Here is a 72,089-nt window from a genome sequence, read left to right on the forward strand (position 1 = left end):
ATGGTGTTGTCTTTCCCCACATGCCATCAGCAAAGAAATAAAAATTAAGAGCAGAATAACTGTATGGTGTATCCTAAAAGCAAAATCATTGGGATTGAGACTTTTTAAAAAAATTTTTTTTTGGATTGAGACTTTTTTGAAGGAGCTTCAAGTTCTAGTTTTACAACTGTAGCTAATCAAAGAGGCTACTCTCATGGCCAACAGACTTGAACCTATTACAGAATGTTTACCCACACTCCAACATCGCTCCAAGGCTCTCTCAAGTATCCATCATCACAACTCTCCTCGAAGCAGGATCCTAGCCTCTTTCATTTGGGGACACCCCACCAGAGTCCCGGTTACAAATATATTAAGCATATTCAGTCCAGGTTGATTGTCCTTAATTGTAAAGGTTGGATTATCTCCATCTTCCCAAGCCCTCTCCTCACCTTGAACCCCCAACCCAATCTCTATTTTGCTTCTGTATTTCTTTCCTAGGGATCTCTTCTTGGTCTCTGTAGTTTCACACCAATATAAAGCAAGTGACATGCACCAGGTAAGATACAACCCTTAGTGCCTAGTTCTTTGTGCCTTTTGGGGCAGTTAAGTGATACAGTGAATAGAACACTTTCCTTAGGATCAGGAAAACTCTTCTTCATGAGTTCAAAAGTTATATGAACCGGGCAAGTCACTTCACCCTGTTTGCCTCAGTTCCTCATCCGAAAAATGAGCCAGAGAAGGAAATGTCAAACCACTCCAATATCTTTGCCAAGAAAACCCCAAATGGGATCATGAAGTCAGGTATGACTGAACAACAACTTTGTGCCTTACAAAGAAATTAAAGGGGGGTGTTCCCTCTGATTTCCTAATTTTCTCTCTCTGTTTTGGGTTTTTCATCATTTTAATTAGCAAGGAAACAAGTTGCTATATTTACTTTTTGTGCGTGTGTGTGAGGCAATTGGGGTTAAGTGACTTGCCCAGGGTCACACAGCTAGTAAGTGTTAAGTGTCTGAGGCTGGATTTGAACTCCTGACTCCAGGGCCTATGCTCTATCCACTGTACCACCTAGCTGCCCCTATATTTACTTTTCATTTCAATAGACATTTATTAAATGCCTGCTAAGAGCTAGCCACTGTGTTAAGTGCTGAGGATACTCCCTCCCCTCCAAAAAATGCTTTAAAATGGAAACTGTCCCTCCTCTCAAGCATCTTATAATTCTATTGGAGGAAACAACATGTATATAGAACAATAAATGAAAAAAATGTACAAACTAGAAAGTCAGCACAGTATAGTGGAAAGAACACTGACCCTTTACTGAGGGTAGATGGGTTCATATTCCACCCTATATAACCATAAGCTAGTTAATTAACCTCTCTGGGCCTCAGTTTTGTCATCTGTGAAATGAGGGGGTTGAACTAGATAGCCTGTGAGATTCTTTATAGTTCTAGCTCTGTGATCCTATTATAACACCCCTTTCTAGGAAGCAGAACTGTGCTTGAGTTCTCAAGTTGGGTTCTTAGATGGTGGCTGCTACCCTAAGTTCTAAGGTAGCTATTTCTAATACTGTAACTCATAAGCCCCCACAAGTGTGCCTCCCATTTACTATCAAGCTAACTATACACAATTAGTGCTTTGCAAAAGCATTTACTCAAATGGCAAGGCAAGAATGATAGTTATAAGATGTTCCTCTCATATGCCTGGAGTGTACCCTCCCACAAATATATACTATGTTCATGAGAATGGGCTTAAACTTTGAGTACATTGATAGTGAGACACACCTGTGTGAGCTGTATCTATAGAAAAGGCAACTCACTAACTTTTTATATTGTAGGTTTGGGAAGTCCATTCTCTTTTCTTTTCTTTTTTTTTTTGTTGGTGAGGCAATTGGGGTTAAGTGACTTGCCTAGGGTCATACAGCTAGTAATTGTTAAGTGTCTGAGTCCGGATTTGAACTCAGGTCCTCCTGAATCAAGAGCTGGTGCTCTATCCACTGTGCCACCTAGCTGCCCCCCATTCTCTTTTCATAGAGTCATCACATAGCTCTCCTTTGCATCCACTGGATAGGTTGTTTAGTTGAGATCAAAGGGTTTACCTTTCTCCATAGTCTGACTCTGTTCCCTACATCCAATAGCAGTGTTGCCTACTGTTCAAATAGTTCCCTTTAAAATATAATTAGGGAATGGAAGAACAGAAAAAAAATTATTTAATCACCCCTTTCACCTCTCTTCCACAGAGGTTTTCTTCGCAAGAAGCTCACAGTTTATATTATTTCCCACTTTCCAACTGCTAGGTAGGACATCTCCAGTTCTGTTTTTAGATACTATGATAAAAGGGTGGGAGAGAAGAAGAGAGATATCCCTTCTTAAACCCCTCTTCCCCTCTATCTTTTTCTCTTTCCCCTTTTCCTTTCCCTGCCCTCTACCTATCCTACAAGAATTTTATGATCTAATAAGGATAAATAATCCAGACCATGGATTTTGGAGCTCAGAAGGGACCATCTAATTTGAGCCCTTCAATATATAGGAAGAAAAATTACAGAAGAAAATCAGATCATTTAGCCATCCACAGAATGTAGAACTAAACAGAACCCAAGACAAGAGAATGTGAGAATTGGAAAGGGTGGCACATAAAAGGTCAAAACTAGAAGGAACCTTGGAGATCATGCAATCAAACTCTCTACTTATAGAGGAGAAACCGAGACTCACAAAAGAGAAGGGTCTTGTGGAAGATGACACATGAGTTAAAATCAGAACCTAAATTTCTCCCCGATTTTAGAATTCTTCCCACCAACTCACACTGCCTTACTTTGTATCCTTTTCTGATCTATGTCTAAATGCTTCCCAGATGAACAGTATCTCCAAGCTCTTTTGATGTCTTTCAGTCTCCTTTAGCAATAAAAGCTTCACTTGTGTTATAAACTCTCTATTGGGGCATTGAAAGCCCTCATTTTAGCCTCAAGTACTGACCCATATACAGTCCACTACACATATATACAATACATGAAGATGAGTCTTCTTGCCCCTTGACTTGTAAATATATAATTTCTTTTTTTAAATTAAAATTTGTTTAAAATTCAGTTTAAAATTCTGTCCCATATATGTGTATATATGTATGGTTATGCAAAAACATAATTCCATATGTCCAAAAAAACAAGATTAAGGTGAAAAAAATACTTCAATTTGCACTCAGAATCTATCAGTTCTCTTTCTAAACATGGATTGAATTTTTCATCATGAGGGCTTTAGAATTGTCCCAGATCATTCTTTTGATCAGAGTGGTAAAGTTTTTCAGAGTTGATTGTTGTTGTTACACTATTGCTGTTGCTATGTGCAATGATCTCCTAGTTCTGCTCACTTCATTATGTATCAGCTCATATAAGTCTCCCCAGGCTTATCTAAAACCATTTCCTTCATAATTTCTTAATAGCACAATAATATATAATCAAAATAATATATCACAACTTGTTTTTCCATTTACCATTTGATAGGGATCCCCTCAATGTCTAATTCTTTGCCACCACAAAAAGAGCTGTTATAAATATTTTTGTACATATAGGTCTTTCCCTTTTTCTTTTATCTCTTTTAAAACAGTTTAACCAGAAAGGCATGTAGAGAAGTCTCCAATGATCTCAAAGTTAGAAAATAACAGCATCTAGTTCAAAAAGTTCAGATTGAATTGGAACCACTATCCTCAGAGTTCACTTCTAGATAGTTTGTTTTGTTTTGTTTTGGTGGGGCAATGAGGATTAAGTGACTTGCCCAGTGTCACACAGCTAATAAGCATCAAGTGTCTGAGGTCGGATTTGAACTCAGGTCCTTTTGAATCCAGAGCTGGTGCTTTATCCATTGTGCCACCTAGCTACCACATTTTTTTAAAGTCATTGTGTAGCATGGAGGAGCCTATTTATTCTTAGGTTTCCTTGTCTCCCAGAACCAGATAACATAAAAACTCCAGTTAGAAAATGGGAGAAAACAGAACAGATAGGTCTCTTGCTTATAAACTTGCCTAATATCAGGTGGGAGGGCACAGGGTTCAGATTTCTCTTAGTCCTAGTCTAGGTAGTCACTTGGAAACAAGAGAAGGACCCCCCCCCCCTTGAAGCAAGGGGTTCTCTGATGGAGTCCTTCCAATCTACTGCCAACTCACTGCAAGATGCTCCTCAAAAAATAGGTGCCGCCCAAGTCAAATACTCCTAGCTCAGGACAACAGTTCATAACTAAGAAGATATCAGGCACAAAAGCTTTGTTAAAGTCATTAAAGGACCTAGTCAGTTTTCAGGTTAGGTCAGGAATCACTGATATGCCATTTAATAAATATACCAAAGGACACAGTCTATCCTCAGTTTTATCAGTGATATGTTATATGTAGACAAGACATAGTGAGAGTCTCAATTCTAGCCTACAGCTCTAATATCATGGCTGTCATTTAATAAAAACACAAATCTTTCCTCAGGCTGGACCAGGAGCCATTGACTGTCTTAAATATCAACCTCATTTCTAATATGTATCCTCAAGTTGTTTTTTCACCAGCTTCATAGGGTAGAAATTAAAGAAAATGATTCTGGGTACTCTGTGGAACTTTGGAGACATTTGAATCCTAGGAGGCACAAATGGGTAAGGAATCTTACCTATTAGACACCTCAGTTATCCCAGGGTCTAAGATATCCCCTGTTCCTGCCCAGGGGATTCCAGCCATCCTGTCAAATATGCCAGATCTCATTGGATTCTCACAATAGTTCTGAGAGGATACCAGGGCAGAAATTACTCTTCTTTTTAGAAATTAGGAAATAAAGTCAGGGACCCTGAGCCTTCACATGAATCTTTAGTTAGGGCCATCTTTCTATCTCCACAATCCAACATTCCATCTTGGGGATTTTCCAGGATTGACCTGATCCACTTCAAAAGGTCTTATTGGCCATAGGTTGCCTTGCTCACCACCCTCCTCCTGCCCACTCTGGTATTCTATGGTTAGTCATCTTGCCACATGGAAATGAAGTCTGGAAGCTGTGAAAGCTAAGCCCAGGCACACACAGCAATGAGACGTAGGGATGATACTCACTTATAAGCTCATTCAGTCTTCTAGATATTAAGGGAAATAGGGCTTCCTTTAACATTTTACCAATAACCAAGTAAGTGATGATCTCAATCTAATCTGACTTCCAGAAATGAATGGTGATTCAAGCCAGAGATCTTGAGAGATGAAAGGCACCTTAGAACTTAGAATGCCACAGCTAGAAGGATCATAGGATTAGAGCTAGAAAGTCCCTGCTTTTTTAAATTTCAGCTGAAGCATAATATATTCTGTTCCAACCCTTTGCCTTTACTCTGTGTGTATCTCTTTGCTTCAAATGTGTTGCTTGTAAACAACATATTGTAGGATTCTGATTTTTAATCCACTCTGCTATTCACTTCTGTTTTATGGCTGAGCCACCCTCTCTTTTCACCCAGGTGAGACTGACCTTTCCTGAAGTCTTCTAAATTATCTCAAGTAGGAGGATTGTGTCTCTCTGTCTTGTATGTTCTGTAGTTCCAGAATCTGTTTAGAGGCTTGATTTAATGTTGTTTTTGAGGGAAACACAGGACAGCTCAGGTAGCTTCCTGGCTTCTCTTTGCCATCTTGGCTCCCCCCTCAATTGAATTTAAAATCGGGAGCCAATAATAAGAATTCATGAAAGAAGGGACAATGAATCTAATATCCCTCTTAATCCAGCCAATATTGGAAATATCATCTTTAAGTCATGCTAAACAACTCCTAAGCAAACCCACAGGGATAGATTCTTCTTGGGGCCATCCACTATTGAAAGCTTGCCTCCAAGAGGACTCTAATTTCTCCAGAGAACTCTAATCTCTCCTAAATCAAAGGAGACACAAGATGCCAGATATCCAGGTGTGCTAAATTTCTTGTCTCAGGAGCTGCACTCATGGATATTGATTAGACACTATGAAACTCTGGATCTGCACCTTCCCTTCCCCTTAGAAAAATTAGGGTGGTCATACCATTAGCCTCAGAGAATAGCTGGTATTAGGGAAGGTACCAGATTAGCAACAGAGTGTTAAAATTTCAACACTTGTGGCCCTGAATCCATAGCACTTGATGCTATACCAAACAGAACCTTTTTCTCTGTAAGAAAGATTAAAATCCAGGAGTCAGGGATTCCTTGAATCTGTTTTCATGTTTACATCAACAACTTTTGTAATAAGAGGTTCCTAGATTTTTTTGGGGGGGGCAGGGCAATGAGGGTTAGGTGACTTGCCCAGGGTCACACAGCTAGTATGTGTCAAGTATCTGAGGCTGGATTTGAACTCAGGTCCTCCTGAATCCAGGGCCAGTGCTTTAACCACTGTGCTACCTAGCTACCCCCCTTTCATTCTTTTCTTGGGCAAAAAGGGGTCATGAGTGGAAAGAGTTTAAGAAACCCTGATGTAGAGGACCTAGGTTTAAGTCCCAGCTCTCTGCTTATTACCTGTGTACCTATAGACAAGTCATGTCATCTTGGCATGCTTACATTTCTCATCTGTGAAATGAGGGAGTTATATTAGATTTCCTTTAAGATATTTCCAGGTCTAAATCTCTGATCCTGTGAGCAGCTAAGCATCCCCTGTTGGGCTTCTTTTTTGTCATCATCATCAAACATGATCAAAACAACTTTTGAATATATTCTGATTGATTGATTTATCTATCTATTTATTTATTTACTCACATATTCATTCATTTATCTATTTATCCATCTATCTATCTATCTACTTATTTGTTCATTAATTAATTAATTAATTTCTTCATTCATTTATCTATTTTTATTCATTCCTTCATTAATTAATTTACTTATTCATTCATTCATTTATCTATCTATCCATTCATTTATCTATTTATTTATTCATTCATCTGTTCATTTGTTTGTCTATCTATCTATCTATCTATCTATCTATCTATCTATCTATCTATCTATCTATCTATTTTTTTATTTGCAGGGGTGCAGCTGCATGCAGCACAGTGGAAAAAGTTCCAGGCCTGGAGCTGAGAAGACCCGAGTTCATATGTTTAATATTTTTGGGGGGGGCAGGGCAATGAGGGTTAAGTGATTTGCCCAAGGTCACACAGCCAGTAAGTATTAAGAATCTGAATCCAGATTTGAACTCAGGTCCTCCTGAGTCCAGGGTTGGGGCTCTATCCACTGTGCCACCTAGATTCTCCCAAGGATTTTCATATGTTTAATAGTTTTTTGAATAGACTTTTTTCTTTTCTTTCTTTCTTTCTTTTTTTTTTGTGGGGCAATGAGGGTTAAGTGACTTGCCTAGGGTGACATAGCTAGTAAGTGTCAAGTATTTGAGGCTGGATTTGAACTCAGGTCCTCCTGAATCCGGGGCTGGTATTTTATCCACTGTGCCACCTAGCTGCCCCCCAAGACCAGAGTTAAAATTTGACCTAAGACACTTACTAGCTAGGTGACCCTGAGCATGTCACTTAACCCTGTTTGCCTCAGTTTCTTCATCTGTAAAATGAGCCAGAAAAGGAAATGGCAAACCACTCCAGTATCTTTGCCAAGAAAACCCACAAATGGGGTCAAGAAGAGTCAGACATGACTGAAAAAATAAGCAAAAACGACAATAAACAACATGTAACAATGTCTCTCTGGTCCTCACTGCGTAGAGGCTAGTTCTATTACATTTCATCCCTTCCTCAGAGTACTTTGAGGTGGTTGAATGTGTCTAACCTCTCCTTTTGGCTCAAGCCCATCACTGATTGTGTTCCCCCAGTTTTAGGGGGTCTTGAATCCTAGTTCTATTTAGCCATATAGTGCTTTAATATTTATTCAAAGTAAAGTAAATGCAAACATTCTTTCTAACACAGGTTTGGGATAGGGAATAATCCCTACTACATTCCCTTTGGAGAAGGAAGGGGATTCAGTTTACAGTTTAGTTCAGTTACTATTTAGTATCAGTCTCACCAAATTGCAAGTCCAAACCTCCCTCCATTGTGTTCCAGAACCTTGGCTTCTCAGGGCTTCCCCGCTGGGCTAGCAAGTAACGTTTGGCTTGGAATCTTGGCTACAGCATCCCCATTGCCTGAGCTCCCAGGTCTACAGACTCCACCACCTGTGCCCAGAACAGAAAAAGACAGACCAAAACCCCACACCTGTTTTGCTGGGCCCAGGGCCAAAGGGGCACATGACCCTTCCCCCTACCCAGCTTAGTTCATGATGCCCATGCTGTAGGCGAGCAAGACTTTCACTACTAGATGACCCCAGAGAGTGAGACTGTCTCCACCTGACAATTTGAAACACACAGCCCATTCTGGTTACACAGCCAATGGAAAAAATTTGCTTCCACTAACATTGCAGGGGAATACATAGTCTTCTTCCAGAACTAGGTTCCTACCAACTCACGTATGGGTGTTTCCATCTTAGGTGAACCAAGAACAAGCCCAAACTGGGTTAGACTTGTATTCACATATGTTCTTTTCACCAGTAGCTTATGAGCTCCTTGAGAATAGGAACTCCTTTCCTTTTCTTTATATGCTCATTGCCTAGCACATAATTGTCCTTTGGCAAATGTTTGTTAATTGATTATGGTAAGGTAACTAGGGAACTGGGCTCTGAATCAGAAGATCTAGGCTTGACTCCTTATTCTTGCTGCTTAGTGAGAGTGTAACACTTTCCTGCCTTAACCAATAATTACCTCTCTTATCTATACCTCTGATAAAGCTGCTATTGCTGACTCCATTTGTGGATTTTCCTGGCAAAGATACTGCAATTTGCCATTTCCTTCTCCAGCTCATTCTACTGATGAGGAAACTAAGAAAAAGGGGTTAGGTGACATGATCAAGGTCACATAGCTAATAAGTATCTGAGGCCATTGTGAGGGTCATTTTGAGCTGGTATTGATAATGGAAAGGACTTTTTACACCTTGCCTCCTTATAGTATTTGTATTATTTCTGTTGCTATAAATGATTGTATTATTTTATTTATAAGTAAATTATATTATTATTTATATTAATTTATATCATCTCTATTGCTATCAACATTATATTCCCAGGTACTAGAGTTAACCAAGTTATCAAGACTTATTTCGAATCCTCCTCACATCTACAAGCTGTGTGGCCCTGTGCAAGTGATTGATCTCTAGGTATAGCAAGCAATCTTTTAGAATTTAGCTGTAAACAATATTGGTGGAAGTAAGACCTGGCATTCTCTAAGATGTCAAGATCAAATCACATTTGATCCTTAAGTCTATGTCCTGGGTCCTCTTTTCTCCTCTCTCTCTCTCTCTCTCTCTCTCTCTCTCTCTCTCTCTCTCTCTCTCTCTGTCTGTCAGTCTCTGATTCTGTTTGTTTCTGTGTCACTGTCTATTTCACTTTATCATCTCCCAAAGGTTAAATTATCACCTCTATTCTTATGACATATATATATATACCTTTAATGTACACATATACATAAATATGTATGTGTGATATAGATGTATGCATGACATCTGTGTATATATATCATCTATCACCTATCTATCATCTATCTATCATCCATCTATCTACCAATCATCTATCACCTATCACCTCTCTCTCTCTCTCTCTCATCTATCTATCATCAATCAATCAATCTATCTATCTATCATCTATCTATCTATCATCAATCTATCTATCTATCATCTATCTATCTATCTATCTATCTATCTATCTATCTATCTATCTATCTATCTATCTATCTATCTATCTATCATCTGTCTGTCTGTCTGTCTGTCTATCTATCTATCTACCTATCTATCTATCTGTCATCTATCTCCCTAGGCCCAAAGGCCCTTGATATGGAATTCTCTTCTTATTGGTGGAAGTGGATGCATGAGGAGCAGGATGGAGCTGATGAGAGGGGAGAGAGCTCGAGCTTTACCCAGTTTCCTTGGAGTCCTATAGGGACTCATCAAGCTTTGGGCATCCAGCTTCCGCCTTGTAGAAAAGAGAAGAGAAGAGAAGAGAAGAGAAGAGAAGAGAAGAGAAGAGAAGAGAAGAGAAGAGAAGAGAAGAGAAGAGAAGAGAAGAGAAGAGAAGAGAAGAGAAGAGAAGAGAAGAGAAGAGAAGAGATGGAGGGGCCACCATACTTCATTGCTGAAGTAAAGACTCTGTGAAGACATGAGAGGAGCTATCAGTTTCCATCATGTTTCTATTCCCAGCTTGCTGGAGACTTCAGGAAATTTCTCTTTGGGTAGGATCCATGACTTTACTCTTTTTTTTTTTTGGTGAGGCAATTGGGGTTAAGTGACTTGCCCAGGGTCACACAGCTAGTAAGTGTCAAGGGTCTGAGGCTGGATTTGAACCCAGGTCCTCCTGAATCCAGGGCCAGTGCTCTATCCACTACACCACCTAGCTGCCCCAGATCCAGGACTTTATCTCTTGGTTGAGCTGAGTTAGTTTAATCTCAATGGGAGAGCTCCTTCAGATCACTTTGGCAACTTGTGTAGGATAAATTGGTTTAGAGGGATTTGAGGCAGGGAGACCTATTAGGAAGCTATTGCAGTAATCCTGATGAGAAGTGATGAGAGCCTGGACTAGAGATATGGCTGTGAGAATGAAAAAGAGGAAATGGGTGTGAGAGATGTAGAAATGAGATTTGACAACTGACCGTATATGTGGAATGAGAGGCAGTACAGATGACCTGGAAGTTGTGAACCTAGGTGCCTGGAAGGCTGGTGGTATCTGGACAGAAACAGGGAAGTTCAGTAAAGGGATGGGTTTGGAAGGGGAAAGTTCAGTTTTGGCCATGTTGAATTTGAGACTGCCATTTATCCAGCATTTTGGGGTGTTCTATGTGACTAATAGGAGGCAGATGGTGGCTCAATGGACAAAACACTGGGTCTGGAGTCAGGAAGACTTGAGTTCAAATTCAGCCTCAGACACTTCCTACCTGTGTGATACTGGGCAAATCATTTAACCTCAGATTATCTGACAAAATGGATCCACTGGAGAAGGAAATGGCAAGCCACTCTAGTATCTTTGCCAAGAAAACACCAAATGGGATCACAAAGGATTGGACACAATTGAAAAACAACAACATTCCCCTCTCATTTATCTCATTGAAGGAGCCACTACATGCCCAAACAAAATAAAAACTGACTGAATATTAATTTAAGCAGAAATAAAAATGGGGGTGGGTGGGTGGAGAGAACACCTTTCATATATGGCCTCATAGATATACACGTAGAAACAGAAATATATTTTTACGGTATTTGTTTGCCTACTTTTTTTGGATCCATTCCAGCCCTGAAACTTTCCAAGGTCTTTATACACATTGATAGAAGAGATGAAGAAAAAGGAATGTTATTTAATGCTTTTGTTGGGGGGGGGGTGGGATAAGGGCCTCTGACATCTTCAAGGGTCTTTTTAGGCAAACAGATTTTGCTAGGGCTAGGACTTTCACCTCAGCCTTCTCAGCTCTAGAATTAGTGGCTATTAGGTGAGTATATTCCCTATGAAAATGTGGATCACAGCCCATCTACATCTGTGATCTTATGTGATTCATGCCCCAGTCCATCCTCTGCTCAGCAGTCAAAGTGATCTTCCTAAAGTTCCCTATTACATACACTCTAGTAGCTTCCTATCACTTCCAAGATCAAAGAGAAAATCCTATGTTTGGCATTCAAAGCCCTTCATAACCTGTCCCTCCTTACCTTTCCAGTCTTCTTACACTTTGCTCCCCAATGCATACTCTGAGATCTAGTGACACCAGACTTTTGTTATTCCTCAAACAATACACTCTATCTTGGGCCTTCACTTACTTTCATTGACTGTCCCCTCATACTTAAAATGTCTTCCCTCTTCATCTCTGCCTTCTGGCTTCCCCATTTTCCTTTAAGTTCAAGCTAAAATCCCACCTACTACAGGAAATCTTTCTCAATCCCTCTGGATTCTACTGCCTTCCTTCTGTTGATAATGATCTCTCACATAGCTCATTTGTACACAGTCATTTGGGTGTTGTATCTCCATTAGACTGTTATCATCTGGAGGATAAGGACTGTCTTTTACTTCTTTTTGTATCCCCTGTGCTTAGCATGATGCTTGTCACATAGTAGGTGCTGAATAAATTCTCATTCACTGATTCATCATGTCAACCCATGTCAGCCTATGACTTGATGGGAAGATAAAGGGCTACTGTTAATATTTCTAATTATTTCTTCAGATGAGCTTAACTGTGCTGAAAACATACCTGTTGATCTTAAAAGTGGTACTGCAGGTCCATTTTGATTGTGTTCCCCACACCTCGACCCAGTTTTAGTCATCTCTGCCAATGCCCTTTACATTGTATCAAAATGTTCCGTCCTGGGCAGCTAGGTGGCGCAGTGGATAGAGCACCGGCCCTGGAGTCAGTACCTGAGTTCAAATCCGGCCTCAGACACTTAACACTTACTAGCTGTGTGACCCTGGGAAAGTAACTTAACCCCAATTGCCTCACTAAAAAAAAAAAAAAATGTTCCTTCCTACCACTTTTTTTTTTGGAGATATACATGGTGTGAGTTGTCTGGACACATGCACATGCATACATATATACATACTTGTGCACACATGTATGCACATATATCCATATACATGTATGTTTATAGATAAGGGGAAAATCCAGGTCAAAGATATATAAGGCCACTGATGATCTGTATGGTTATCTCCCTCATCAGGAAATGCCCATAAATAATAATCTTGTTACTCAAATGCTCAGCTACATCTTTTTTTTCTGCAGTAGTAATAGTCATATTTCTCTGATCTCTAGCAGTGCTTCTTTCGGAGGAGTTTCCACCACCTAATATGGCAGGGATGTGCAACCCATCATAGATACTGCATATCAATTCCCGTGATGGCACAGTGCTCATTACTTCCCTTTGGATAATGCCCAGGTGCAATTGACTATGGCCAGTTCTACCCACCTGGGCTATCACCTAAGAGGGGCCCACACCTAACTTAGCACCCAGGATGATCATGGGACAATAAATACTTTTTACCAAATTTCCTTCCAATATGGAGTGGGAATTGGAAGAGTCAGGACTTTGATACATCATATTTCTTTGTCATGCATAAGCAAAGCTCAGAAAGTGGATTTCAAGAACTTTCTGTGGGCATTTAAGCCTACATATTGAATGTGCCTTATAATTTACAATAACACAAAGAGTTCTTTGTCAGGTTTCAGAAATGGAGGGTAGGAGTAAGTACATGGAGGAAAAAACATGAGGAAAACAAAAATTGTAATATGTAAATCAACCAACATTTATTAAGCACCCACTTATGCCAGGTACTGTTCTAGGTACTGGAGATGCAAAGATAAAAATGAAATATTTTATTGGAAGAGAAAAACATGAATATGCACACAGAGAAAAATAGATATGAAATAGACAACAAGGTATATTTTAGTCGGAATACACTAGCTGCTAATATGATCCAGAAAGGCTCCAGTAGAAGGGGGTATTTAAGGCAATCTTGAGGGAAACCAGGGAAGGTGAAGAGTACAACTGCAGGAGATTTGATACTTTGGGTTCTAGTCCCCAGCAGGGTGTGATTGAGAGCAGTAGCTCTACCTGTATTCTCAGACAAAATTCCACTATTAGATAAGATAGCTACAGAGCTCATGCGAAATGCTAGTTATTCCAGTCAAAAGTCAATAAGCAATTATTAAGTGCCTATTATGGATTTCATTTCACCAAATGAAATAATAGTATCAGAGAGAGACAGAGAGACAGAGGGACAGAGACAGAGGGAGATATTTGGGGGTGGGAAGGTGAATTTAGTGCAAGGGATCATTTTGCTGGAAGTTTGATTCAGTACCAATAAGGTTTTCTTCAGGTAAAGGACTTCCGACTAGAAAATATCTGTTTTTTAAATAAATCTAAAATAAAGATCAGGAGGGCCTTTGTGTGCTTCCATACACTAGTTGGTCAATAAATATTTATAAACACTATAGTAAGTATCAGCTTAAAGTTACAGATAAGGAAACTGAAGGTCAAGGAAGGGAAATGTTTCAGCCACAGTCACTCTTCCAGTGCAAGTGCCTTTTTTGGTGTAGGATCTGGTGTCTTATGTGAAAAAAATATAATTTCATAACTGTCTCCTATGGAAAACAGGGTGAGAAATTCAAAGAACAGATCAGAGAGCAGATAGGAAAACAGCATCAATTTAATGTCTCAAGAGCAAACATGCATACAGGCAAAGACACCTTCCAGAGAAGAAGCTCAAAACCCCTTTTTACCTCCTCTGCTCACTGGTTACAGTCCTTGGTTAATACAGGATGTTATCAGTTTCATTAGCATGATACAAATCAGTTTGCCAGTTCATCTTAAAAGCAAACAATATGACAAGAGTATATGATTCAAAAGGGTTTGTCACAGATAAGAATACCCAGATGTTTTTACAAGTATTGGGGAGGAAAACATGATGACTCCAGCAGACAAAGGTGTTCGTTAGAGAGCCATAAGATCTACCAATTATCCTGGGAAAGAAGTCACAGTGGATGGGAGCTTATCTCCTACTATAAACTCCCAGACATTTGGAGAGGCAAATGGTATGCAACACCCAAAATAACTCGGGGGGTTGCTTGACACTCACTTGTATATTGTCTGGGTTCAGTTGGATTTCAGTTGGAGGGCATTTTGATCTCATTAATGCAAGGTTTCATAAAAGTCTTTTGCATAATAAGGCAGCTCCATCAAATCCAGGTGGTTGATATATTCATTAACCATCTCATTTATATCTAGATTATTAACACTAAGAACCTCAATATGGTCTGTGTGTGAAAGCTATTTATTCATGCAGGCAAGCAAAAGACATGTGTTTCAGAGTTCTCAATCTTTTCCTTTCATTTGGATATTGGTTCTAATTTAAACTGACAAACAGTAGAAGCAAGACTTGACCCCTGGCCTTGGTAGTTTGATTGACATTGCATGTAATAAGTAAATTAATTTAGGTAGAATTGTCATTTTTGTTATATTAGCTCAGCCTACCCATGAGCAATTGACATTTTCCCCATTGCTTAGATCTGATTTTATTTGTGTGAAAATTATTTTGTAATTGTGTTCATATGATTCCTTATGTTGTCTACAGTTATTTTAAATGGAATTTATCTTTCTATCTCTTGCTGCTGGGCTTTTTTTGGTAATATACAGCATGTATATTATGTGGATTTATTTTATATCCTGCAATTTTGCTAAAATTGTTAATTATTTCAAGTAGTTTTTAAGTTTGTTCTCTAGGATTTTCTACACATACCATCATATCATCTGCAAAGAGTGATCGTTTTTCTTCCCCTCACCTATTCTAATTCCTTCAACTTCTTTTTCTTTTATTGCTAAAGTTAACATTTCTAGTACAATATTGAATAATAGTGGTGATAATGTACATTATTGTTTCCCCTTTGATCTTATTGGGAAAGCTTCTAGCTTATCTCCATTATACATAATACTTGCCGATGGTTTTAGATCGATACTACTTACCATTTAAAAAAAAAATTGTGAGGTAATTGGGGTTAAGTGACTTACCAGGGTCACACTACTAATAAGTGTCAAGTGTCTGACTCAGATCCTCCTGACTCCAGGGCCAGTGTTCTATCCACTGTGCCACGTAGCTGCCCCCTACTACTTATCATTTTAAGGAAAACTCCATTTATTCTTATATTCTCTAGGTTTTTTTTTAATAGAAATAGGTGCTGTATTTTGTCAAAAACTCTTTATACATCTTTAGAGATAATCATATGACTTCTGTTAGTTTTGTTATTGATGTGGTCAATAGTTTTCCTAATCATATACCATAACATGTTCAGCCATTCCCCAATTGATGGACATTTTCTGTTTCCAATTCTTTGTCACCACAAAAAGAGCTGCTATAAATATTTTTGTACATATGGAGATTCTTTTCCTCTGTCTTTGGGGTATAGACCTAGAAGCATTATCACTGGGTCCAAGAGCACACATAGTTTAAAGGTGTTTGGTGTGTTGTTCCAAATGGCTTTCCAGAATGATTGAACCAGTTCACAGCTCAACAGTTCAGTACTGCACCTGTTTTCCCACAGCTCCTCCAGCATTTATCATTTTCCTTTTTTGTCAACTTTCCAATTTGATGGATGTGATGTGGTTTTTCAGAGTTGTTTTAATTTCAATCACTATAATTATCAGTGACTTAAAGCATTTTTTTTTCCATATGGCTATTGTTAATCTGGATTTCTTCCTCTGAAAACTGCCTATTCTTTTTTTTTATTATTTGTTTTTCTTTTTTTCTTTCCCCCCTACAATGTGACTAATGTTAAAATATGTGGCATGTCTTCATATGTATAATGGGAATCACATTTATTTCTTGTCTATGAGTAGGTGAGGGGTATCTATGAGTAGGTGAGGGGTAGAAAACTGCCTATTCTTATGCTTTGACCATTTGTCAACAAGGATTGGCTTTTATTCTTTTAAATTTGACTCAGTTTCCTATATATCTTATAAATTAGTCCATTAACAGAAAAAAAATTGCTGCAGAGATTTTATTTCCCAATTTCTTTTTTTCTTTCCTAATTTTAACTCCACTGTTTTTGATTGTTCTGGCTAGAACACTCTTACAACACTTGTGTGCTAACTTCCTAGTATTCATGTTAGGTCCCCCAACTTTTTCTGATGCTCACTACCTACCCCTCTAGTCCCCATAAGTTGAGGCAAGAATTTCTCCTCTTCCCCAAGCCCGGAGAGAAAATACTTCCTTACGTTTTCCCTGCCTACTTTTCAGTCCAGAGACTTTTGCTGAGGATATTTATAACTTTTTTAAGGTTAACAAGCTTTTTGAGGGTTTTTAATGTCACCTCAGACTTCTCAGCTCTAGACTGGATTACCATTAATCAAGTCAACCAGTTGATAAGAATTTATCTAAGTGCTTACTACGTATCAGAAGCTGTGCTCAGCTCTGGGGTTTAAATAAGACAAAAAAAAAAAGAGGCAAAAACAGTTCCTGCCCTCAAGCAATTCACATTCTAATGGGGAAGAAAATAGGAAATTGAAATTGTATTCTATCATTTAATAATTGATTCTATTTTGTAATCGACCCTATTCCCTATTTTGTCAAGCCCTGTTGTTTAGGCATTGCATTCATGTCCTATGCTTCATGAACCTTAGGGGATTTTATTTTCTCTGGAGGAGGTGCTTGGCCTTAGCCTAAGAGGGTACTTTTCTACCTTAAAAATCAAGAAGGGTGCTTCCCATTAAAAAGCAGGGAAGTGCTTCCCAGTTGTACAAAAAGGAGGCAACCAAAATATAGCTATTACAGATATTTGTTTTTCTGTGTCTATAGTATGGTCTCTGGAGACATCTTGTGACCAAACTGGGATTAGCAAGATTTCCCTTCCCTTCCCTTCCCTTCCCTTCCCTTCCCTTCCCTTCCCTTCCCTTCCCTTCCCTTCCCTTCCCTTCCCTTCCCTTCCCTTCCCTTCCCTTCCCTTCCCTTCCCTTCCCTTCCCTGCCCTGCCCTGCCCTGCCCTGCCCTGCCCTGCCCTGCCCTGCCCTGCCCTGCCCTGCCCTGCCGGGGAGTGGATAAGGAACGAAGGAAGGAAGGGTGAAAAAAGGGAGTTGGGGGGGAGGGGAGGGAGAAAAGAGGATAGTCAGAAGTAAAACACTTTTGAGGAGAGTTAGGTAAAAAGAAGATAGAAAATAGAGTAAATTTCATGGGAAGGAAATAGGATGGAGGGAAATAGTTATGATGATTGATTATAATGGCAAAATGTATGGTACCTACTTTGCTGGGCTATTATGAAGAAAGTTATCTGTCAAGTTTAAGGTACTACATAAAAGTTATGATGAACAGGATACTATTAAAAAAACCTGGAAAAACCTACAGGAACTGAAACAGAGTAAAATGTACTGTATACAAAATAACAGCAATAGTGTAAGATGATCTGCTGGGAAGCATGTGGTTATTTTCAGCAAGGCAATGATCCAATATAACACTGAAGGATTTATGAACATTGCAACCCATCTACAGAGAAAGAACTGATAGTATCAGAAAACAGATGGAAACGCATTAAAAACATTTTTTTTCCTCTTTGACAATTCTTTAATCTGAAGTTTTGGGGTTTTTTGACTGTTTCCTCTCACAACATAGCTAATATGGGAATGTTTTCCATGACTACTCATGTATAACTTATTTTGAATTGCTTGATTTCTTGTGGGTGGGGGGTGGGAATAGAGGGAGGAAGAGAAGTTGGAACACAAAGTTTTTAAAAATTGATGTTAAAATTTGTTTTTACATATATTTTGGAAAATAAAATTCTATTTAAAAAAAAAGGAGATTGAATGTTCACTCTTCCCTATTATTCCTTCCTTTTTTATGCTACTGTGTCTGTAAGTTCTGCTTGCCAAAGGGGACTGCTCTCAATGGTTTCTCTGTCAACCCCTCTTTCCCTGTGCCCCTCTCTGTTCTTGTCATGGTAAAACACCTCAGTCTCATTATTAACAATCCTTAATGAAGTCTTTAGTGTCTTCAGGTCTTTCTGTATCATGGTAAGTCAAGCCTGAAAGGCTGAAAGATTTGATGCCATTTGATAATTGGTATATCAACTAGTGATTCATTGAAAAAATGTGTTTCTTAATCAAAGCAGGACAATGTGCTGATAAAATCATCCTGTATCATGTAATAACTGATTCTGCTCTGTAAGAGATCCTTTTCCCTATTTTATCAAGCCCTATTTCCCCTGGCTTATCTGACTTCTAGCCTGACTCCTGGCTGGGCCCAGGGGTGTGCTGGAACCAGTTCTTTAGAATGGATTGTTAAATTTTCACAGAGAACATTTACACCACCAAAATTAATAAATGCAATCAGGGCTTCATTTGCTGTTTTGTTTATTGTCTATAGTTAAGAAAGTGATGAAGAAAATATTGATAATAAAGATTAAACTTAAAGGTGTGCCAGGCACATTTTTTTTCCCTTTAGAGAGCATGTTCCTTGCTAGACCCAATATTCTAGGTGCTATGCTGTTTCACACTGAACTAGACAAAGGGAGCAAGAGCCTTTTTGCAAGTGTACCACTCTTTAGTAGGTCACATGAGGTGAGACAGGGTTGGTTGATTTAAAAATCAGGGTGCTCGAGTGAGCTCCCAAACTCATGACAAGATCCAAAAAACATCCAAATAAGGTCATAGGAAAATGCCTGGAGCAGCAAGACTCACAGAAGAATGTGCTGAAATCATCTTCTAACCAAGAATGGCTTGGAAGGTCAGAAAGAGGGAGCTGCTGTGCTGATACAGGAGTCAAGCCCAACCCCACAGTCACCCTGACATAGATTCAGTCTCAGGAAGTCCTCACCAGAGAAGGAGACCCTCAGAGCCTCTAAATTAGCTGAAGTACCAGTATTGTCTGGAACTAAGCTCACAGTCTGGTGACTGGGCTGAACCCTGGGCAGGGGAGAGACTACAGGGGGTCTATGCTGGTGCTAAGGCAGAACATGGATTTTACACCCCTGCTGAGAACCAGGAGGTAGGCTCGAGTAGAAGTGATCCAGGTGGGGGAGGGGCACAGGCTCCTTGGAGCTAACAACCACAACACACAAAGCTGGTTGATTGGCAAGTTGGTCTGGGGTCATCTAGGACCAGGAAACAGGCCTGGGAAGAACCTGATTCTCCTTAAATCATACCACCTGGGATGTCTTAAGCTTGGGATACTGCAGCCTGGAAACAGTGCCCCACTTTAAGGAGCTAAAAGTCTAGTAAAAGAAAGGCAAGATGAGCTGATAGAGAAAAGTGAGGACCATAGAAAGTTTCTTAAGTAACAAGGAAGACCAAGGGGCACCCTCAGAGGAAGATGTCAACATCAGGCCATAGAGGTGCTCAAAAAGGACTTTGAAGATAAAATTAGAGAGGTAGAGGAAAAAATGGAAAGATAAATGAGAGTGATGCAGGAAAGACATGAGAAAAAAGTCAACAGCTTGAAAAGTCAAATGGAAAAGGAGGTACAAAAGCTCTCTGGTGAAAATAATTGCCTAGGAATTAGGATTGAACAAATGGAAGCCAGTGACTTTATGAGAAACCAAGACACAATAAAGCAAATCCAAATGAATAAAAAATGACCTGGAAAATAGGTCCAGGAGAGATAATTTGAAAATTATTGGTCTACCTGAAAACCATGATCAAGGAAAGAGCTTAGATACCATCTTCCAAGGTATTCTCAGGGAAAATTGCCCTGAAATTCTAGAAGAAGCAGCTAAAATAGAAATTGAAAGAATCCACTGATCACCTCCAGAAAGAGATCCCCAAAAGAAAACTCCCAGGAATACTATAGCCAAATTCCAGAGCTCTCAGGCCAAGGAGAAAATATTGCAAGTTGCCAAAAAGAAAGAATTCAAGTACTGTGGAGCCCCAGTCAGGATAGCACAAGATCTAGCAGCTTCTACATTAAAGGACCGGAGGGCATGGAATATGATATTCCAAAGGGCAAAGGAAATGGGATTACAACCAAGAATCACCTACCCAGCAAAACTCAGCATTATCTTTCAGCAGAAAAAATGGGACTTTAATGGAAAAGAAGACTTTCAGATATTTGTGATGAAAAGACCTGAACTGAATGGCAAATTTGACTTTCAAATATAAGACCCTAGAGAACCATAAAAAACTGGATCTGGGGGACATACCTGGGGTCATACAGTGGGCGACTGTCTTGTGTCTGAGGCCAGGTTTTGGCTGGAATCCCCCTTGGTCTAGGGGTGATGATTTGTCCACTGTGTCACTTAGCTAGATGATAACATCTTTAGGGTTAAATTGAGGGGTGAAGGGAATTCATTGGGGGATGGGGAAGGGCAGAAGCAAAATCCTACATGAAAGTAACAGGAAAAGGCTTATGGAGTGGGGGAAGAGATGGGAGAGGAGCAGGGCAGTAAATGAATTTTACACTCATCAGAAAAGGCTCAAAGATCTTAAACTCATTGGAGCTGCCTCAAGGAGGGACTAATAGACACACCCAACTGGGTGGAGTAATCTATTTAATCTGGGCAGTAAATGAGCCTAACACTCATCAAAATTGGCTCAAAGACCTCAATCTTATTAGAATTGGCTCAAGGAGGAAATAATGTACACACTCAATTGGGTGGAGTAATCTCTATAACCCTGCAGGAAAATAGGAGGGGAAAGGGATAAAGAGAGAGGGGCAAAAGAAGGAAGGGCAGAGTGGGGAAGGGGATGGACAGAAGCAAATCCCTTTTGAAGAGTGATAGGATGAAAGAAGATGGATAATAGAATAAATATCATGGGGAAGGGAATAGGATGGAAGGGAAACAGTTAACAATAGTAATCATGAAAAAGAGAAAAGGGGGGAAAATTGTACAAAAAATATTTATAGCAACTCTTGGTGGAGGCTAAGAATTGAGAATCAAGGGAATGTCCATCAACTGAGGAATGATGGAAAAAGCTGTGTTATATGATTGTAGTGCAATGGACTTGTGCTACAGGAAATGACAAACAGGATAATCCCCGAAAAACCTTGAAAGACTAATGAACATTGATGTATAGTGAAGTGAGCAGAGCTGAGAGGACATTGTGCGTAGTGACAGCAGTATTGTTCAATGAGTAATTGTGAATGACTTAACTACTCTCAGTAGTACAATGATCCAAGACAATCCCAAGGAACTAATGAGGAAGCATACTATGCACCCCTATAGAAAGAACTGATAAAAAGAACACTTGTGAATTGTACATATATAACCTGATTGCGATCTTATGGAGGGGGGAGGAAAGAGAGGGAGAAAAATTTGGAACTCTAAATCTTATGAAAATGAATGTTGAAAACTACCCTTACATGTAAATGGAAATGCAATTAAACAACCTGGGTTCAAAAAAAAAATCAGGGTGCTCTCCTGGATTTTTGTCAGTCATGTTAGACATCCCTAAGGACATATCCTCCCCACTTCCTTTGAAAATAGGGACCTATTCTAATTAACCTTTGTTTGCACAGTACAGCTGCCCTCAGGGAAAATGACAGACCAGCAACAGATGATTATAAATCTTGAAGATGGAGGGAAGATGCAGTGTTCTTATTGGTGTGATCCAAGTCTCTTAGGTTTATGCTTGGAAGCCAGATAACATTCCCCTATCTGGGGAGAGCAAGGGAGGACTAGAGGCCTGAGAAACAGCACACTATTCACTTTCTAGTTGAGGAAAGGTAGCAGACACATAACCATGTGATCTTTAGTTCCCTAATGCAGCTATCTTTCAAAGCTGTGTTTAAGGACAAAGAAGGATGGTCAGTCAGTCACTTTGGGTTTACTAAGTACTTAATATATGACTGGAACTCTGCTAAGTGCTGAGGATAAAAAGAAAGGCAAAAACCCAACATCTTTCCTCAAGGAGCTTAATTGTAATGGAGGTGAAAAAACAAGTGATCAAGTACCAAAAAATATCTACAGAACAGGTGAAAAGTAATCCGAGGGGAAGACAATGGGGTCAAGCCAGAGTACTGGGAAAGAAAGGCCTCCTGATGAAGGGGAAATTGGAGTAGACTTTTGATGGAAGCCAAGGAAATAAAGAGGCAGAGTGTTGGAGGTATGAGGGACAACCATGGCCAAGGAACAAAGATAGGAGATGGCGTGTCCTATATGATGAATTATAAGTAGACCAGCATAGATGGATCACAAAGTGTGTGGAGGGGAGTAAAGTAAAAGAAGGCTAAAAATCTAGGAAGGGGTCAGGCTTTATAGAACTTCAAATGTCAAACAGTGGACTTCAATATTAGATCTTGGAAGTAACAGAGAGCCACCGGAACTCATTGTGGAGGGGGTGAAATAGATGAAAAGGAAAAGTGATTTATTCAAATTGGCACAACTTGGAGGGATGACACAAAGGTGAAATCAGGACAGGACAGCCTGGAAAGGCATTGTCTTTCCTCTATGTCCCCTCCTCTTGGGCAAAGCCCTTAATCACCAGTACTTGGGTTGCAACCTCCAAGATCCTGGGGCTATCAAACCTTTCTTCTGGGAAGATTTGCCAACACATTAACTGTTCTGGAGACTTTACTATCCAGCAAACACAGAAGAAGAGAAATGTGGGAGTTGGGGGAAGTCTAAGTTAGTCACTAAGGCAGCAAAAATCATTTGCCATCCCCATGCCTTCTATCCTAAAATCAATTGTAGTTTTCCTAAGTATTTACTCTTTTAGCCCTTCTTTTATACCATGCCTTCTGAATCCTCCACTATAGCAAATAAATTCTTCTTCTTCTTCTTTTTTTTTTAGTGAGGCAATTGGGGTTAAGTGACTTGCCCAGGGTCACACAGCTAGTAAGTGTTAAGTGTCTGAGGCCGGATTTGAACTCAGGTACTCCTGACTCCAAGGCCGGTGCTCTATCCACTGCGCCACCTAACTGCCCCAGTAAATTCTTCTTAATTCTATATTTCTTCTCACATTCCTTTCATCTTTGGATGCTCACTGGGTTTCTTCTAAAGACTCCATATTTTTGGCACCCTCTCCAAAGGTGGGGTGCTTCCTGAAAAAGAGGAGCTGGAGGAAGAGTTGGCATATTTTCCATTCTCAGTGTTTCTTTCAGATTTTCTTTCGGCAAACATCACTCAGTGGTCACCTCTCCTTTAAAATTTACTCAATTCTGTCCATATCTTGGTTACTGTCCTCTTTAAAACTTTGGGTGGCCATTCTTAATCTTCCCCAATAAATTCAGTACCTGACTCACAATCTTCTTCTTCACCCCTACTTATATGTCTTTTGGACATTCTCTATCTTACCAGTTCTTCACCCTCCTCAAATCCTATGGTCTCCTGGCCTTCTTACCCTTACAAGAAGGGGTCCCAACCGCCCCCCCCCCCAGCGGGATTTTCCTCCAGTGTCAGAAATTCTAGATATGGAACTGCATTAAGTGTAGCCAATAGTTTGCAAACCAAATCTAGCAAGGAGAGAAAAACTAAGCACGTTCTGTGTGCTCAGCCCTGGGCTCAGCACCTGACCTTGGGAGCTTTCCCAAGACATATGTGTATAGCCAGCCCCAACTATTACCAGTATGAGAGGGCCTGACAGGTAAGCAATGACCATTCCAGTAATGCAGAGACAGTGGAAGTTTATTGTAAGAGAAACTAGGGGAAAAGGAACACATTTTCCATAGAGAATCTTCATGTGAGGAAAATGGCTCCAAATTCAGGGGAAAAGAACTTGATGGGTCCTGGCAGATGCAAAGCATTTCATCTCTTCTAACACCAAATACAGCAATTTTTCTCTGGCCTTGAAGTCCTTTAAACGGGAAGAAAATTATAGTAGAAGCTTCTCTCAAGAGAAGAAAATCCAGTACATGTGAATACCAATTTCTTCCCCTTGCCATGAACTGAAGGTTTCGGAAGTCCAGATCTTCTGTCAAAGAGCCCTTTTCCACTCCTCCCTTCTCCCCAAACCTGCCCAACTCCCACCCAGACACCACCTACTTGTTATCAAGTTGAGAACAGGACCTGCTGAGGGTGAGAAAAGCCTAGGGACATCAGGCCATGTACACACATCTCAAAGTCTTAGAATGGTGGAACTGGACAGACCTCAGAAAATAGAATATCACAACTGGAAGGGACCTTGGAATAGAAGAGTCAGAAGGGCCCTTGGGGAGCATCTGATTCAACCCCTTCAATTTACAGAGGAGGAAACCGAGGCCCAGATAGAAGACTTTGGGCAAAAGTCACAGAGCCAAACGGGGCAGAGCTCAAATTACAACTCAGGCCCCCGATCTTCAGTTTAGAGCTCTTTCCACCTGGAATCCTTGCCTGGCTCATCATGTGTCCTTGTCCCAGATAGAGAATATCAGAGCTTGTGAGGGGATTGTGGCTAGTGGGGGTTTGGAGAGGAGAAGGGGAGTCTTTAGTTTTGACCATTTGTGACTTTCAGTATCTTCTTTATTATTCCATTTCTTTCTTCCTCACCTATTCAGTATCTTAAATCTCAAGCTTTCATATCTTACTGGAGTGATTGTAGCTAGAGGATGGCATTCCTGATTCAAGTGAACACTGGGCTAGGCCCCCTTTAGATGGGTCATGGATTTAGAGCTGAAAAGGATCTTAGAGGTCATTGAGTCCAACTCTGTCATTTTACAGATGAGGGAAGTGATGCTCAGAGAACTTAAGTGATTTACCCGGGGTCATATATTTAGTAAGTTAATGGGGCAAAACCTGAACCAAGGTCTTTATAACTCCAAGTCCAATGCTGGGGCTAGGATTCTGTGTTCTAGAATTTAGGATTCCCTTTTCTCAGAACATTTTTTTTTTGAAAACTTGATTAATCAAAGCAGTCTTTTTTTTTTTTTTTTAAAGACAGTTCTTACCTGTTTGGAAAAAAAAATGATGGTCTGTTTTCTGGAAGGTTCATTAATTAACACTAAGATCATGTCCACATGTTAGTGCATCTGAAAGGAAGAACTATGGGTGAGACTAGGTGGGATCAAAGAGGCTTAGAAGATCTTGGGGAGGGTAAAGGAAGTGAGGGGATTAGGACAGCAAGTGGTTAATTGTGGGAATTGAGTGAACCATGTTGACTCCATCTTGTGACTCAGTTCTTCAGGGAATTCAGTTCCTTTCCAATTCAATTATGGGTCTAGTCCAATTTCTGTCTTGTAAGAAAACTATTCAATTATGGAAATTGGGAAAAAAAAAACCCTTATTGCGTTGTTTGAACCTGCTGCCTGGAGACCCTTAACTAAGGCCCAGAAACTCAGCCAGATCTAAAGAATTGATGCAAAGAATTTTCTCATAATTATACATCTCAAGCAACCCATGTTTTCTTTGAGAATTGGCCTCATGCTGAACAATCAATTATTTCCATATTCCTTTGATTGTAAACAAACACTTTGGGGGAATAGGATACCTCTTTTTCTGATTTCACGGATTTGTACCTATTGATTCTCCCCCTCCCAACTTGGAAATTCCCTAATCTTCCCTCCAATTAGAAATCCGATTACCTCATTTCGTATCCTGATTGTTTTTTTTTTTCATTAATTTGGTATTATTTGATTAATTGGGTCCAGCCCTAAGCTGAGGGAAGGGTCTTGTTCTGATTTTTTAGGTAATTGCCATTCTTTGCTTTAAAAAAATGGATATACTTGGAAGCTCAAACGTTTGTTCCCTCAGTCATTTCTTCTTTCACTTGCCATAGGAAAGAGTGAGGTTCCATCTAGTTCTTGAATTGGAAGTGGTTAGAAAGGCTACTATGGGTTTGGGGGCTCTGAAGAGGTCAGAATCTGACATTGCTTAGACATTTTTCAGATCTATGTTTTTCACTTGGTCAGGTCTTAAGACAATGCATTATTTACACACCCAAAACCTATTTTTTTCACTCACTCCATTCATCAGTTAGGCAGTGTCATTCATTCTTCTTTGGGAAAAGTATGATATTAGGGACCATGGGATGATCCAGTACTAGAGATAAGGGAATCCTGGAACACAGAGGACTGTGCTCAGCTCAATAGCCCTTAGAAGGATGGGGCAACTGGGTCAGGACTTTCCAAGGAATCTCAAGAAGAAGAAGGGAACAGTCACAGAGCTTCTGCTTTTTTATTTCAATTTTTTTTTCATGCAAGCCCCACTTAGTTCTTAGTCTCTCCATAGCAGATACAGAGGGAGACAGATTAGAGCTAGGAGCAGAATTTAACAGATAGTAGCCAATTTGTTGTTGGTGTGAAATCCTTAAAACTCCAGTGCAACAAGGACATAAGGGCTAATAAATGGCCTGGGTGGTAACGTGGCCACGTAGAAATGGAGAGACTGTGGAGAGAGCACTTACCAACAAGAGCCGTTTTCAGGTTAAAACCTAATCTTGGTAAGCATGTGCTGACTGCTGAACAGAGCTGAAACACAAACACAGAGGGATGTGCACAATCCCATTTCCTGAGAGGAAGCATTACCACTAGGTTGACCTGACCTAAGAGGTGACTAATCTGACATCATGTACAAGAAAGTCTACAAAATGAATGTCAGAACTGGGAGGAACCTTAGAGACCATCTCATCCCACTCCCTTATTTTTTTCAGAGATGGGAAGGGGGCTTGCCCAAATTTACACAGCAAGTCTGAGTCAGACACCTTAGGCTAGAATGCTGGGTTTATTTATGAGTCCTAGTCTAGGACTTCTTTGTAGTGTAGTGTAGTCTAGGGTTCTTTGTACTGCCCAGAACTTGTACTAAAGAAGCACTTGGAGGAATCTGCATCTGTACACTTACTGCTTCCTCTACCAGTTGAGGGACCACAGCATCCAGAAGGCTTACAAAGGCATCCAGGACATCATTGATTACCCTGAAAGAAAAAAGACCATGAAGATAGCATACAACCAACCACTTTCCTAAGGAGTGTGAGGAAGAGGATCTCCTCTGTCCAGATACTAGAGGCTTTCTATCCAGGTGTGAAACTCAGCTAAGCAGGCCACATGGTCAAGAGATGTCATGAGGCTCAAATGAAATACTTGATGGAAAGCAATTTGCAAATTGTAAAGCACTACAGAAATGTCAGTTTTTGTTGTTGATAATGTTGATATTATTTTCCTTGTTGTCATTAGCCTACAGTTAACAGTCTTGAGTTAAAAAAAATGATAAATCAGGCCATGATTTGTATCAATTGCCAATTTCTGAGATGTAAATGCTCATACTGAAAATTTAACAACCAGTGCTCACAAGTCAGTTAGGATGGATTCCAGCAACCCCTACCTATGATTGTGAAAGCTGAACAACTTAGCAAGGAAAACATGATTTAGGACTGAATTTGTAGGATCATGAGAAGAGCCTATGTCATGGAGCAGAACAAGAAATCTTGAGGTATGAGGATATTCTTTCATAGGATTTACTGCTAGAAAGGACCTTAGTCCTTTAGTCCAACCATTCTACCCCTTCATTTTGCAGATGGGGAAACTGAGTCTTGGTGGCTCATTTTCAGGTCATACAGCTAGTAAGGAGCAGGTCTGGGATTTGAAAATTGGTCCTCCAGCTCTGATACAGTGATTGTTTTCCTTTTTCTTTTTTTTGATATTTTATTATTTTCCAGTTACATATAAGAGCTAGGAGCAGAATTTAACAGATAGTAGCCAATTTGTTGTTGGTGTGAAATCCTTAAAACTCCAGTGCAACAAGGACATAAGGGCTAATAAATGGCCTTTTCAACATTTGTTTTCACAGGATTTTTAGTTATAGATTATAGTTATACATCATCCAGGGTCTTGACCACTAACTGTTTGTATCTCTCATAAATCAACTCTAAGCCCTTTTTCTTGCTCTACACTATTTCATTTGGCAATATCAGCTCCCATGGATTCAATTTGTTACATTGGAAAATTAAGGTAAACCGAGGCACAAAATTCCAAGCACATTCGATTTATTGGTAAGTCTAGCAATTACCAATAAAAAGGGGTCTCTTAAAAAGACCATATAGTTTTTGGAACTACAAGAGAACAAAGAATGGAGAGCATCACAGATGTAAAACACTAAGATGGTTTACAAGGACTGAACCATTATAGATGATGGAAGACAATATGATTGCCTGGACATTTTAGTTGAGCAACAACACCTCCTTCCATTCTAATGTCAGGAAAAGTTGATTAGAGTCCATCTGCTCATTAGTTGAACAGAAATAACAGGCTTTGGGGCACCCACCTGCATTCTGTAAGGCTTGTTAGTAGGAGAGTAGTCTCCCTAACTGATCACAGGTATGCAAGAATATATAGAAATAACAGTTTTCTTTCAATTAAAATGGTTTATAGGGAAACAACTTTTAAACTTCATCTAGAGAGGAAAAATGAATGCCTGGACTCATGAACTTCTGAACTTAACTCAGAGACAAAGGAACATGGCTCAGGCAGTTACAGAATAGAATCCATAACAGAATGGACTCAAATATAAAATACTAAGTTTTGATTTTCTCAAATTATCATCTCTATGAGGATGGATTCTCAGATCTATTTGTCCAGCCCTAACCTCACTGTTGACCTCCAATTTTAAATCTCCAAATGCCAATTGGGCATCTCAAACTGATTGTTTCATAGACATCTTAAACTCAGTATGTTGAAAATTGAACTCATTGTCCTTTGACTCTCCCCTCTTCCTAGATGGAATTGCCATCTTCTCAGTCACCCACCAAAGCTTGAAACCGAGGAGTTGCATCCTCAACTCTGCAGTCTCTTTCACTTTCCACATCCAGTCAGTTGTCAAGTCCTGTCATTTCTATCTTTGTATATATTCCCTTCTTTCCTCTGACATGGCTACTATCCTGAAGCAGGTCCTCATTACCTCATGCTCAGCCTATTGTAGTAGCTTGCTGATTTGTTTCCATGCCCCAAGTCTCTTCTTCCAGTTCATTCTCTACCCAACTATCAAACTGATCTTCCCAAAGAACCATCCTACCATGTCAACTCCCTTCTCATTCAATAAACTCTAGTGGCTCCCTATTACCTCCAGGTAATAAAAATATATAAAGTATGAAATCCTCTTTGTAACTTCTTCTTCTTCTTCTTCTTTTTTTGGTGAAGCAATTGGGGTTGTGACTTGCCCAGGGTCAGACAGCCAGTAAGTGTTAAGCGTCTGGGGTCAGATTTGAACTCAGGTCCTCCTGACTCCAGGGCCAGTGCTCTATCCACTGTACCATCTAGCTGCCCCTCTCTATGTTACTTCTAAACTGTTTTTTTTTTGGTGAGGCAATTGGGGTTAAGTGACTTTCCCAGGGTCACACAGCTAGTAAGTGTCAAGGGTCTGAGGTCAGATTTGAACTCAGGTCCTCCTGAATCCTGGGCTGGTGCTCTATCCACTGTGCCACCTAGCTGCCCCTCTATGTCACTTCTAAAGCTCTTCATAGCCCAGTCCCTCCTCTCTTTCTAGTCTTCTTTTTTTGTTTGTTTGTTTGTTTTTGTTTTGTTTTTAGTGAGGCAATCGGGGTTAAGTGACTTGCCAAGGGTCACACAGCTAGTAAGTGTTAAGTGTCTGAGGCTGGATTTGAACTCAGGTACTTCTGACTCCAGGGCTGGTGCTCTATCCACTGCGCCACCTAGCTGCCCACTTTCTAGTCTTCTTACACCTTATATGCCTCCACACACGTACACTTACACACACAAGACTCCATCTCTAGACTACAGGCATTTTTACTGGTTGTACTCCATGCCTAGAATGTTCTCCTTCCTCTCCTTTATCTCCTTGCTTCCTTCAAGTCTCAGCTAAAGTCCCACCATTTTTAAAAAGCCTTTCACAGTCCTGATTTCTCTCTGAGACTATTCCAAATCTATCTGGTATAGATCTTATTTATAAATAGTTGTTTCATGTTGTCTCTCCCATTATTCAACTGTGAACTCCTCAAGAGCAGGGACTATGCCTTAACTTTCTCTGTATACTTAGTGCTAAAGACAGGGCCTGGCACATAGTAGGTGCTTAACAAATGCTTATTGAATAGGGAACTGAGGTTCTGAAATGGAAAGCCATTTGCTGACACTCCCATGGAGAAGGATAGTCCCAGAACTAGAACCCAGATTTTCAGACTCCCAGAATAGTTAGTTTCCTTCAAAGATCAGTTTAAGGTCATCTGTTCCCTAGGGGCTTTCCTGGTACTTTCTCTCCCATTGCTGCCCAACCATGAATGCCTTCCTCCACCAAATGACCTTGTATTTATTTTGTATATATTTATATGTGCTCATGTATACAGGGAGGGCATGAAACTGTTTGATTTCTGGTTTCGTATCTTGAGTGCCTATCACAAGTTGTTGTTGTTGTTCTTTTGACCAGGTAGACACCAAAGGTGGAAGAGCAACCCTGAAAAGGGCTCCAAAAGCCTTCACACCAGAGGTACTGGTCCTCCTTGAGCACTCCATATACCTCACCCTATCACAAGTAGGCACTTAATAGATGCTTGGTGATTGACTGATTTATCCAGTAACAGACCTTTTAAAACATATATATGATATAAATATCATATAATTTATATATTTATGATATAATATAGGATGTAAATTTCATATGCATGACACACACATATACATAGACACATATACATACATGTACATGTACATATAAAAATATCACATAACTCATATATGAGTTACATCACCCCTTACCCAAATAGTTACAATCACCCCTTACCCAAGACCTTACAATGACTTTCAGTCTTCTCTGGATGTAAACATCTCACATGGATCTCTATCCCATCACTAAAACCCCTTATTTCTGGCTCTTTTCCCTTTTTGTGTCTATGGATGGTGAGGGAAGGCAATCAGGGTTAAATGACTTGCCCAGGGTCACACAACCAATAAGTGTCTGAGATCAGATTTGAACTCAAGTCCTCTGACTCCAGGGCTGGTGTTCTTATCCATTTATCTACCTAGCTGCTTCCCCCTTTTTAAATCACTCACTTCTTTGTATGACAATATTTCTAGCTCCCTAACTTGCAAAAAAACTAACTTTTAAAACAGTGTTTTTTCTTCTTCTTTTTTTTCTTTTTGTGGGGCAATGGGGGTTAAGTGACTTGCCCAGGGTCACACAGTAAACAGTGTTCCTATCTTATTTACAGAACCACCTTTCCCAAATCTATTATTTCATAGTGCATCTCTTACTGGAAGCCTTCCTTGACTAAGGTAGAAGAAGCCCATATCTCCAATTAGATTTTGAACCCTGTGTGGGTCAAACAGTGCAATTAAGACATGAACCTAGGCCCCTTGTCACCCAGGATAGTGCTCCAACCTCCATTTGCTTTAAAGAATGGAAGCAAAATATCATCTCCACCAAGTATGGGAATTGGCTGCTGACAATAAGCATTACAAAACTCTTTGATGACTCACCTGATGTGGGTTTTGACTTTAAAATTGACAAGGTCAGTGTTACAATCCTGAATAGCCAGGTAACCATCTTCATGTTCATCGATCTCTGTTCCAATTCGAAACATGTTGACTATATCTATTCTGAAGCCAATATTTCCAAGAAACAATCTAAATAAAGCACATATAGTTTGGAGAGAGAACTCCATTATTTATAGAAACCTGTCATGGGGGTAAAATCAGAGAGTAGAGTGAACGCTACACTCCTGCCCACCTAACCTAATTGAGGAATGCAGCAACAAACATCGGCAGCTCCTCTCTTTAGGCTCCTATTGAGACTATCTTTGCAAATACCTCATGATTTCCAAAGCACTTTGAAATATCTCACCATAACATCCTATTTTCTTCAGCTGATTGACCCCTCTGTCATCTCTCTTCTCACTCTCTCTCCCCTCCTCCTCCTTTCTCTCACTCCTAGCCCTCACCTTTGTTTCTCTCTTCTCCCTTTCTATTTCTCTGTGACTTTGTCTCTATCTTTTTCCATCTGTCCAGTCTCTTTCCTCCTCTTTTTCTTGCCTCTCCCCCCTCTCTTTTTCTCTATCCTTCTATCTCTCCTTTTCCTCTTCTTTCTCCTCTACTCTCTCACTCTTGCTCTCTCTTTTTCCTTCTCCCTGTCTCTGTCTTTCTCTCTTCTCACTTTCTCTCTCCCTGTGTCTCTGTCGTTTTCTTTTTGTCTTCTTTAATCTCTTTCTCTATATTCTGGTTCTTTTATTGCTACCTACAAATATGATGTCAAAAGGAAATCACTGGGCCATTCTATCTATACCTACAAGCTATCTTCCTCTCTCTCTCTTCCCTTTACTAACGAGTCAAAATCTTTGAAAAAATTATTGAATTTGTCACCTTCATTTCCTCTCCTCTCCTTCTCTTCTCAAACCTTTGTAAACTGGCTTTTGACATAATTGCTCGATTGAAACTTCCTCTTTTCTGTGCTCAGCTACCACTCCAATTCAGACCAATATACCTTCTCACCTGAACTATTGCAGTGGTCTCCTACTTTCTTTCCCTCCTCTGAAGTACGATTTTGACAATCTCAGGCCATCACTCAACAAACTCCAGTCCAGATCCTTATTAAACATAGGGTCAAATATAAACTATTCTGCCACTTAAGAAAGTTTTCACCTTGGCCTTAACCTACCTTTTTTGCCTTAGAACACATTGCTCCCCTCCATGTAGCCAATTTGGTCCTCTTTCCACAATACTACATTTCCCATCTTTAAGCCTTTGCACCAACTGATCCAAATGTGTGCAAGGAATTCCCTTCTCATTTCCCTTTCTCAGATTTCCTGGTTTCCTCAAGATCACCATCAACATGGGAATTTTCCTAACCCCCCAACTACTAATGCCTTCTCCCAAAATCACAACTAATTCATATATACTTTTATATATACATGTTGTCTCCCCTGGTTTGATTCTTAAGTTCCTTGAGTTCGATGACCATTTTTACTTTTTTGTTTTCACTAGCCCAGTGCCTGACACATAGTAGCTACTTTATAAAAGGTTGTTGGTTCATTGATTCAACTCCATAAAAAAGATGAGAATGAAATTAATATAATAAAAAAGAATAATGACAATGATTCACATTTACCTATGGTTTTACAATTTATAAAGTTTTTTCTTCATATCTGTCAAGAAATATCAGAATCATAGGTACCTGGCTTACTTGTGCTGATACATCATTCATTCCACTGAATAGAGATTTTAACACTTAAAAGACCACTCACATATTTGCTTCCATATCCAAGGTTGCAGGGTATGTTGCTAATAGCTGACGTCTGTCTTCACTTTGTGTAATATTCATCTTGAAGATTTGGGCCTTTGTAACTTTAATCCTAAACAGAGAAGTCACATTATAGGACAGAGGTCAACAGTTCACATTCTTCATAGGTCTAACCCTATTCAAACTAAACCACTCCCATATTTTAGCTCTCTGTGAGACAAATGGAAGGGCCAATGAAGGAGGGGAGGGCATTTTCAACTAAAGACTCCAAAGATTCTGAACCTTGACATTGGCCCTCAGTTGATTCACTCTTTCAGCTTGATGGTCTAGTGTACAATATGTAGGATTCTGGCTGGTTTGATCTGATCTAATCAGAAGACCCAATTGGCAACATCCTTCCCAATTCATTTTAGTCACTCACCCTGAACCATGAAGATAAGACTAGGCAACTATAAAAGATTAGCCCAGCGATATGCTGTACTCAGAGGCAGGGATGATATGTGATTTCTCTGCTTATTTGGTCAAGTCAAGTGATTTGCTCTATACCATCCAATGTGTTAGTAAGTGAGCCAAGATGAGAACTCAAGTCTTTGCACTTCTATTTCTAGATTTATTCCTCTACAAAGAGTTGCCTTTTATTTTAAAAGTTTATTGGGGAGGAGGGGAATAATTAAAAAGATATCTTTATTTTTCCACTTTCAGGGACTGACACTTTTTTTGTTGCCACTGAATCAGTCAGGTAGTTATTAAATATTTATGGTGGTACTAGCTGTTTGCAAGACATTGTCAAAGGTATAAGGCCAGGAGAAGTGATCACAATGGATTTCATGGCACACAGAGTGTATGTTAGGAGAAAAAACTCATGTCAAGGAAATAATGATAATTACAGAGTAGGAACTTTAGCGTTCTAACGTCCAGTACAGTTTCCACATGAAGTTCTGTACAGGACAGAGGAAGTTCAAATGGGATGGAGTCAGCTTTGAAGTTAGATTATCTATTCAACAAGAATATCAGTAAACAATGAGAGGTTTATGTTTCTTGGATAGGGAGTTCAATTATCAAGGTAGGATCTGAGAGGTGGAGTAAGTGGGAGGCTCCAATAGAACCTTAAAGGAGGTGAGAAAATCAAATCAGCTCTTTATCACTTGTTCAAATGATTTTATTTGGTGACTCATTTTATACTATAATGCTATTATATATTTTGCATAACCACCTAAGCCCTTTTCCCTGTCTTTGAATGAAGAAGCTCAAGATTTCAACAGTTAAGTCTTCCTCTCTCAGTTAAATGCAAAAGTTCAGTTTTCCTATCAGTTACTTTTAATTAAAGGAAAACTGAGGAAATACAAAAGTCAATCGCTTTTAATTGAAGAACACCTCTGAGCTAAGTTTAAAAGCTCATTGGTATCATAAAAGGCTTTAAAATTCAAAGGGAATTATTATTTCAGCTCCACTTGCAAATCACCTCGTGTCAAGGAAATTTATCTTCTATACCATTAATTATTCTGGCTCAATTCCAGGACACCCATTGTTATCTTCATCAGCTAGCATGATGCCATTCCAGAAAATATGTTGTCTCTAGCTGTTTTTGTATGATTTGAGGAAATTGTATATCTACCATTAGTTATTTCTACAAGATTCAGGTGGACAATATCAGTCAATATTTTTAAGATGCAAGATCGCTGCCAGTCCATATTCCAGACTTTCAACCAATCATATCATCCCTTCCCCTATGATGCTATCAGTCCATTAACCAATCATATTGTTTTTCCCACCTACCAATTTCTGTTCTTTGTTCTATGCTTAATATTAAAGGGGGCTGCCTTTTATCCTCAAGGTCTTTTGACTTTCTGAGGAATCAATCGATCCTCTTTATTAGTAAATTCACACTTTATGAATTAACTGATGGTCCTCAGGGCTTTATACCTCAGGCTACCTTAATTTCAATAGCGACAGAGGCCATGGACCCCGAGTCACAGATGATCAAAACAACAACCATATGACATTGCTACGGAAATAATCTGTCTTAATTCACTTAGCAAATAGCAAGAGGATAATAACAAGTGCTTGTTTCCTCCCTTCTTTCCTTCTTTTAGGTGAGAATACCTTCATGTGTCTCAAGCTATAATGTCACTCTGGGTCTTTCCAAAGGCAAAATATTATATTGTGGATATAGTATGTGGAGCATTATTTTTACTTATTTGTTTTTAACCCAAATCTCTTCCATGACCTCACATGATACTCCAAAACACATACCAAGGGCCATCTCCAGGTCAATTTAGTCCTCCAGAACTATAAACACTTTCTTTGGAGGAAAGCAAAGATCTTAACTTTGCCGCAGCTGCACATTTCTCTGCATCACCTTGAATTTGTCCTAACCCTTCTCTCAAAGTCAGACCCTGCTTTAAGTTTCTCTATCTTCCCACCAACCCTCCCCTGACTTAACCAATGCAGTCTAGAATCCTCATCACTGCCTGGGACTCCACATTTGTATCTGTATTATGAACTCACGAAGAAATCTCCAGGTCAAGAAACTTGGCATCCACGCCTGCATGAGAATTTCCAAGCCATCCATGTTGGATAGTGTTTAAGGCCTTCATGAAGGGGAGTTTCTTAAGATTGCTAGGTGTATTTGTGTTCAACAGTTCAATGTGTAAACCTGTAAAAGAGTTTCAAGGAAGCAGTGAGTCCTAGGTTTAACTCTTGCTTATAGAAGAATAATCTAGCATAGAGACAAAAGAACTAGTCTAGAGTTAAAGGACCAGGGTTTGAATCCCAGCTCTGCTTCTTACTACTTATATGGTCTCAGGCAAATTTGATGCCCTCTCTGGGCTTCAGATTTCTCATCTTGAAGGTGTTGGATTAGATAATCTCCAATTTTCCCCATACATATTAGGCCTATGACCCCATAAAAACATGAATAGGTTGTCCTAGTTTATTAGTGGAAGAGTGGTGGCATACAGGCTGAGCTTAGCAATGATGGAAAGTCATCTCTGACCTCCCTAATCTTGAAAAACTCAACAATTACAGCATCCTTAAATCTGATATCCAAGCCCCCTCCTGCCCTAAAAACTACATTCATTTTGTTCCAACCAATAGAAATATTTCATTGGGTTGACATAGAACTCTTTCCCTTTTGAAATGCAAATAGACTTGGATGGGAACCCACCTGACAATGCCTTTTTAAAAAGATTTTATTTATTTATTTTTAGTGGGACAATGAGGATTAAGTGACTTGCCCAGGGTCACACAGCTAGTGTCAAGTGTCTGAGGTGAGATTTGAACTCAGGTCCTCCAGAATCCAGGGCTGGTGCTTTATCCACTGCTCTACCTAGCTGCCTCTTGACAATGCCTTTTTTTCAAGCTTTTGCTGCATAAAGGAGATAGACTTCAAAGTGGGGGTATATTAGGAAAAGAAATAGTTTTTATAAACTTCACTAGCTTCTCAGAATTGTCAAATGCTAGTCCCTTCTTGTCTTCTGCTATCTATTTTTCTACGTTTGTCCAAATATTCTTCCCATGTCTGGAATGAATCAATGTCTCTTTGTTAAATCTCTAACTCTCCTTCCCTTTAAGGCCCAACCCATGGGACATCTTCTCCATGAAGCCTTCTTTGATTGCCCTCCGATGGAAATGGTCTCTTACTACTCAGTTTTCTTAGCATCCTTTGTCTGTAATTCTCTTTTGGCCTGTCACAATCTGCTTTGTATCCTACTTCTTTGTGTATGTGTAAGCATAAGAGGACTGGGGAAAGGGCCAAGTTGTGAAGGTTTTTAAATTTTAAGCAGAGGATTTCATCTTTGATCTTGGAGGTAACAGAGAGCCACTTGGGTGACGTGGTCTTTTTCAGTAGATGACGGACGAGCTCTCAGAGAGGCAGGGATTATCTCATTTTTCATTCTGGTAACAACAGCACCCAGCAACACATGGCTTGATACACAGTGGGTACTCAGTAGATGTTTGTTGTAGCACTTTTGTGGTAGTGAAAAACTGAAACAAAGTTGATGCCTATTTTGAAGGAGGCAACTAGGTGGTGCAGTGGATTTCTGACCTGAAGTCAGGAAGAGTCATCTTCCTGAGTTTAAATCCAGTCTCAAACACTTACTAGCTGTGTGGCCCTGAACAAATCACTTAACCCTGTTTGCCTCAGCTCCTCATCTGTAATGTAAGATGAGCAGGAGAAGGAAATGGCAAACTACTCCAGTATCCACCAAGAAAACCCCAAATGGGGTCACAAAGAGTTGAACATGACCAAAAAACGACAATTTTTTGGGAAATGAATAAACACATGTGATTGCATAAATGTAATGGAATATAATTGTCATAAAAATGAATATGATTAATTTAAGCATCCTCTTCTTCTTGACTACCTTTAACACTGTGAATCACCTTCTTCTCTTTGTTATTCTTTCTGGGTTTTTGTTTTGTTTTGTTTTTGTGGGGCAGTGAGGGTTAAACAACTTGTCCAGGGTCACACAGCTAGTAAGTGTCAAGTGTCTGAAGCTGGATTTGAACTCAGGTCCTCTTGAATCCAGGGCCAGTGCTTTATCCACTTCACCACCTAGCTGCTGCCCTCTCTAGGTTTTTATCACATTCCTCTCTCCCGGTTCTCCTCCTACCTATCTGACTGTTCTTTCTCTGTCTCCTTTGCTGATTTTCATCTAGATCATGCTCACTAACCATTAGTGCCCCTAAAGGCTTTGTCCTTGGCTTTTTTCTCAGTTCCCTCTATACCATCTTGCTTAGTTATCTTATCAATTCATATCAATGATCATCTCTGAGAGCATGACTCCCAGATCTATATATCCAGCCCTAGGCTCTCTATTTGCCTCCAGGCTCATATTATCACCTGTTTTTTAGATACCTCCTCCAAAAGAGGCATCAGGTTTTTGGTTTTTTTTTCAGTTTTTCCCTACCACAAAAAGTACTGCAACAAATCTATGTCACTCTCTACTCAATAAACTTCAGTGGCTCTTTATTAACTCTAAGATCAAATATAAGATCCTCCCTTTGCCATTTAAAACTCTTCACAAACTAGCCCCTTTCTACCTTTCCACTGACATTGATCTTCTTGATGTTGCTGAAACATAATATTCCATTTCCTTACTACCTGGCGTTTCACTGGCTATCTTCCATGCCTGGTATTATCTCCCTCCTACTGGCTTCCTTGATTCCCTTTGAAACTCAGCTCAAACTCTGCCTTAAGTAGACAGTCTTTCCCAGTGTTCTCCCAACCCTCTTTTGGTACATGTCACCCCTATTAGAATATGGGTTTCACAAGGGCACAATCCCTGTTTTTGCCTTTGTATCCCCAACGTTTAGCATAATGCCACATATTGTAAACTCTTAATAAAAGCTAAAAACAACAAAGTAACAATATTATCAACAAACAACAAAACAATCTAAACCAGAAAGCTGCCAGATGATAATGGCTAAGCATATCCTCAAAGAGGAGAAATGAGAATATAACTACCTCCCTTTCTTTCAGAGGTGGGAGGGATCCTAAGAGTTGGAAATATTATATATAATGTTGTACTTGCTTATGTATCAGTAAATTTTGCCAAACTGTTTTTGTTATCCTTTCTATTTATTTATTTGTTTGTTTGTTTGTTTGTTTATTTATTTAGGGATGGCTCTCTGGGAGATAGGGTGAGCTATATTGGGAAATATAGGTGATGTTAAAAAAAAAGATTTATGTGAATTGCTAAGGACTATAGCCAGAATCTACTGTTTATTTTTGGGGTGGCTCTATTTTATGTATTTTATGTATGGAAATGGGGAAATTCACTTCTCTCCACTGATCCTATAGCTTCAGGGCAATGAGAAGGTAATGGTTCAGACTTACAGTAGAAATAAGAGACTAAAGTTCAATATGCTCCTTGATGTGGAAAAAGAGAAGGATTCAAAGTACAAAATCTATTCTTCAAATAGCTCATAAATGTATGAAGGGTTTGGGGGAAATGCCCAGATTCCCTGCAATCTATGAGTTTGATGAAGAAAGACCTGGGTCATTGGAAAGGCTGAAACAGAAACCAGCTTCAAGAACAGCAAATGGGTTAGGCTGTCCAATGGTTACACTTCACTGAACAAAGGTTATCAGGGGATGGTGATTAAACAGTTGCTCCTCTAGACTCCTCCAGGTAGTGCAATGGATAGAGTGCCAGGAAGTCAGAAAGAGTCATTTTCCTGAGTTCAAATCCAGCCTCAGACAATTACTAGCTGTGTGACCCTGGACAATTCACTTCACTCTGTTTCCTGAGTTTCCTTATGTGTAAAATGAGCTTGGGGAAGGAAATGGCAAAACACTCCAGTATCTTTGCCAAGAAAACTTCAAATGGGGTCACAGAGAGTTAATCATGACTAAACAACCACCTCTAAGTTATTATAGCAACAGAATAGATAGACATATGGAATCATAGGAAAATGGGTTTAGAGTTCATGGGGACCTTAAGGGTTATCTAACCAACACTTCCTCTTATAGATGAGGCAGGTATAGGGCTCAGTGGATACAACACCAGGCCTGGAGTTAGGAAGACCCCAGTTCAAATTTGGCTTCAGATGCTAATTGGCTGTGTGACCTTAGGCAAGGCACTTAACTTCTGTTTGACTCAGTATCCTCATCTGTAAAATGGGGATGATAATAGCACTTACCTCCCAGGTTTATTGTTAGGATTAAATAAAGTAATCATTTTAAAGACCTTAGTACCGTGCCTGACATATAGTAAGCGCTATATAAATCTTATCAATTATTAGATGAGAAAACTGACCAATTGCTTAAGGTCAAACAGATAGCAAATAGTAGTACTGGGATTAAAATCCAGCTCTTTGATTCCACATCTAGTGCTCTTTCCCCTATATCACATTATTTCTAAAAGTCGATCTCATTTTAGGAGGGATAGAGAGGGGAAACGACTTATTAAAGATCTATAGGTAATTAAGTAGTAGATTCAAGAAATGAATTGATTTCCCAGTTAGTTTCTTTCCCCTCTATATCCTGTTGTCACAGATTGGTAGGTACTCTCCCTAGAATTTCTGGTCATGATGGGACTAGTTCTACCACCATGCCCTGCCCCTCTCAAAATTCTTATGAGTTTTGGAGAAAAGATTATGTTGATGCATTTTAAATCCCCACCCTCTCCATATATCATCACATATCTTTTACTGCTACCAACCTTCCTCCCTGTGAGCTTTTCACTTCTAGTCAGAGATCACCTCAAACAGTTGGGACTGGGTCAGATGGTAACTTACTGTTAGCCGCTTTTAAGAGTAAGCTGGAGGATGCTTCTGCCTGTGCTGATGCATCTGCCTGAACAAATACATGTTTCTGTGGTTGAGTCAGGATCAACTTCTGCCTTCTTCTGTAGGCTGAGCTCTGTGTGAGCAGTCCATAGAAGAGAATGAGCCCCCAAATCTTAAGCATCTTCCTTCCTGATGTAAAAAAAAAACCTAATTAAAAACATTTAAAAATACTTTCCCAAAATTAAAATATGAAGTCAATATGAAATTTTCCCTCTAGACCGGCTTGTGAGGACCAGAATGCTGTAAATAATTTCACTGTTACTTCCATTCAAAGGCAGATTTAAAGAATAAAATTCATGTAAGTTAAGAAGAAAAGTAATTCCCTCCTCTCCTCACACATACACACATACACACCAGAGACAAAGACCCCTCCAGCATAAGAAAGTTTCTTGGTTAGGGTACTATAGAGTGTGTTTGAAGGAAGATAAAAGCAAAGTTTGATACTAGGTTTGTTCTGAATCCACAAATACCATGTTTCTCCATATAAACTGCGAGAAAGGTCCTTTATTTTGTTTCGCTTTAATCCATATATGCACATGTGCAATCCCTGGCACTTAATAATTTCCTTCTTCTCTCCCTCCTTTCCTCCCTTCATTCCTTTCTTTATTCTTTTCTTTCTTTTCCAACTTGTTTAAATCCTCTGAGATGCAGCATGGTGTAGCTGCAAGCCAAACTGGAAGTCAGGAAAACCCGAGTTCACATTCTGGTTGTACAAACCCTAAGCAAGTCATTTAACCTCTTGGTACTATCCTGCACCTCACCCTTTATCAATGAACTCACAGACCTAATCCCCCCACAAATCTTCCAGGCCGGAATTTCACATGTCTCTTCAGAGCTGGGCAAGTTACCCTTCCCCTTCCTTTATGCTAAAACCATACATGGGGGCAGCTAGGTGGTGCAGTGGATAAAGCACCGGCCCTGGATTCAGGAGTACCTGAGTTCAAATCTGGCCTCAGACACTTGACACTTACTAGCTGTGTGACCCTGGGCAAGTCACTTAATCCCCATTGCCCTTCAAAAACAAAAAACAAAAAAAAAAACCATACGTGCTTCCTCTGGTTGCCTTCAAGGGTTTTATGTGTCTGTCTCTTTTGGACCTTCCCTAGCTGCAATGGAAAAACACTATGGTTTGAGGGAAAGAGCATCAGACTGACTGGAACCCAGCCTTCTAGCCCCAGTTCAGTCAGAAACTAGCTGCATATTCTATAGTTGCAATACCACTTCTAGCTTTGATATTCTAGATTTTCAGGTATAGACTCTCCTACTCCAAAGTTTTATTCAAGACATCACAGCATAAAGCTTTTGGTTCTGCTACCAAGGTTTTTCTGATATACATACCCAGTGAGAATTTGAACCTTTTTTAAAACAGTTGGTTGAGTAGCCCTGAATAGGGACAGTTCCATCTGGTATACACTTCAGTTTTCACTGGAAGCAACCTTACTGAATGAATTCTAAATGTAACAGTTTCATAGTTTATCTCTAGCATAAAACTCTTCATTTTCTCCAAATACCTTTCCTTTAACAGAGCCATTACTGAACTGAGAATGAGATGAGAACAGAATGTTAAAAATGAAAGAAACCTTAAACTCTGACTAGTTCTAGTAGAATCTCCTCATTTTACAAGAAAGAAATTGAGGATCAGAGAGAGGAAGAGACTTGACTTGGATGACTCTGTGTAATTTATAAAGCACTAATATCGCTCGGCAGAACAAGTCAATTCATCAATCAACAAGCACTTATTAAATACTTAGCATGAGCAAGGCACTGTGTTAAGAGATGGGGATAAAAAAAGAGTCCAAAAACAGTACCTGCCCTCAAAGAGCTTACAAATATACAGTGAAAGCAGATGCAGATTTCCTTAGAAACTTAAAAACCCTGTTTTGTTTTATCATAAAAGTATTTTATTTTCCAGTTACATGTAAAGATAGTTCTCAACATCTGTTTTCATAGGATTTTGAGATCCAAATTTCTCTCCCACCCTCCTTTCCCTCCCCCTTCCCCAAGACAGAAAGCAATCTGATAGAGTTTATATATGTACAATCACATTAAACATATTTCTGCAATAGTCATAACTGTTTGTTTTTAAAATAACCTTACTAAGATTGGTCATAGATCAAAAGAAAAATCCTTTAGGAGATATTCCTGATTCAGCCTAATATTCCAACCTAGGAACAGAGGTCAGCAAGGATGTGGGGGAGGGAGGTCTTAAAAGGGCCTTCCAGGGATTTAAACAACAAAGAAGCTTTTTGCCTCAGCACCTGGAACCGCAAGGATAACTCTACCAAGGAGGGTAGGGCTGGCCTGCTCAATCTCACCTGGATCTCTCTGAGGAGTCTCAGCAGGAATCCAAGCTCTCCTCTACTTCCTCCTGTCAACTTCTCCATAGGAGGGGCCCTTATATAGTAAGAACAACCAGAGGAAGCAGGAAACTCAGAATCTGATGATGGATTTCAAGAAAATGGTATAGAATATTGTATTCTCCTAGAATCCTCCAAAGTCAATAGTTGCTGATTGCTGTGCCAGGGGAGGACAGGAAAGTCAAAGGAGAGACAAACAAGGTGGGAGGAAATTTCAGCATGTCACTCAACACTTGAAGCTTTCTCTGACAAAGAGGGCTGAATTGAGGGACCTCTATTGTCCCTGGGCTTCCTGCAACCAGAAATAGTGGACTTGTGATGTGAATCACAGAACCATAGAAGTTGAGAGCAAAAAACTCCAAAAAACAAAAAACAAAACAAAAAAAACAAAACCAACAAAAAAACAACAACAACACCTCAGCAGCCCAAAGCATAACAAATTAATTAATCTCCATTTTAATATAACTGACAAGTGATCATCCAACCTCTATTTTAAGACTTTCAAGGAAGGAGAACCCATCACCCCTTGGAGGTAGCCCATTTAGCTTTGTATAGCTTTAATAACAGAGATAGCACACAGAGAATTATGTCAAAACAAGATATATACCTATTGAATGGGGTGGGCCGAGGTGGGGGAGGGTGTAGTCTCAAAGGAAAGACACTAGAATTAGGGAAGACTGGGAAAGGTTTTTTGCAAAAGGTGAGACTTTAGCTTTGATTTAAGGAAGCCAGAGAAACCAAGATATAAAGGTGAGGAAGGAAAGAGCTGTAGACATGTGAAGCAATCAGTGAAAATGCCTAGAGGTAGGAGATGGAGAGTCTGTCCTGTGTGATTAACAACAAAAAGGTCAATGTTACTTAGTAAAGCACAGGTCTTATCATATCATTCTCCTATCCAAGAAACACTAGTGGCTCCCTATACTTTCCAGGATCAAGTATAAAATTTGGCATTCAAAGCTCTTCATAACCTATGCTCTTCCTTCCTCTCCTTATCTTCATATATCTTCCCCTCCTTCATGTGTCCTGTAATCCAATAACAAAGAGTACTTATGGTTGCTCACAGACCAGTGTACAGTACAGGAGAGGAATAAACACACCTCTCCCTAGATCTTATCACCTTAGAAGAACTGAAAACTTAACTAGAGAAATAATATTTGTCTTTGGATAGACAGCTAACAACAAAAATGACAATGATACCTCAATTAATTTATTTTTTTATTACCATACAAATTAGACTACCAAAGTTTTACTTTATAGAGCTAGAAAAATAATTTTCAAATTCATCTGGAGGGGGAAAAGTTCAAGAATATCAAAAGAATTAATTTAAAAAGTTAAAAGGAAAAGGATCTAGTCCTACAAGATCTCAAATTATACTACAAAGCAGTAATCATTAAAATAATTTGGCACTGGTTAAAACATAAAGAATCTGATAATCATTGGAATAGATTAGGTAGATAATTTACAGAAGCAAATGAGCAAACTTCCAGTGTGAAAACCAAGACGGCAGAGTAGAGAAAGGCATCAACTGAGCTCTCCTAACATTCCTCTCCAAACATATTTAAAATAATACCTCAAATTGAATTCTGGAACAGCAGAATCAACAAAAGGTTAGAGTGAGACATTCTTCTAGCCCAAGACAACATAGGAGATTGGAAATAGAGTTTAGTGACATGGGGAGGAGGCTGGATCTAAGCCACCAGTGAAACATCACTTGTGGGACTAGGTCATCACAGCAGAAGCAGCAGCACCTTAAGGAGCTCTCAACTAGAGATGTTGAAAGGATCTGGCAACTGGTCAGAAAGAAATTATGGAATACTCCTGCTCTAGCACTGGATGTGGACCAGATGCTATCTGGCAACTCCATTGCCAATCCCTACTTCTGGATCATTGTTCAAGGGTAGAGAGGAACACTTTTGTCAAGGGGGAATAGAATCCCTTAGGGGAGGTATCACTTCCAGTCCCAAGGTATGAGGGGCATAGAGGAGCAATAATGATCACACTTCCAAGGGATCAAGGGACCTTCCTGAGTAAGGACCAGTGTACAGACCAAGATATGAGTAACCACACCTCTCTCCAGATCACACCACTTTGTAAGCACTGAAAACTTCCAAACCCTTAGAACTAGCTCTGAAAATATCAGTGGAGAAAAAACCTTGAGCTTTAGATAATACCCCTTCTCCCACACCCCACACCCATCCTAGGAACACAGCCTAATATTAACATAAAGTTCTAACTCAAGAAATAGAATGGAAAATGAGCAAACATACAAAATGAACAAACAAAAAAGAAACTGACCACAGAAAGCTAAAAGGTGATGGGAAATCAAATACAAACTCAGAAGAAGACAAGTAAATCAAAACAAGTACAAGCAAAACTTCAAAGAAAAAAAGTGTGGGCCAGAAGTGCAGGGAAGGGCATCACTGAGGTTTCCTGCTTCAACAGTGCTTGAATGGAACCTGCTGCTCAATTCCCAGCTGGAGCCGCCCTTAGCCACCTCTCCACCTTAACCTCCACTAACCAACATTTCTCTGTCCTACCATTTGAGCAGCAGCCGTCCACCTCAGCCATGCCCCCTGCCATCGATGCCACCCCAGCCTCAGCCGCAGCCACTGCACATCCACCTCCTCCCTCTGTCTCCTCCTTGTCTAAGCTGCCTCCGCCATTTCACCACCATGATGACCTCATCTCCCTCTCAGGTGCTACAGAACTACCACCAGGACTCGGAGGCCACCATCAACCAGCAGATCAATCTGGAGCTCTACGCCTCCTATGTCTACCTGTCTATGTCTTACTACTTTGACCAAGATGGCTCCTGAAGAACTTTGCCAAGTATTTCCTACACCAGTCCCATGAGGAGTGGGAGTACCTGAGAAGCTGATGAAACTGCAGAACCAACATGGTGGCTGCATCTTCCTGCAAGACATTAAGAAACCAGATTGTGATGACTGGGAGAATGGCCTGAATGCAATGTAGCGTGCTCTGCACTTGGAAAACAATGTCAATCAGTCATTACTGGAACTGCACAAGCTGGCAACCTACAAAAAAGACACCCATTTATGTGATTTCATTGAAACCCACTACCTGGATGAACAGGCAAAGTCCATCACACAACTGGGTGATCACATAACCAACCTCTGCAAAATGGGGGCCCTGATTCTGGCATGGTGGAATATCTTTTTGACAAGCAGACCCTTGGAGACAGTGACAACAAGAGCTAAGCCACACCTGGCTAGCTTCCCCCACTCCTGGGATCTGTGGGTGCCGTTCCTCCTGTCTTTCAGTGCATGCGTATTTTGGTTATCTGACCTTTTCATAATCTGTACCAAAAAACTACCACCATTTACATCCCAATAAAGTGACTTGGTACTGATGGGAAAAAAGAAGAAAAAAAGAAAAAGAAAAAAGTGTGAATTAAATACAATCCTAACAATAATTCCTGGAAGAGGTTAAAAAATGACTTTCAGAATTAAATAAGTGGTAGTAGAAAATTAGGTTAAAATGGGAAAAAGGAAGAAAATTCTGAAAAGACAACAGTTTGGTAAAAGAGGCACAAAAAAGTAATGAATAAAATAAAACTTTTAAAAATTGACCAAATGAAAACGAGGTACAAAAGCTCACAGAGGAAAATGACTTCTTATCATTTATCTATCAGATTTATGGGCAGAGAAAGAATTTAGGACCAAAGAAGATAAAGAGAGTAAAACAAAATGTAAAATGGATCATTTTGATTATATAAAATTTAAAAGTTTTTTCATAATTTTTTAAAAAATTATTTATTTTAATTTTTCTCAATTACATGTAAAGATATTTTTGAGGTCCAAATTTCTCTCTCCCCATTCTTTCCCTGCCCACTCTCAAAGCCAGTAAACAAATCGATATAGGTTATACATTACAATCATGTTAGACATATTTCCACATTAATCAAAATAAAAGGAAAAAAAAACAACAAAAAATTAACAACAACAATAACATAAAAGCAACAACAAAAGTGAAAATAGTATGCTTTCGTCTGCATTCAAACTCCACAGTTCTTTTTCTGAATGTGGAGAGCATTTTCCACCATAAATCTTTTGGCACTGTCTTGGATCATTGCATTGCTGAGAAGAACCAAGTCCATCACAGCTGATCATCACAGAATGTTGTTGATACAATATTTTCTTGGTTCTACTCATTTCACTCAGCACCAATACATGTAAGTCTTTCCAGGTGTTTCTGAAATCCATCCCGCTTATCATTTCTTACAGCACAATAGTATTCCATTACATTCATATACTACAACTTGTTCAGCCATTCCCCAATTGATGGGCATTCCCTCGACTTCCAATTCTTTGCTACCACAAAGAGGGCAGCTATAATTATTTTTTGTACATATGGGTCCTTTTACCTTTTCCATGATCTCTTTGGGATACAGACCTAGTAGTGGTATTGCTGGGTCAAAGGGTATGTAAAATTTTAAAGCCTTTTGGGCATGGTTTCAAATTGCTTTCCAGAATGATTGGATCAATTCACAGCTCCACCAACAGTGCATTAATATTCCAATTTTCCCACAGCTTCTCCAACATTTATCATTTTTCATTTTTGTCATATTAGCCAATTGGATAGGTGTGAGGTGGCACCTCAGAGTAGTTTTAATTTGCATTTCTCTAATCATTAGTGATTGAGAACATTTTTTCATATGGCTGTAGATAGTTTTAATTTCATCATCTGAAAACTGCCTGTTCATATCCTTTGACCATTTCTCAATTGGGGAATGACTTGTATTCTTGTATATTTGATTCAGTTCTCTATATATTTTGGATATGAGGCCTTTATCTGAAACATTGTCTGTAAAAATTGTTTCCCCGCTTTTTTATTTCCTTCTAATCTTGTTGGCATTGGTTTTGTTTGTGCAAAACCTTTTTAACTTACTGTAGTCAAAATTATCCACTCTGCACTTCATAATGTTCTCTATCTCATTTTTGGTCATAACTTTTCACCTCTCCACAGTTCTGACGAGTAAACTATTCCTTCCTTTTCTAATTTACCTATGGTATCAACCTTTATGTCTAGATCTTATATCCATTTTGACTTGACTTTAGTGTACAGTGTAAGATGCTGGTCTTTGCCTAGTTTCCCCCGTACTATTTTCCAGTTTCCCCAGAAGTTAATTCTTATCCTGAAGGCTAGAGTCTTTGGGTTTATCAAACAGGAAATGGCTACACTAATTTTTGTGTGCCTATCTTATTCCACTGATCCTCCTCTCTATTTCTTAACCAGCACCACATAGTTTTGATGATTGCTGCTTTATAATATAGTTCTAAATCTGGTACAACTAGGCCACCTTCCTTTGCATTTTTTTCATTAATTCCCTTGATATTCTTTTTTTTGTGCTTGTTTGATAATTTGTTGTTTCCCTGTTAACTGGTACATTCTTTAACATGAGTCTTTCAAATAATGTTCTAGTAATTTATTTACAATCTTTCCAAGTGATTCTGTAAAACACACAAATAATTACAGACTCCTTAAGACTGACAAGATACTTATTTTTCAACATTTAAAAAGAAGCACATTTTATTTAAAATTAACTCTACACTACTTTCTCATAAAAATATAAAAATAGTTTAATATCTATAGTTTACACTATATTGAAACAAAAATCAGGATATTTGAATCTTTTCCCACAAATGTTGCATCCTCCCTCCAAAAAGGGAATTCCATCAATAATCAAACTAAAAGGCTATATCACAGGATAAAGATTACTGTCAACTAATTAAACTCATCACAACAAATTGTTATCTGCTAAGAAGTACAATTCTATATAATATTTTGTTTTTAACCTGCATCTTTCATGCTGGATTTCAACTAATGTGTACATTCTGTCTATGTAAACATACTGGATGTATCCAACATACACTCTTCATTACAATGCCAGTACCACAGGAATTGTGCAACACAATAACTGCAAAAATAATAAAGAGAAAGAGTCTTCCATTTGGGTACTCTGAAATGAAATGGCAACTTATTTTGTTTCAACTTTGTTTAAAAAAAATCCTCTATTTCATTCCCCACCTTTCCTTTTCTGCCATTCTTCTGGAATGGTAACTTTGTTAGCATCTCATTTCAGATTTCATATGTACACATACACATACACATATGTACAAATACATACATAATAAATTCAGATTACATAATGTGTATATATATATATATATATTCATTTAAGTGCCTAAATAAAATATTTAATTCAACCTTTCATGCTGCCACTCGCTGCTATTATCATATATTTTTATCAAAAGGCACCAAGATTAAACTAAGTAATTTCAGTTTTCTTTTTCTTCTCCCTTTAGCTTATTCAAGATGATTGTTTTCCTATTAGACATTCTATCTCCAAAATAGTATGGCTCTGAGTATTTAGGGAACCAGAAGAAAATAAAATAGAAAGAAATCCCAACAAGTTGAAAACCATTGCCCACAATTAAAAATATCTACTAGATTAGTATACATCTCATTACATTTCATTTCTGACATTAAGTTAAAAAAACAAACAAAACAAACCTATCACAAAAACAACAAATCTTCTAATGATAAACTTCGAAACATGTTAACAATTGGATGACGCTTTCTGGTTTCCATTTGTTCAATCCTAATTCTTAGGAAATTATTTTCATCAGAGAGCTTTTGTACCTCCTTTTCCATTTGGCCAATTTGACTTTTTAAGCTGTTGACTTTTTTCTCATGTCTTTCCTGCATCACCCTCATTTCTCTTTCCATTTTTTCATCTACCTCTCTCAAAGTCCTTTTTGAGCACCTCTATGGCCTGAGACCAATTCATATTTTTCTTGGAAGCTTTAGATATAGGGGCCCTGATGCTGACATCTTCCTCTGAGGGTGCCCCTTGGTCTTCCTTGTTACTGAAGAAACTTTCTATGGTCCTAACCTTTCTCTGTTGGCTCATCTTGCCTTTCTTTTACTTGACTTTTAGCTCCTTAAAGTGGGGCACTGTTTCCAGGCTGCAGTATCCCAAACTTGAGAAGTCCCAGGTGGTATGATTTAAGGAGAATCAGGTTCTTCCTAGGCCTGTTTCCTGGTCCTAGATGACCCCAGACCAACTTGCCAATCAACCAGCTTTGTGTGTTGTGGTTGTTAGCTCCAACGAGCCTGTGCCTCTCCCCCACCTGTGCCACTACTACTCAAGCCTACCTCCTGGTTCTCAGCAAGAGTGAAAAATCCAAGTTCTGCCTTAGCACCAGCATAGGCCCCTGTAGTCTCCCCACTGCCCAGGGCTCAGCCCAGTCACTAGACTGTGAGCTTAGTTCCAGACAACACTGGCAATTCAGCTGATTCAGAGGCTCTGGGGGTCTGTTTCTCTGGTGAGGCCTTCCTGGGACTGGATCTGTGTCAGGGTGACTGTGGGGTTGGGCTTGACTCCTGTATCAGCACAGCAGCTCCCTCCTTCTGACCTTACCTTATAGGATAAGATGTTGATCTAATCCTAATTTCTCCTCAGCTGCTTTCCAGTGCTCCCAGCATTTATTTTCAAATAGTGAGTTCTAATATCAGAAGAATGATTTGGGGGTTATTGAGCACTATACTATTGTGTCCATTTCCTTCTATATGCTATATTCTGTTTTATTGATCAAACCATTTTTAAGTGAAATCAAGTAATTTCAATTATGTTTTTTTCAGGGCAATGAGGGTTAAGTGACTTGCCCAGGGTCACACAGCTAGTAAGTATCAATTGTCTGAGGCCAGATTTGAACTTAGGCCCTCCTGAATCCAGGGCTAGTGCTTTATCCACTGCACCACCTCTCTGCGCCTTAATTTTTCTTTTTTTTGCAGGGCAATGAGGGTTAATTGACTTGTGCAGGGTCACACAGGTAGTAAGTGTCAAGTGTCTGAGGCCAGATTTGTACTCAGGTCCTCCTGAATCCAGAGCTGGTGCTTTATCCGCTGCACTACTTAGCTGCCCCCTTAAATTTTTTTTTAATGTTTTATTCAATTAACAAAAAAATACCTTGTCTCTTTCTTAATCCCTTAAAAAATAAGGAAACCAAACATTTTTAAATTATGCATAATCACACACAAATAATGCCCATATTGCCATTTGTGTGGGTTTGTGTGTGTATACCATAGACTGCGTTTGTGTAGCACTTACTATGTGTTACCTACCATGATACGAACTTTACAATTATTATCTCACTTGATCCTCACAACAACCATGAGAGGTAATTTTCCTATTTTATAGATGAGGAAATTAAGGCAAATAGAGATTATGTGACTTTTTCCTTGTCACACTGGTATTGAGTGTTTGAGGCTGAATTTGAACTCAAGTCTTCCTGGTTCTAGACCCAGAGCTCTATCCACTGAGAAATATATATTCAACCTTTTTAATGCATACTCATAATAACGCAAAAAAGTGTCCCCTAAACTTAATACCAAGTATTTTACATTGTCTACCATTACTTTAAATGGAATTTCTCTTTCTATCCTTTGATGCTGAACTTTGTTGGTCATGTATAGAAATTGCTGATGATTTATGTGGATTTATTTTATATCCTGCTACTTTGCCAAAGTTGTTAATTATTTCAAGTAGTTTTTTATTTATTTCTTAAGGATTCTCTAAGTATACTATCATATCATCTGCAAAGAGTAATAGTTTTGTTTCCTCCTTGCCTATTCTAATTTCTTTAATTCCTTTTTCTTCTCTTATTGCCAAAGCTAACATTTCTAGTACAATATTAAATAATAGAGGTGAAAATGGACATCCTTGTTTCATCCCTGATTCTTACTGGTAATGCTTCTAACTTAATCCCATTACATATGTTTCCTGATAGCTTTAGGTAGACACTACTTATTATTTTAAGGAAATCCCCATTTATTACCATGTTCTCTAGGGTTTTTAATAGGAATGAATGCTGTGTTTTGTCAAAAAAACTTTTCTGCATCTATTGAGATAATCATATGATTTTGATCAGTTTTGTTATTGATGTGGCTGATTATATTGATAATTTTCCTAATGTTGAACCAGCCCTGCATTTCTGGTATGAATCTCACCTGGTCATACTGTATTATCCTGGTGATGAATTGCTGTAATCTCCTTGCTAATATTTTACTTAAGGTTTTTGCATCAATATTCATTAGGGAAATTGCTCCATAATTTTCTTTCTCTGTTTTGGCTCTGTATGGTTTAGGTAGCAACACCATATTTATGTGATGAAAGGAATTTGGTAAATTTCCTTCTTCAACTATTTTTCCAAATAATTTGTATAGTATTAGAATTAATTGTTCTTTAAATGTCTGGTAGAATTCACTTATAAACCCATCTGGCCCTAGAGATTTTTTCTTAGGGACTTCATTGATGACTTGTTTAATTTATTTTTCTAAAATGGCCTTATTTATGGATTTTATTTCCTCTTCTGTTAATCTGGACTGTCTACATTTTTGTAAATATTCATTCATTCATTCCATTTAGATTGTAAAATTTATTGGCATACAGGAGCAAAATAGCTCTTAATTATTTCTTTTATTTCCACTTCATTGGTGGTGAATTCATCCCTTTCATTTTTAATACGGGCAAGTTGGTTTTCTTCTTTCTTTTTTTAAATCAAATTAACCAATGGTTTGTCTATTTTATTAATTTTTAAAAATAAAACCAGTTCTTAGCTTTCTTTATTAATTCTATAGCTTCTTGCTTTCAATTTTATTAATCTCTCCTTGGATTTTCAGAATTTCTGATTTCATATTTATTTTGCGATTTTTAATTTTTCTTTTTCTAGTTTTTTAAATTTTATGCCCAATTAATTTATCTCCTCTTTTTATATTTTATTCATGTAAACATTTTAAGATATAAAGTTTCCCCTAAGAACTGCTTTGGCTGCATCCCATAGGTTTTGATTTGTTGTCTCATCATTCTCTTGGATAAAGTTATTATTTCTATGATTTGTTGTTTGATCCACTCATTCTTTATGATGAGGTTATTTAGTTTCCAATTAATTTTCAGCCTATCTTTCATGGCTCTTTTTTTCCATGTAATTTTTATTGCATCATGATCTGAAAAGTATGTATTTACTATTTCTGCCTTTCTGCATTTGATTGTGAGGTTTTTATGCCTTAATTCATGGTCAATTTCTGTGTATGTGCCATGCACTGCTGAGAAAAAGGTATATTCCTTTCCATCACCATTCAGTTTTCTCCAGAGGTCTATCATATCTAAATTTCTTAAAATTCTGTTTACCTCTTTAACTTCTTTCTTATTTATTTTGTAGTTAGATTTATTTAATTCTAAGAGGGGAAGGTTCAGATCCCCCACTAGTATAATTTTGCTGTCTATTTCTTCTTGTAACTCATTTCAGTTCTCTAAGAATTTGGATGTTATACCACTTGGCGCATACATATTTAATATTGATATTACTTCACTATCTATAATACCTTTTAACAAGATGTAGTTTCTTTCCTTATCTATTTTAATTAGATCTATTTTTGCTTTTGCTTTGTCCAAGATAAGGATTGCTGCCTTTGCTTTTTTTACTTCAGCTGAAGCATGGTATATTCTGCTCCAACCTTTTTTACCTTTACTCTGTGTGTATCTCTGCTTCAGATATATTTATTGTAAACAACATATTGTAGGATTCTGGTTTTTAATCTTGTTTTAGAATGACTAAATATCCATTTAATGGATGAGTTCATCCCATTCACATTTATAGTTATGATAATTAACTGTTTATTTCTCTCCATGCTATTTTCACCTGTTTATTCCCCCACTCTTACCCTCCACCCTTCCCTTTCTCACAAGCATTTTACTTATGATCACAGCCTTCCCCAATATACCTTCCCTTGTATCAGTTCTCCCTCCCTCTTCTATTATCCCCTTTTAAAACTTCCTTATAGGGTAAGATAGATTTCTGCATCCAACTGAGTGTGTTTGTTATTCCCTTGTTGAGGCAACTTTTATGAGAGTTAAGATTTAATCTTTGTCCATCCCTGCCCCCCATCTTCCCCTCCATTATGATATTTCTTTTCTGCCTCTTTTTTTTTTGTATGTGTGGGACAATTCACCCCATTCAATTTCCCCTCCTTCCATGCAATTTCTTTTTATCCCTTATTTTGTTTTCTGGGGTATCATTAAATCACTGTCACCTTATAACCACACCCTCTGTCTACATATATTCCAATTATTGTTATAATAAAATTATTAAAACTTACAAATATTATCATCCTTTCAATATCACCTTATGACCACATCCTCTCTCTGTCTCTGTCTCTGTCTGTCTCTCTCTATATCTATATACATACTCCTAATTGTGCTAATAATTGTTCTTATAATAAAGTTGTTAAGACTTACAAATATTATCTTATCATTGTGATGAAATAATGGGATTTTGCAGATACTCAAAGACCCACCTGGAGATTAATCTAGACTGATTGAATCAAGTGAGAGTGATTGACCACTGATTACCCTACTTTAAGTTAATTGGATTGTAATCACACCTGGCTATCCCTTAAGAAGGTATTGTTCTCAGAAGCTAGACTGTGAACTCAACTTGAGAACACCTTCAAAATCAATGGATTTGGATGACACCAACCAATCAGCTTGAAGTAATGTGTAAGGACTGCCTCTGTTCCAGACCTATAAAAAGCTTCCACAATCAGCTTGCTGGAGAGTTCCTGATTAAAACAGGCTCCTGGAGGAGGTCTTGAGGAAGAACCCAACCAGGCTGGAACTCTAGGCTAGATAGACCTTTTCTTAACTTTCTGAACTCCATGTTAATACCTGTATGCTTTAATAAATGTTTAATGCCCAAAGACTGGTGCTGAAGCTTCTAATTTAAGGTGATCACACAATATAGATTTTAAATATCACATCATGTAGAAATATAAACAGTTTAACATTTTTAATTTTTTTCCAGTTTTTCCTGTTCCTTTTTTACCTTTTTACATTTCTCTTGAGTCTTGTATTTGGAGGTCAATTTTTTCATTCAACTCTGGCCTTTTAATCAGAAATACTTGAAAGTCCTCTATTGCTGGAGTTGCAAATGAGAAGAATAGGGGTCTCCAGTCATCCATGAGAGACAAAGTTTAATCACAGAGTGCTCAGTATATATACAGAGAGATAAAATGCAGCTGGTCAGTGTGTCCATCCAGTGGAACAAACTCAAACAATGTAACATTAGAACTTTCACTATGATGAATACAGAAACAAAATATTCTTTACAGGGGATGGCTAGTTTTAACCAAAACACATTGTTCAGTGCATTCTATCTGATTTATAAGTTTGTTACTTTATGTATCCTGGCTACAGCCTTGGAGTCACATTGCTAGTCTTCCAGTTGGCAACCCCAAGGTCATTGCTCAGGTACAGTAATCATGCTATATTGTGTTAACCCATTCCAATCTAGCCCCCATACTATTTTATTAAAGTCTATTTCCCCCAAGAAAGAATATATTCAATTTTGCTGGGTAGGTGACTCTTGGTTGTAAACCTAATTCCTTTGCCTTCTGGTATATTATATTCCAAGCCCTGTGATTCCTTAATGTGGAAGCAGTGAAATCCTGAGGTAATTCTGATTGTAGGTCCATGGTATTTGAATTGTTTCTTTTTGGCTGCTTGCAATACTTTTTCCTTGATCTGTGAGCCTTGAAATTTGGCTATGATGTTCTGGGGAGTTTTCATTTTGGGATCTCTTTCAGGTGGTGATCAGTGGATTCTTTCCATTTCTATTTTGCCCTCTGGTTCTAATACTTCAGGGCAGTTTTCTTTGATAATTTCTTGAAAGATATTGTCTAGGAATTTTTTTTTTGGTCATGGCTTTCAGGTAGTCCAATAATTTTTATGTTATCTCTCTTGGAACTCTTTCTAGGTCAGTCATTTTTCCAATGAGAAATTTCACATTTTCTTCTATTTTCTTCTTTTTTTTACATTTTTGATTTTGTTTTATTGTATCTTGGTGTCTCATAGAGTCATTAGTTTCCATTTGTTCAATTCTAATTTTTAGAGAATTTTTTCTTCAGTTATATTATGTACTTCCTTTTCCATTTGCCTAAATCTGTTTTTTTAGGGAGCTATTTTCCTTGGTAAATTTTTGTATTTCTTTTCCATGGTTCTCTTGCATTACTTTTATTTCTTTTCCCAAATTTTCTTCTACTTCTCTAATTTGCTTTTTAAAATCCTTTTTTAAGCTCTTCTAAGAATTATTTGTGAGCCTGAGACCAATTTGCATTTTTCTTTGAAGCTTCTCCTGTAGCAAGTTTATTACTATTGTCCTCCTATATATGTCTATGCCTTGATTTTCCCTATCACTGTAGTAACTGTCAATAGTCAAGCTTTTGTTGTGGTTGTTGTTGTTGCTCATTTTTGTGCCTTTTTTTGCCTTGATGTTTTTATTTGAGTTGGGCTCTATTCCTAAACTGTCCCAAGTTTTTGTTCTGAGGCTTTGGGTCTTACTGGTGATTTTCACTGGGCTTCAGGAATTAGCCTCTTGCTTTTTTGGGGTTGCTAAAGGTAACAAAGTTTTTTTTTTTTCTGGTGGCTGGCCCTGGATGAATAATTTTGTTTTCAATCTACCTATGTGTATATGTGAGTGTGTGTGTCTGTGTGCGTGTGTCCTACTACTGGGTTGCTACAGTAATCAGTCACTCTGCCAGCAGGCCTTGGAGGGGTAATTTTATGGCAGTTTGCTGAGGATTGGAGTCCCCTGATTCTGGTTTGCCCTGGAAACAATCTCTCTCTCTGTTGGGAGGTCACAGGGGTGGATACTTGCTGTTGACCAGTCTTGGGTAGGGCTTCGCTATTGGCCATCAGTGGGGTCAAAGCCTCCCTGATGGTCTGTTCTAGCTTTGGGGTGCCTGGTGAGGGTCCCTGCTATGCTGCCCAGACTGCTCACCTGCCCAGGGAGCTGTTTGTTTGCAGGTGGGTGGAGCCTCAACTGGTGGATTGCCCGAGGTTCAGAGCCCTGCTTCAGGCCCCTTGCTGTGAGCCCAGAAGCTGCTGCTGCTGTTGCCCCCAGACCTCACTTCCCTCCCACCCAGGTAAGACAGACCTTTCCTGCCAGGCTGGTAGGCTGCTTCCTTGGTCCTGGGATGATTCAGAGGCAGTTTTGTGTCAGTTTGGAGGTGAAATTTGGGAAAGCTCCTGGGGGTTGCCTCCTCATTCAGCCATCTTGGAACAGGATGTCTGAACTTTTTCAAAAAGGGACTCTTTCTTTTGGTACCCTCTTCAAAGATGGCTGATCCTTCAACTGTTTCACATCCCCAGAACCATGAAGCCAGTAGGAGGATTTGACAAGTTTCTTATACCACACTGCCATGTTCTTGCCTTCCCTTCACCATCACTACTCAGCAAAGGACATCTTCTGGTTTGTTGAGATTTTACTAAATCTTGTCCAGATTTAAGGTGTTGTCCCCTATAAAATTCCATGTCAACCTCCATCTTTCCCAGCAAATACAGGACCTTACTCATAGACTTCAACACCAGTCAAGTAGTTTTATAGTTTTGAATACTCTCTCCCACCTTGTTTCTCACATTTCTTAATTCCCAGGACTTCCAGTCTTGCTTTTCCTTATACAGAAGTGGACACAACTTCAACCCTCTTCTCGCCACCCTCCCACTCCAATATACATTAAGCTGAATGTCCCAAGTGACAGACAGAATCCCTAGTTATAGCTCTGACTTGACCACTACCCATAACTTATGAGCCAAGTGAAGCAAGGAGGTGCACTAAGCTCATTTTTAGTGCCCAACCTTGGGCTCAGTCCCTTCCCTTGAGAGTTTCCACAAGAAACATAGATAAGCCCAGCTCCAATTAGTCCCAACTGGAGAGGATTTAACCTGGAGAAGGGAAAATAAGCAGTGAATGCTCCACTCATGCTGAAATGTTTATTGTAAGAGAAACCAAAGGGAAGGAATACACTGTCTGGAGATAATCTTCATGCAAGGAAAGTGGCTCCAAAAGCCTAGGCAAGGAGACCATGGCAGATGGCAGCAGAGGGAAAGCATTTTTCTCATCAGGCATGAGATCCAGCAATTGGTCCTCTGATTTTAAATGGCTTCATGCAGAAGGAAAACAAGAGCAAGAGAGCCTTGTGTCAGGTGAAAATGCAGTAAATAAGCCTGATATCTTTGTGACCAGTTTTGACATTCCATTTCTTTCTTTTCCAACCAATCAAATCCTATCACTCAGGATCTTATTCCTTTTTGAAGCTATTGTAGAGCATGATAATCTAACCTCAGATGAAAACTGGGCTAAGTGCTTTTCTGAGGTAATTGTATAGCTCTATAAGTTCAGTATTCTTTGTTCCACATTCTAGGATTCAGGATTCTTGGTTCTTGGATACTGGGATGAGAATGTGTATCTCATCCTGCCAGCAACTAGGTATCCATCTGATGTTTCAGAAATCTCTACACCAAGCTTATATCCCCCCGCCCCTGCCCCATTCTAGTCCTCCTTTAAATTTTGTATTATCTCAATATAATGTTCATTGAGGGTAGGTACTGAGTTGATGGTATACACACACACACACACACATACATATACATATGTATATACACATACATATATAAAATCAGGGAAGTAAGGCTTAAGTGACTTGCTAGTAAGTGTAAAGTGTCTGAGGCTGGATTTGAGATGGTTTATATTTATATCCAATGTTTAATATGGAGCCTGATATACTAAACACTCAGTCAATATATTCTCTCTCTCTGTCTCTCTCTGTCTCTTTTTCTCTCTGTCTCCATCTCTCTCTCTCTGTCCCCCCTCCCTTGCCAAGGGTTCTAGATTCTAACTCTTAGATTCTGTGTTCCCAGGAAACGTATTTGCAAATTCAGTGAAGCAAAGGAGAATATGTAATTTTCAATACAAGACTTACATCTTTGGGATGGAAAGACTATAGTCCATTCAATGGAGAATTACACATTCACATTGATGTTCCCACTTAGCACATCTAAAAGAAAGGACATGTGTCTCAGATGGGATTCAGTCAAGGGGAATGAGAGGGGAGAAAGGCATCTTCTAGAGGATAGTACTGAGGGAACTGGAAGAAGTCTACACTATCATTGTTCAACCTCTTCCTAGTGCAGTGACTCTGATGAGACAGAGATCTGGGTTTCACAAGAGAAGCAAATAGCAGTGGGTGGTTAGACAGACCTTCCTATATACTGACATTGGAAGTCATTAATTCATTAAGTTAGTTTCTCATTAAATTTTAGGAAAGGCAGAATACTTGGGAGCAAAGGACAACCTAGTTCTCATAGCTCAGGAAACCTTTGAATACCATGGACTGTGCCCATTGGCAGTAAGAGAGGTGGGGGCTCTGAGCCAGGATTTTCCTGGGAATTTTAAGAAGGCTAAAGAGGAGTCATCCACTTGCTTCTTTGCCTCAGTTCTCAGTCATTCCATCAGGGATGGGGCCAGATTAGAACTATAAGAAAAATTAGCAATAAGCAGCCAAAGCAACAATTTCTTCTTGGCATGAAATCCTTAAACCTCTAGCTTAACAATTGCACAATGGAAATTAGTCTGGGTAACCCAGTCAGTTATAGCTATAAGAGAGAGATTGGTGAGAATAGATACTTACTATGCACCAGTTCTATCACTGTTGCAGGTACCAATTTTACTCCAATTTTGAGTGCAGAGCAGACCTGCAGTAGGGATGGAGGAGCATGAAGTCATCAGGCAAGGGAACAGGGCCAGAGGGGAAAGGTCATCATTAAGGCTACCTGGTCCCATTATGTGTGAGAATGTTTGTCTCAGTCTGACCTCAAGAAGAAGTAGCCCACATTGCGTATGCAAGAACTGTAAGGAATCTTAGACATGATCTTACCTAATCTCCCACCATCTTAAAGAGGGGAAGGGGCTCACCCAAGTCCACACCATAAGCCAGACACCAAGCATAGACCAAATCTGTATCTTTATACTTACTACATCATTGATTGTGAACTTAACCAGTTTGTTCACAATACCAACGATAAGGTTCGTTTCTTTTTCCAAGAACCACCTGAAAAAAGAAGTAACTCAGTGACAGTATTGCCACCTGGCTGAGGGTCTCAGGTAAATCACGTCCCTCCGGAAGCTTCTAACCCTAGGGGGAAAAGCTCAGCAGGGTCCAAAGAAGTGCCACGAGATATGATTTCCCTGTCCCCATGAGAAGTCTGACTAACTCAGGAAGGAAAACATAATGAAGATCTGAGGTTGGGTGCTTCTGGACAGAGTCCAGAATGCAGAACCCATCATCTCTCTGTCAGGAGGTAAGGAAATATTTCATCACATGTCCCTGAAATTATGATTTGTCATTGCATTTCTTAAGCCTTTCAAAGTGGTTTGCATTTACAATGTTGTTATTAGTTTATAGATTATTCTCCTGGTTCCATTTACTTTATTTTGCATCAGTTCATAAAAGTCTCTCCAGTTTACTCTGAAACAATCCCATCCATCATTTCTTATAGCTTAATAGCATTTCATTATGTAGATATACCATAATTCACACAGAGTCCCCAGACCTCATACTCATCATTCATTTCCCTAATCTTCCCACTCCATATTATATGGTACTCTTATTATAACAATATTTCTCTGACTGAGATAGAAAAAGTCTATTTTCCCAACTACACTAAGAACCCTCTTGGGATTCAATGTCTCTAGAGACATGAACCCAGGTCTTCTGTGACCAAGGACAGTGCCTCATCCTCCTTTGAGAACAATGGGTCAAAAGAATGGAAACATATAAGGATATCTACCAAGCACAGAAACTGGATGCTACCATGGGGCTCCCAGAGCTCTTGGGTGACTCACGTGTTCTTGGCTGAGATGTTAAGAATTTCAGGACTTGTGGAACATTCAGAAACAACAATATAAGGTCTTCCATCTTTATCCTTTTTGGTTGTGACTTTAAGGGACGTGTTCGTATTTAGAGTGACATCAAAAGTCTTGAAAATCCCTCTAAAGAAAGAAGATATGGATTGTAGAGAAAAAAACCCCACTCTTTATCCAATGTCATCATGGAAACCAAAATGAGAGGAAGGTAAACTGGGGACCCAAACAAATGAAAAAAGTAATGATCCTGGACATTTCCCACACTGACTCAGACCTTCCTGCTTTGACAAAGCAATTTTCCATTTATTCCTTTATTTGGTTCTCACAAGAGACCTGTTTGGTTGGCACACTAGATATCATTGTGCCCATTTTACAGACAAGGAAACAGAGAGGTTATGACAATTGTTCAATATCACAGGAAAACCCTTCCAAGGTTCTGTTGCTTCCCCTTGTTATGGCAAGAAAAAAAAGTGGCCATTTCCAGCCACTTACAAACCAGAAATGGGGTGCTGACCAGAGAAGTGATGAGCATCACAATATGAAGAGAATGAGATACAAAGATTTAGGATACTCCTATTCATGTACACAAAGCCACTTTTATCTTACTCTGAAATGATCCTAAAAGAACAAGAGTGGGTTTGCATCTTGTCATTAAACCGATTCTCTCTGATCCCCATCAAGAAAGATGAGAAGAATGAGCTTACAAGAATAATATTAACCACAAGAATTGTGCATACTTCCCTGGTGATTCTTAATTTACAGAGCACTTTCCTTCCAAAAACTCTGTGAGGTAGTGTGCCTCCCTACATTTTCTTTCCCTTTCTCCTTTGCCAACTTCATCATATTTGATTTACTCAGGAAGTATTGAACCACAGAGATCTGGTTCTGCCATGCTGATATAGCCCCTACAAAATTCCACATTCCATAGGATAAGAGCCTCCAGGACTCAAAAGAATCACTTACGTAGTCACAGTCAGAGTCAAATACAAAGGCACCTTGACAGAGAGACTCTGGTTGTCTTTATTTTCTTGAATGGAAATTTTCAGGAGGTGGCCATCTTTAATATTTAACCTGCACAGAGAAGCCACAGTGTGTGTGTGTGTGTGTGTGTGTGTGTGTGTGTGTGTGTGTGTGTGTGTGAGGGAGAGAGAGAGAGAGAGAGAGAGAGAGAGAGAGAGAGAGAGAGAGAGAAAGAAAGAAATATGTCAACAACAGATAACTTTCATAGACCCAACCCTTTCCCAATACATTTTGTTGTTGTTGTTTGTTTGTTTATGCGGGGCAATGAGGGTTAAGTGACTTGCCCAGAGGGACACAGCTAGTAAGTGACACATGTCTGAGGCCAAATTTGAACTCAGGTCCTTCTGAATCCAGGGCTAGGGCTTTATCAACTGCACCATCTAGCTGCCCCCCCCCAATACATTTTGAATCCCGAACCAAATCATTCCTAAATGTTACTCTTTTCTTAAACTGGTAAGTGGTCTTTGAAAACAGAAAAAGAGGATTTTTCACCCTAATGAATCACAGATTTTGAACCAGGGCATTTGTGTGTATTCTGATTTACATTCTCATAACCCTATATCTAATATAAGGGACTGAGATAACCATGGGAAATGGAGTCATGATTAAGCAAATCCAATTTAAGGTGCAATTGGCAGCATCCTCGTTCTTTCTCTGTTGTATGTGGTTTGCCCCCCTGACCCACGGACAGACTCTTGGACAGACCCCTCCATTCACTTAAACCCTTTCTTAAGTTGTATTATCCCCTGTCCCACTGTGTGGGATTGCCTTATGCCCACATATGAATTTGAGCATGATTTCTTCAGTAAGAGAGACTCACGAAAAAATCCGAAACACTTTTTTAATCAGGTCTCCAAGAAGTGGTATGTCATCAATGGCTTTTTGCACGTTCATCTTCTTGAGGTAATCCACAATATCTGACAGACTATTCTGTAAACCTGGAAAATAATTTCAACTTTGACTCTTGGTTACAAAGGAAGGAGGGCAGTCTTGTGTCATGGCAGCACCTCTGGATTTGAAGTCCAAGGATATGAATGAATCCCAGTTCTGCTTGCTGTGTCCTACCTAGATGACTAGTTCTTCCTGGGCCTCAAGTTTCTCTTAGCAAAGTGGACCACTGGATTGTTTCCTCTCTCTTTCTAGATCTTATCTCCCTTTTTCCCAAACATTTGAAGTCTGATCCTTTGGCTGAAGCACCAGCCTGTCCCCTTAGAAATTCCCATGGTAGGGGCAGCTAGGTGGCACAGTGGATAAAGCACCAGCCCTGGATTCAGGAGGACCTGAGTTCAAATCTGGCCTCAGATATTTGATACTTACTAGCTGTGTGACCCTGGGCAAGTCACTTAACCCCAATAGTCCCGCAAAAAAAAAAAAAAAAAGAAAAAAAAAGAAATTCCCATGGCTGCCCTGGGAAGGATGTAACATTAAGTGTGAAGGACTCAGTGAAGTTGGTTTCCTCGAAACAGTAGGAAAGCCCTGAGCAACTTGGATTCTTCAAAGATAAGAGAGATGTTCCCAAAAGGGGAAGAGGGATCCAAAAATCCACTGATTTTCCAGGATTACCCACTTCATACCATGCCTAGTGCCTTCACCCCACCTTTCCTAATAGCTCTCCACTGTTACGGGAGGCAATATGTCACAGAGGAAACAACATTGGTTTGGGGGTCAGAGAAAATGTATTCCAGTCCCCACTTGGGGTATCTGCCACCTTGATGGCTTCCCCTTTCTGGGGCTATTTCCTTAGTCACCAAATGAGGCCCTAGGGCTGGATGGCTTCTGTAACCCCATGCTTGCTCTTCATTGATACTTCTTTGGGTCTTGAGCATCTCATTCCCTTCTTGCAGGGCCCAACTCAGTGGCTATCTCCTCTGTGAAATCTTCCCTTTTCCAACCCAGGTGAAAGTAATGGCTGACTCCTCTCTTTTCTGCCACTCTTTGTTTTTATTTCTCTGTTACCTATTCTGTTTCTCACTTTGTAGGCCTCTCATTTGTTTATCTGATTAATCTCTCCTCAGAGAGGGTTACCATCTGGAGGGTGGGGGACCTCTCCTTTTCCTATTCCTGAATCCCAGTGCAGGACAAAGGACATCCCTCAAGATCATGGTTTTGAGTTGGAAAGGAGCTTGGAATGCATACAACTGCATTTTATAGAGAAGGAATATGATCCTGAAGGAGGTTCAGTGACTTTTCTGGAATCACTCCCCTTATAAATGTCTTTGGCAGGTTTTGAACTCAGGTCCTTCTGGATTCCTAGCTCAGTGAGCTGTCTCTTTCCAAGTTGTTTCCACTACTGATAACTGTCTAAAGTAGTCTGAGCCTCCTGATTATTCTGCCTATGATTGTCTCCCCATCTTCCCACCTTGACTCTTTTTGTTGTCCCAGGGGGAAAGTAATGGTTCATCTTGAGAAAAAAACGCTAAACAAACAAACAAACAAAAACAAAAACAAAAAGGGCAGCTAGGTGGTGCAGTGGATAGTGCACTGGTCCTGGAGTCAGGAGTACCTGAGTTCAAATCCGGCCTCAGACACCTAACACTTACTAGCTGTGTGACCCTGGGCAAGTCACTTAACCCCAATTGCCTCACTAAAAAGAGAGAGAAAGAGAGAGAGAGAGAGAGAGAGAGAGAGAGAGAGAGAGAGAGAGAGAGAGAGAGAGAAAGTTGAAAGCCATTCCTGAATGTCTGGCCTCCAAATCTGCATCTGGGGAGAATAAAGATTAAAGCTTAAATGGGACAAAAGAATAGTAGTGATGCGTCTGAGGTAGGGAGGTTCCATTGTTTGGTGGCAGAAGCAGGCCATGGGACAGCAGCTCCCTCTTCCTATCTGTTGATGGTGATCCAATGCAACAATGCAACAGGGTCATCAATTTAGCCCTAGAATGGACCTAGGAGGTCATTTAGTTCAAGAATGCCATTTTCCAGATGAGTAATTTATGCCTGATGAGATTATGTGATCCTGGTACCCCAGGGAGGAAAATGGCAGTACTGGGATTTATTTTGAAGCCCAATATCCCAAGATCCAATGTCTGAGTACTTTCTGTGGCACTCTCATCCAGCCCCAGTAGGTTTTTATAAATGAAAACTCTGAGGCTCAAGAGAGGGAGAGATGTGTTCTATGTCATCCAGAAAAGAAATAGCAGCTTTCCTGTCCTAATGACCACATTATATCTGACTCCAAATCCTGGGCCACACTGCTCCATGTTCTCCCAGCTGGGTAGGGAGGGAAGGTCCTGTGGAAGGGAAAGGATCTTACTCTGCCTTCCCAACTCTAGAAATGCTTATACAGCTTGGTAGCATAGTAGATAAAAGCCCTGGGCCTAGAGTCAGAAAGACTTAACTGTGTGACCCTGGGTAGATCACTTAACTTCTGTTTGCCTCAGTTATTTCAATTGCAAAATGGGGATAATCCTGGCACCTACCTCCCAGGTTTGTTGTAAGGATCAAATGAGATAATAATTGTGAAGCCCTTAGCACTATAGTAAACACTATATAAATGTTTGTAATGATGATGATGTTTGAGGAGGGGGTTATATGTGAATCAGTAGGCCCTTCTCATCCCCTCCTCTCCCCCTGGACTGTATCTAAGGTTTCACCATTCCTGGTCTCACAACCAACCTACCACCCATATTACCTCCCAAGGTCAGAGACGTCTCATATCATTACCACCCTTTGTCCCAGAAATCTTTTCACTTCAGGGCTGGGGTCTCCTGGAAAGGGATCAGGCCTAAGTAAGATGGGAACTTACTCTCAGCGAGCTGTGAGGGGAGGCGTGAGTCTTCTTTTGTTTCTTCTCCTGTTTTTTCTGGTGACTTTACAGGCTCAGAGACTTCATCTTCAGCCAAGCTCAGTGTGAACTGGCCACACAAGAGCACAAGTCCAAAAAGCAGCAGGGTCTTCATGTCTAATATTCAAAGAAGAAACAAATATTTTAGACAATATTTTTGTTGTTGTTGTTGTTGTTTTTTAAGTGAGGCAATTGGGGTTAAGTGACTTGCCCAGGGTCACACAGCTAGTAAGTGTCAAGTGTCTGATGCTAGATTTGAACTCAGGTACTCCTGACTCCAGGGCGCCACCTAGCTGCCCCTAGACAATATTTTAATGAAAACACATTTTGAAAATGATATTTTCCCTCTATACATGCTTCAAATTGTTAGAATTCTTTAAATAATGTCATGGTCAGTTACATTCATACATAGGCAAAGATAAAGGCTTTTGGTGAATATAGAAGAGAAGAAATGCAATGGCCCTTCCACCTCCAAACCCCTCCCAGTACTTCTAGCTGAGGACCATTTCTCTCCTCAATCTCTATGTAAAATGTATGAAAACATGATTATCATTCTTTCTTGAATCCATATTTTCATCCACTACCGATACTTAGGGATAGAGTTCCAAATCCTTTTGATTTGCTATGCAGAATATCATTCATTTTTAATTTTCCCCCTAAAACCAGTGATTACATATTTCTAGCAACTCCCCATAAGTATTGTAAGTACCTGCCTCCTTTAGTCCTCCTCTCATTCTCCTGGGGTTCCCATGAGGTCATGTCAGCCTCAGAGATACACAGTCAGAGAGGATGCAGTGGTGTGGGGTAAAGAGCACTAGGTGTAAAGTGGGAGTTAGAAGTCCTGGGACTGTCCTGAATCCCTACCACCCAGTCACTGCATGTAGAATAATGCTAATCCCTGGTCCAACGCTGACATTTTAGCTACCCACTTGGTACATACCTCAAAGTCTAGTACAAATGTCTAGAAATCAAAACACAGCCCAATGATTTTTATTTTGTTTGCAGCCCCTTTTGAAGGTACCAGCAAATTCTGGGGCTCCAGTAAAAATCATTCACTAGGTTGTCTTTGTAAGCCTTACACTGTATCCTGAAAACAACGGCACCCAGTCAAGTTGAGCTTTAGAAGTTTCATACTTTATCTCAAACAGAAAGCTATTATGGAGAAACCTTCCAATTCCTGATTTCTAAAGTCATAGAATATTTTAATGGAATTTTAGACCCAAATATCCAAACCCCTTGGGAACTTAGAGAAGATCTAGTCTAATCATCTCATTTTAAAGAAAAAAGAACTGAGGCTCAAGAAAAGGAAAGAACTTGACCAAGGTGACACAGTCAGGTGTTAGCAGCATCTGTATCTCTTACAAAGCAATAATATTGATCAATTTTTTATAAGTCCAAAAAAGGTATATTGGCCCTGAAATTCATCAACCCTGTTTGATTTTAAAAGAACCTCACTAAGATTGGTTGCAGATGACCAAATGGATCACAAAAAATATCCTTGAGAAGTTCCTCATTCTGATACTCATCCTGATACCCCAAGCAGAGGTCTGAAGAGCTTTGGGCCAGGGAGGTCTCTGAAGTACCCCCTTGGGATGTGAGCAGCCCTCAGGCTAGGGCCCCAGGGGAGGGCAGAACTGGGCTGATGGGTCTCACCTGGATCTCTCCAAGAAGTTTCAGCAGGAATCTGAACTTCCTTCTCTACCTCGTCCTATATGATTCTGCACACCAGGGGCCCTTATATAGCAAGACCAGCCAGATGAAACTCAGAGTCTGATGACAGATTTCAAGAAAGTGGTTTGGAAGATGTTACTTGGGGTGCTTCCAAGCATCCTCCAAAGTCAATAACTGATGATCACATTGCCAGAAGGAAGAGGTAAGATGGCTCATAGGTAAATTAAAGACATGTCAGTGTTAGCCTGTCTGTCATTTAATATTTGAAGCTTTAATGAAGATGGATTTCTTGCAATGAGAGAGATCAGATTTGTGGCATGGAGAGAGGGAGCCTGAAAGAGTTGGTCAGGCAGGTCTCAGCCCCAAAGTAGAGAACTTGCTTCACATTTTGACCTCTATGTCATTCTCTGTGATGGGATACACGTTCATAATGAAAGGAGGAGGTCACACATGGGTCAAAATGGATGAGTTGTTCAGGGCAGTAGATTGGGGGTCAGGGTAAACTGTCATTAAGTTCTACTTCTGACCACTTCTTAGCTGTGTGACTAGATCTTGCCTGACTTTGTTGAAAAGCTAAGATATGAAGACATTGGGAAAGTTACCAAGACTCGGAACAGGGAAACAAGCCTCCTTTTTGCATTTCTAAGCTTAGGATTCAATACAGTGTGGGGGCTTCCTTTGTGAGTAGGTGAATTAGAATTTGAACCCAAGTCTATACTATACAATGGCAAGACTTACCTAAAGTTTCAGAGAGTTGATCTTTTAGAGCCTAGGGAGAGTTTAAGATATTGAAAATCAAAGTGCAAGAAATGTGCTAGGGCATACAGGTCTTATTTCCTATTTGTGTGACATCATATTAGTTATTTAACTACACTGGGCCTCAGTTCCCTCATCTTTCAAATGAAGGACTCTAAATATAATAGATGTTAATTACCATTGGGTAATTATTACCACTGGGAAGGTTAAGTGTTAATTACCTCAATATGAATTAACTGAATCAGATTTCTTTTAAGACCTAAAGAATATCTTTGTTCTGATTTGATAGTAGAGAAGGGAAGGAGAGACAATAGGAAGGAAAATTATCATCTAAAATGCTCTTTTCTGACAAGGTGTCATCCATTTATACACCGAAGTCATATAAAGCTTCTCAAAAGAGGCAACTATGAGGAAAACAATTCAAATACCCTATGATTATTTTTGTTTTGTTTTGTTTGTTTTGGTGGGGCAATGAGGATTAAGTGGCTTGCCCAGGGTCACCCAGCTAGTAAGTGTCAAGAGTCTGAGGCTGGATTTGAACTCAGGTCCTCCTGAATCCAGGGCCAGTGCTTTATCCACTGCACCATCTAGCTGCCCCCTATGATTATTTTAAATTGATTTTTATTGATTTCTTATCACTTTAAGTTGCTTATATTTTCTCCTTTATCTCTTCCTGCTTCCCAGAAAGCCATTTTTTATGACTGTTTTAGGAAAGAAAAAGAGGAAGCAAATGGAAGAAATTCAGTAAAGTGATCAATACATAGAAAGAAATCAAATAGTATATGCATTGTTCATACCAACGGACCTCCATCTCTGAACAAGAGAAGGTGGAGTTTTCTTCTCATAGCTCTTCCTTGGGGCAAATTTTGTTCCATATAATTTCTTAATGTTCAGTTTCAATTTTTTGATGATTTTTCTGTTCCTTTACACATTGTAGTCATTGTGTACATTGTTCTCCTGGCTCTCTTTACTGCATTTTGCATCAGTGCATATGTCTTCCTGTGCTTTTCTGCATTCAACATGTCTTTATTCAGAAGTGTGCTAAAGTCGGTTGAAACCTGTGAATTGATTGTTAAATTTTCAGTGTGAAATCAGGAAATGCTACAGTTCAGAGCTTGATTTATTGTTTTATTGATTATCTATATTTAAGAAACTGATGGGAAAGTGTCTAAAATATAACTTAAACTTAAAAGTGTTTCATGTATACAGCTTTTTCTTGGAAAGTTAGTTGTTAAACATTTATGAGCATACTGCTGCATTCCTTACAGCACAGTAATAATAGTGGAGTTCATGTGTTCTTCCACAACTTTCTCAGAGGATCCCAGGTAGTAAGCCAAGGTTTTCTTTGCTCTGGGATACCATCAAATTCTTTTGTTTCTCTCGCCAAATTATTTATATTACTCAATTTTGCACTAAAAGTCATTCATCAGAAATGAATAAGGGATAAATGTTACTACTACCTATGTGAACCTAGGATCCTAGAATTATAACATTTAGTTGCTTTTCTTGTTAGTAGGAGAACCTTAATTTGAAATTAGCTCTTTACTATGATTTGGTGGGAAGTGACCAACAGGGAATCTATCTGGGGTTGGGAACTGAAAAGTAAGGAAAGTGGAAGGATAAACAGTTCTTGTTTACTACCAGTGTGACCCAAGCAGGACATTTAACCACTCTGAGCCTGTTTTCTTATCCATAAAATGAGGGGCTTGGATTACATGATATCCAAAGTACTTTATCAATCTAAATCTTATGGATCCTGGATAGAACTGGGAAAGCTGAAAGTTCCTCTCCCTAGAGGGCTACTGGGAAGAGGGCAAGGGAAAGAAAGATGATAGGAAAGGAAAAAAAATATTACCCACAAAGTGCTCTTTCAACAATATGTCTTTCATGTTATGCTAAAAAATTATTCTTGAAAGAACCAACCACATAGCTCTCCAGGGATGGGCCTTCAATTTTGGGTCAAACAGAGCAGATAGAAGATGCGGCCTGAGCCCAGGTCAACAGTCTGACATTGTCCAGAGGGACCTGGATCATGGATTTGGACCTCAGGGCTCAGAATAGAACAGGGCCCATAGTGCAGGCCAATTAGAGTAGTAGAAAGGGACTCAGATCCAGGCTGTAGTGAAGGTTTGCTCAGGATAGATCTACAACATATCCTTGGGCCCAGGATATTTCTAGGTCAGTGTTACTGTCACTCTTTTTTTTTTTATATAAAGATTGTTTTATTTTTGTCTCTTTGGGGTTGTTTTTGTTTTTTGTTTTTTTGGGGGGGGCAATGAGGGTTAAGTGACTTGCCCAGGGTCACACAGCTAGTAAGTGTTAAGTGTCTGAGGCCAGATTTGAACTCAGGTACTCCTGACTCCAGGGCCGGTGCTCTATTCACTATGCCACCTAGCTGCCCCCTACTGTCACTCTTAATCTGTTGAGCCTTTCAGCTAGCTGACAGGGGCTTAGGCCAACTAATGTCTATTGAAGCGCTACCCATAAGTAAGACTATTGCAGTGCCCTAGAAAGTCAAGATGGACAGTAATCAAGTTGTGCCCTTGATTAGATTTCCAAGAGGTGGTTGAAAATTTGCAGCTCTATGGTTCATTCCATGCTTGTGATACTTGAACAATATAGCACTTGTCACCCAAGCAATATAGCAATAGCACCCCAAATAGAATAGGCCAGGACCAAACAAAGCCACAACAGCCCTGCCAGAAGTGGACAGAGCCTGGTCATCACACAAAACTTCATCTGGGAAGTAAGTGTGGATGAATAAGTAAAGAAATAAAAATAGAATTATTATCATGCAAGGGAGGCTTAAGACACAAGCTGAGAAATGGAGAACTCTAGAAAAGCTATGAGCAAAACCTAAAAATACAATATAGAATGCCTGTATGATCAATTAGAATTCTTAGAAGAAATGATACAAAAAAATTTCAGAGTTTTAAAATAATATTATAAATGAAATCAAAGTGACAAAAGAAAGAATTAGAAAAGAAATGAGAGTTTTAGAGGAAAGACAAAGATAATTTACATCTTAGCATAAAAGATACAAAATGTTACCTAAAGAACAGACTCCTTGAATATTAGAATAGAAAAATTAAATATTAATGACCCCTCAAGACAATAATAAAAATTTAATATTTAATTAAAAGTCTAAAGGTGGCACAATGGATAGAGTTCCAGGCCTGGAGACAGGAAGACCTGAGTTCAAATCCCACCATAAATACTTACTAGCTGTGTCACCCTGAACAAGTTACTTAACAGTATTTACCACAGTTCCCTCATCTGTAAAAATGAGCTTCAAAACCAAATGGCAAACCATGTCAATATCTTTGCTAAGAAAACCTCAAAGTAGGTCACAAGGAGTGAGACATGACTGAAAATGACTAAACAACAACAAAAAGCCTTTTAAAAAAAAGAATAGATAAAGTACTTTTTTTTTTAACTAACCTGGAAAACAGATCAAAGAGAGAATTAAGAATCACTGGACTTGGGGCAGCTAGGTGGCACACTGGAGAAAGCACCAGCCCTGGATTCAGGAGGACCTGAGTTCAAATCTGGCCTCAGATACTTGACACTTACTAGCTGTGTGACCCTGGGCAAGTCACTTAATTCTCATTGCCCTGCCCCCCCCCCAATAAATCATTGAATTACCTGAATGTCATGACCAGAAAAAGTGTCTGAATATAATATTCTAACAAATTATGAAAGAAAACTCTCCAGATACATCAGAACAAGAGAGCAAAGTGAACATAGAAACTACATCTTGAAAGAAACCCAAAATGAAAACTCCCAGGAACATTATAGCTAAAATCCAAAGCTTTCATGTGAAAGAAACAATACTGTAAGGAGCCAGAAAGAAGGAGTTCAAGTATTAAGAAGACACAATCAGGATTACATGAGACTTAACAACTTTCATAATAAACAAGCAAAGAGCTTAGAATACTACATTCCAAAAAGCA

The 72,089-nt window shown here is 39.3% G+C and overlaps 1 protein-coding gene and 1 pseudogene across 1 annotated transcript; one reads left to right on the forward strand and one right to left on the reverse strand.

The window, feature by feature from the left end:
* Window positions 1-25,289: 25,289 nt before the first annotated feature.
* LOC122740143 lies at window positions 25,290-40,887 on the reverse strand. Its single transcript, XM_043982001.1, has 7 exons — window positions 40,716-40,887; window positions 35,979-36,126; window positions 33,475-33,582; window positions 31,715-31,861; window positions 27,135-27,207; window positions 26,701-26,764; window positions 25,290-25,327 (listed from the first exon to the last, which is right to left on the reverse strand). The coding sequence occupies exons 1-7, from the start codon at window positions 40,885-40,887 to the stop codon at window positions 25,290-25,292; spliced, it is 750 nt and encodes a 249-aa protein (XP_043837936.1).
* Window positions 40,888-45,795: 4,908 nt separating this feature from the next.
* LOC122738650 lies at window positions 45,796-46,341 on the forward strand (annotated as a pseudogene).
* Window positions 46,342-72,089: the final 25,748 nt, after the last annotated feature.

The sequence above is a fragment of the Dromiciops gliroides genome, chromosome 2 (assembly GCF_019393635.1).
Source record: "Dromiciops gliroides isolate mDroGli1 chromosome 2, mDroGli1.pri, whole genome shotgun sequence".
Classification (NCBI taxonomy): Eukaryota; Metazoa; Chordata; class Mammalia; order Microbiotheria; family Microbiotheriidae; genus Dromiciops; species Dromiciops gliroides.

Excerpts from the sequence above, each read along its gene's own strand:
- LOC122740143 (XM_043982001.1), bottom strand. The coding sequence starts at position 40,887 with ATGCTTAAGATTTGGGGGCTCATTCTCTTCTATGGACTGCTCACACAG. Across the intron at positions 36,127-40,715 it reads ACTCTTAAAAGCGGCTAACA|GTTTACACATTGAACTGTTG; the intron begins GTAAGTTACCAT and ends ACTCTTTTACAG. Across the intron at positions 33,583-35,978 it reads CTTGACCTGGAGATTTCTTC|GATTAAAGTTACAAAGGCCC; the intron begins GTGAGTTCATAA and ends TTCTCTGTTTAG.